The sequence below is a fragment of the Saimiri boliviensis genome, chromosome 4 (genome assembly GCF_048565385.1).
Source record: "Saimiri boliviensis isolate mSaiBol1 chromosome 4, mSaiBol1.pri, whole genome shotgun sequence".
Classification (NCBI taxonomy): Eukaryota; Metazoa; Chordata; class Mammalia; order Primates; family Cebidae; genus Saimiri; species Saimiri boliviensis.
In genome coordinates this window covers 62710305-62782393 of record NC_133452.1, presented here as the reverse complement: position 1 = coordinate 62782393, position 72089 = coordinate 62710305, and the positions used below count along the sequence as shown (strand labels likewise).

The 72089-nt window shown below is 44.4% G+C and overlaps 1 non-coding gene across 1 annotated transcript; it reads right to left on the bottom strand.

Moving 5' to 3' along the window:
* Positions 1-32990: 32990 nt before the first annotated feature.
* LOC120363422 (U6 spliceosomal RNA) lies at positions 32991-33096 on the bottom strand. The gene has a single exon (XR_005578976.1). It is a non-coding gene; the product is annotated as a U6 spliceosomal RNA (small nuclear RNA).
* Positions 33097-72089: the final 38993 nt, after the last annotated feature.

Below are 72089 nucleotides of genomic sequence, written 5' to 3'. Positions count from 1 at the left end.
TTTATCCCCGACTTCTCATCCTCCCTGTTTTAATTTATACTTATTAATATTTTCTTCCCACATATTTAAACAGCTCCTACCAAGGAAATCATGCCATGTTTGTTTCTTTTTTCACCGATGAGTTCTAATCATCATGTTACCAAATTCTGCATATCCCTGCCAAGTAAGGCTTGGCTCTCTGAAGGTTTACTTTGTTCATTCTACCAATAAGTGTTGCCTCTGAGTGCATACTCAATAGCTCTAGATTCTAGGTACCAGACACAATCCTTACCCTTGTGCTTATGTGCTAAAGAGGAAGAGAGATAATAAACAAGCAAACATATAGAATGTTAGTGATGAATGCTCAGGAGAGAGAATAAAGCAGTGAAGGTGGGTTGGGGACAGGGGTGGGGCTGAGATTCTAGATGGGGTGGCCAGGGAAGGGGAAGACCTCCCTGACAAAATGGTATCTGCAAGACCCTTAAAGGAGAGTAGGAGAGAGAGATGTAGGGGAAGCACGTTCCAGGCGATGGATTTCGGGACATATTTTCCCAAAGCCTGAACCTTGGAATTAAAGAAAACAGAAGCAGAAAGGTCACTCTCACGTTCCCCCTTCTCACCTGAAGGAGGTCAAATTAAACCTAGGAAGGATTTTTCTGACTTTCCCCTGAAGCAAGTCATAAGACCCTCATTCAAGAGGTACCCTTTCTATACCCAGAGGAAAGGCACATCCTTATCTCTGAAGACCCAGGGATACAGAGTAAAATTTGAGCAAAGAACCCTTGCTAAGTTTCCCCATTTATTCTTTTCCCTGTCCCAGGATGATATTATCTTGCTGTGTACTGTGAATCAAACAGAGCACGATGCTTCAGGAATCAGGGCTACCTCCAGTAACTTTTCCAGCACTGAGAGGCCAAGTGGCCTAACTTTTCCATAGGAAATGGTACAGTTGACTTACAAAACTCTCCTACTGGTCGTTCATTGGAATGACTCAGGGAAGGGTGAGCTGGGGACAGAATGGGAAGGAGGGGTCTCTGGAAATCTAACTTTATTGTTCCTTAATTCAGACCTTTCTGGTAGCTACTATTAGCCGAAGCTGGAGTTCTCAAAATTACCCCAATATGAAATTACCTTTGGTTCTGTTTAAAATGCAGATTTTTGGGACTCTAAAACAAGTGTTTCTAATGCAAGTGGTCCTTCACATTTTTGGAAATTTAGGAAAGCTATGGCCTAAATTTCTTAACTTCACAGAAAAAGGTTCTTCATCATGCAGGGGCTGCTATCTCTCTAGAACAATCTGTTACCAGTCTCCTATTGCCATTTAGAATAATATTTGTTCTTATATTTTTGTTGGTCTTGTGTATATGTTATTTTACTTTAACTTCTGGCATATATGTGCAGAACGTACAAATTTGTTACACAGATATACACGTGCGTGATGGTTTGCTGCACCTATCAACCCGTCATCTAAGTTTTAAGCCCCACATGCATTAGGTATTTGTCCTAATGCTCTCCCTCATCTTGTTCCCCAACCCCCAACAGGCACCAGTGTGTGTGGTTCCCCTCTCTGTGTCCACGTGTTCTCTTTGCTCAACTCCCACTTATGAGTGAACACATGGAATGTTTGGTTTTCTGTTCCTGTGTTAGTTTGCCGAGGATGATGGCTTTCAGCTTCATCCATGTCCCTGCAAAGGACATGATCTCATTCTTTTTATGGCTGCTTAGTTTTCCATGGTATATATGTGTCACATTTTCTTTATCCAGTCTATTATTGATGGGCATTTGTGTTGGTTCCATGTCTTTGCTATTATAAATAGTGCTGCAATAAACATGCATATGCATGTGTCTTTATAGTAGAATGATTCTATTCCTTTGGTTATATACCCAGTGATAGGATTGCTGGGTCAAATGGTATTTCTGGTTCTAGATCTTTGAGGAATCGCCAACAGTCTTCCACAATGGTTGAATTAATTTACATTCCCACAAACAGTGTACAAGTGTTCCTATTTCTTCACAGCCTCACCAGCATCTATTTTTCCCTGACTTTTTTTATTTTTTATTTTTTTTGAGACGGAGTTTCACTCTTGTTACCCAGGCTGGAGTGCAATGGCGCGATCTCGGCTCACCGCAACCTCTGCCTCCTGGGTTCAGGCAATTCTCCTGCCTCAGCCTCCTGAGTAGCTGGGATTACAGGCACGTGCCACCATGCCCAGCTAATTTTTTGTATTTTTAGTAGAGACGGGGTTTCACCATGTTGACCAGGATGGTCTCAATCTCTTGACCTGGTGATCCACCCGCCTCGGCCTCCCAAAGTGCTGGGATTACAGGCTTGAGCCAACGTGCCCGGCCTTTCCCTGACTTTTTAATAATCACCATTCTGACTGGCGTGAGATGGTACCTCATTTAGTTTTGATTTGCATTTCTCAAATGACCAGTGATGATAAGCCTTTTTTTTCATATTTCTTGGCCACATAAGTGTCTTCTTCTGAGAAGTGTCTGCTCATATCCTTTGCCCACTTATTGATGGGGTTGTCTTTTTTCTTGTAAATTTGTTTAAGTTCCTTGTAGATTCTGGATATTAGACCTTTGTCAGATGAGTAGATTGCAAAAATTTTCTCCCATTCTGTAAGTTGCCTGTTCATTCTGTTTGCAGATGACATGATTCCATATTTAGAAAGCCCCATTGTCTCAGCCCAAATACTCCTTAAGCTGATAAGCAACTTCAGCAAAGTTGGAGGATATCAAATCAGTGTGCAAAAATCACAAGCATTCCTATACACCAACAAGAGACAAGCAGAGAGCCAAATCATGAATGAACTACCATTTGCAATTGCTACAAAGAGAATAAAATACCTAGGAATACAGTTTCCAAGGGACGTGAAGGAACTCTTCAAGGAGAACTACAAACCACTGCTCAAGGAAGTAAGAGAGGACACAAACAAATGGAAAAACATTCCATACTCATGGATAGGAAGAATCTGTCATGAAAATGGCCATGCTGCCCAAAATAATTTATAGATTCAATGCTATTCCCATCAAACTACTATTGACTTTCTTCACAGAATTCGAAAAAACTACTTTAGACTTCATATGGAACCAAAAAACACCCCATATAGCCAAGACAGTCCTAAGCCAAAAAAACAAAGCTGGAAGCATCATGCTACCTGACTTCAAACTATACTACAAGGGTACAGTACCAAAGCATGGTACTGGTACCAAAACAGACATATATACCAGTGGAACAGAATAGAGACCTCAGAAATAACACCTCACATCTACAACCATCTGGTCTTCGACAAACCTGACATATATGTATGTATGTATGTATATATATACACACACACACACACACACACACACACAATTAGAGACTATAGTCATTAATAGTGGTGTTATTATATATTTATATAGGTATTATTTATAGTCATTAATAGTGGTATTTATATATATATATATATGTATATATATAGTCTCTATTTAGAAATTTTATTAGTAAAGTCTGCTAAAATTCATTTAAGATGGCTGGGCATGATGGCTTACACCTGTAATCCCAGCACTTTGGGAGGCCAAAGCAGTGGATCACAAGGTCAGGAGTTCAAGACCAGCCTGGCCAAGATGGTGAAACGCCATCTCTATTGAAAATACAAAAATTAGCCAGGTGCAGTGGCAGGCATGTGTAATCCTAGCTATTCAGGAGGCTGAGGCAGGAGAATCACTTGAACCTGGCAGGCAGAGGTTGCAGTGAGCCAAGATCGTGCCACTGCACTCTAGCCTGGGCAACAGAATGAGACCACATCCCAAATATATATATATATATAATTTGAAATGTTTTCAACATCAATTTGATCATTTCCTACAATTTATTTATTTATTTTGAGATAGAGTTTCACTCTTGTTACCCAGGCTAGAGTGCAATGGCGCGATCTCGGCTCACCGCAACCTCTGCCTCCTGGGTTCAGGCAATTCTCCTGCCTCAACTTCCTGAGTAGCTGGGATTATAGGCACGCGCCACCATGCGCAGCCAATGTTTTGTATTTTTAGTAGAGTCGGGGTTTCACCATGTTGACCATGATGGTCTCGATCTCTTGACCTCGTGATCCACCCGCCTCTGCCTCCCAAAGTGCTGGAATGACAGGCTTGAGCCACTGCGCCCGGCTACAATTTATTTATTTAGAGACAGGGTCTAACTCTGTCCCTAGGCTGGAGTGCAGTGGTACAATCATAGCTCACCGCAGCCTCAAACTCCTTGGCTCAAGCAATCCCCTTGCCTTAGTCTTCCGAGTAGTTGAGATTACAGGCATGAGCCACTGGTGTGTGTGTTTGCGTGTGTGTGTGTGTATAGATAGATAGACAGATAGATAATTTATACAGAGAAACATTACCATTCTCATTCCTCATCCTCTGTGTTGGCTTGATCTTTCACTGTTTTATCATCAGTGATCTACAATTTCACAATGATGTGCTTTGGTGTTGGGTATTTTTTGTCCTTGGTGCTTGGCTCTGGGTAGACTCTCCGTTCTGGGAAATTTCCTTGATAATTTTATTTCCTCTGTTCTCCCTTTCTGGAACTCCTTGTCATTCAAATATTAGACTTCCTCAACTGATTTGATATTTGGATTTTATCTTTTTTCTCTCTCTCTCTCCCTCTCTCTGTTTTGGAGACTTCATCTTCCAACTAGGGTTACCAGAGAAAATACAGGATACCCAGGCAAATTTGAATTCAGATGAACTAAGTCTTGCATGGGACACACTTATACAAAAAAAGTTGTTATTTATGTAAAAATCAAAATAAATGGGGAGTCCTGACTTTTATTTGCTAAATTTGACAACACCTTTTTTTCCCTTTGAGATGGAGTCTCACTCTGTCACCTAGGCTGGAGTGCAGTGGTGAGATCTCGGCTTGAACCCTCTGCCTCCTGGGTTCAAGGGATTCTACTTCCTCAGTCTCCCGAGTAGCTGGGATTATAGGTGTCTGGCACTATGCCCAGCTAATTTTTGTATTTTTAATAGAGACAGGGTTTCACTATGTTGGCTAGGCTGGTCTTAATCTCCTGACATCAAGTGATCCACCCTTCTAGGCCTCCCAGTGCTGGATTTACAGGCATGAACCACCAAGCCAACACTTCTAACTTTACTATTGAATTGTTCCTTTCTGTGCTACCTTTTTAAATCTCCAAGATCCCTCAATTATTCTCTAAATGTTCCTTTATGATAGCCTCTTTTGTTTCTTGAATACAATACCTTCACCTTTCTCTCTAGAGAGATTGAGGGCTTTTAAGAAGCTTCCTTCTGTCTGGGAGTGGTGGCTTATGCCTTTAATACCAGTACTTTGGAGACCAAGGCAGGTGAATACCCTGAGCCCAGTAGTTTGCAGATCAGCCTGAGCAACACAGCAAAATAAATAAATAAAAGCTTCCTTCTGCTGCCATTTTTGCTTTCTTTTTTCTTTTTTTTCCATCTCTGCCTTTCATGTTAGATTTCCTCACATGCCTGGTGGTCCTTGGTTGTCTTAAAAGTGATGCACTAAATGACTATTTGGGAGTTGTTCAGAGATGTCGGTGGAAACTGTTGATTGATGGGGCTCTCTGTACCACTATCTGTTTTACTGGGGGCTTCTGTCAATATCTTTAGGTCTTCTCTCCTTGGCTGGTCAGGTTCCCAAAGAGAAAACCTCCAATTTCCCTACTGAAAGGGATAAACATAACTGTTAGCATTCTGGGAGGTAAAGTCTGGAGGAAGACCAGGGCCAAGGGGTCTCACTTTTCTGTAACTAATCTCCTAATCCCCATTTTCAGCATGGTATCCCTGCCTCAGTGTGCCTGGTGTCCCTGAGTTCAGAATCCCTCTGGCTCAACCTCTTCAGAGAGTCTTGCATCAAAAGGTAGTAGAGGGCCCCTCATCCTGTGGAAGGTGAGGGAGGTGGCCTGGGGGACTACCCCTTATGTAGGCTTTAAGTTAATTTCCCTGTTTTTTCCACTCCTCTTAGATCCCCCATTTTCAGAGGTACTTGATTCTTCCAGTTCCTGAATGTTTCTGGGGATGAACTTAACTTCTGGCTTGGGTTTCAGCTTCCTGTGGTCTGCTAAGTCAGTTACCACATGTGCATCTGTTTTCAAACTTTGAAAAAATTGTTGCTGTTGCCTCCTCTCCTATTCTTTTTGTCCTTCAAGTTTATGCCTCTCTAATTACTGTCATTTTACAGAATTTTGGGAAAGAACAGTAGTAAATATGTCTGCTCACTACATGAAGCTTAACCAGAGGTGGTTGCTGGTATTTCATTTAGAGACTTGTATCTATTCATAAGATGACTTTACAATCTTCTGTTCTTTTAATATCTTTTATCAGGTTTTTGTATTACAGTTTTGTTGGCTCACAAAGTAGTTTCCTTTTCTATGGTCTGGAGTAATTTAAATAACATGGAATTATCTCTGTTAAAGATTAGATAAAACATGGCTGTGAAGTCATCCAGTCCCCTCTCTCTTCTCCTTCCCTTCTTCTTTCCCTCTCCCTTCCCCCTTTCCTTCAAGATTGGATTTCACTCAATAGCCCGGGCTGGAGTGCAGTGGCACAATCACAGCTCACTCAGCTTTGACTTCCCAGGCTCCAGCAATCCTCCTTCCTCCACATCCTGAGTAGTTGGGACCACAGTTGCATGCCACCATGCCCAGCTAATTTTTGTATTTTCTGTAGAGACGGGGTTTTACCATGTTGTTCAGGCTGGTCTCAAACTCCTAGGCCAGGCGCAGTGGCTCATGCCTATAATCCCAGCACTTAGGGAGGCCTAGGTGGGCGGATCACGAGGTCAAGAGATTAAGACCATTCTGGCCAACATGGTGAAATCCCGTCTCTATTAAAAACAACAAAAAAACAAAAAACAAAAAAACCTCCTAGGCTCAAGTGATCTGCCCGCGTTGGCCTCCCAAAGTACTAGAATTACAATCATGAGCCACAGCTCCTGGCCTTCTTTTTTCAGTGGTAGATTTTTTAGTTATGTTTTCAGTCTCTTCTATGGTAACTAACATTTCCTTGGATTCATTTTGTTAATTCATATTTTGCTAGAAAATCATTCATTTTCATTAAGTTTTTATACTTGTTACCCCAAGCTTCTTACAGTAGTCTCTGATTATTCTGTTAGTCTTTATTTGCATTAAATCTCCTTTCTCATTCTAATTCTTGCATGTTTTTCTTCTCTTACTCTTTTTTTAAATCAGGCTCTTGAGGAATTTATCTATCTTACTAGTCTTTTACAAGCACCATGTTTTGATTTATACTTTTTTTTTTGGTTTGTTTTCTATGTAAGTTTTTATCTTTGTTAATTTCCTTTTCCTTTTGGTTATTGCTCTTTTTCTAATATCTTAAGATGAGTATTTAGTTTCTTCATTTTTCATCTTCCTTAAAAAAATGTAAAGCTATAAATATTCCTCTGAGTAAGCTTCCACTGTGTCCCATAGGTTTGATATAAGTAATTTCCCTTATATTTTCACTTTGATCCACCTGCTATCTAGTAGCACATTTCTCAATTTCCATGTAATTGAGAACTTTAAAATTATTTATATCTCAATTCATTGAATTATGATCAGGTGATCTGTTAGATTGACTTTTTTTTTTTTTTTTTTTTTTTCGAGACAGAGTCTCACTCTGTCACCCAGGGGCTGGGGTGCAGTGGTGATCTCGGCTCAATGCAACCTCCACCTCCTGTGTCCAAGCAATTCTCCTGCCCCAGCCTCTCAAGTAGCTGGGACTACAGATGCGTGCCCCCACACCCGGCTAACTTTTTGTATTTTTAGTAGAGACAGAGTTTCACTATGTTAGCCAGGATGGTCTTGATCTCCCGACCTCGTGTAGATCTCCCTTTTAAAAAATATATTTCTTGGCCAGGCGCGGTGGCTCACACTTGTAATCCCAGCACTTTGGGAGGCTGAGCTGGGTGGATCATGAGGTAATAGATTGAGACCTTCCTGGTCAACATGGTGAAACCTTGTGTCTACTGAAAATACAAAAATTAGCAGGGCGGGGTGGCGCGCACCTGTAGTCCCAGCTACCTGGGAGGCTGAGGCAGGAGAATTGCTTGAACACAGAAGGCAGAGGTCGCAGTGAGCCGAGATTGCACCACTGCACTAGCCTGGGCAACAAAAGTGAAACTCCGGCCGGGCGCGGTGGCTCAAGCCTGTAATCCCAGCACGTTGGGAGGCCGAGGTGTGTGGATCACGAGGTCAAGAGATCGAGACCATCCTGGTCAACATGGTGAAACCCCGTCTCTACTAAAAATACAAAAAATCAGCTGGGCATGGTGGCTCGTGCCTGTAATCCCAGCTACTCAGGAGGCTGAGGCAGGAGAATTGCCTGAACCCAGGAGGCGGAGGTTGTGGTGAGCCGAGATCGCACCATTGCACTCCAGCCTGAGTAACAAGAGCGAAACTCTGTCTCAAAAAAAAAAAAAAAAGTGAAACTCCATCACAAAAAAAAAAAAAAAAAAAAAAAAAAAAAAAATGCAGAATTGATTTTCTTTTTATTTTGAGACATAGTCTCACTCTGTCACCCAGGCTGGAGGGCAATGGCGCCATCTCAGCTCACTGCAACCTCCCCCTCCCGGGTTCAAGGATTCTCCTTCCTCAGCCTCCCGAGTAGCTGAGATTACAGGCACCTGCCACCACGCCTAACTAATTTTTGTATACTTAATAGAGGCCGAGTTTCACCATGTTAACCAAGCTGGTCTTAACTTCTGACCTCAGGTGATCCACCCACCTCAGCCTCCCAAAGGGTTGGTATTACAGGTGTGAGCCACCGTGCCCAGCCAAACTTACTTTTTCTGTTATTTATTTTTAGTGTTTTTTTCTTTTTTCGTCCCCTTATATTCGCTTGCTTGAACAAATCATTCCTTCCTGCTTGTATTCGGACACATACTTCTCTACCAGCATTTGAAAATAAGACACTACTATCCTCGCTAATACTCATCTTTTGCCCCACTGAGATGCTTCCGCTTCCGCTTCCTACGGATCCCTTCACTCCAACAGGATCAGAGGTTTAGAATCATTTTACCTTCTCTCTCCTCCCCTCCTTAGCCCCTCAGAATCTTATTTCTCCCTCTCCTTGCACCCAGCGGCAGTTGCTATTTTCTCATTTAAGCTCCTTTCCCCACCCCTCCCCCACCCAGATACTCCTCTCCGAGCTTTCATTTGCCGAGAGTGTGTTCTGCTTCTCTAACTGACTCTCCTCTCTCTGGGGGCTGGCCCTTTTTAAATGGGTTATTATTTTCTGTGGGCTTATAAGTCTCTGCCGGGCGTGGTGGCTCAAGCCTGTAATCCCAGCACTTTGGGAAGCCGAGGCGGATGGATCACAAGGCCAAGAGATCGAGACCATCCTGGTCAACATGGTGAAACCCCGTCTCTACTAAAAATACAAAAAATTAGCTGGGCATGGTGGCACGTGCCTGTAATCCCAGCTACTCAGGAGGCTGAGGCAAGAGAATTGCCTGAACCCAGGAGGCAGAGGTTGCGGTGAGCCGAGATCACGCCATTGCACGCCAGCCTGGGTAACAAGAGCGAAACTTCGTCTCAAAAACAAAAAAACAAAAACCATAAGTCTCAGGGTGTGGTAGCTTATGTGTTCTAGGTGGCGGGAGCCCCACGGGTGGCAGAAGGTCCCTACAGACTGAATTGTAGAAGCTGCCAGCACCTGTGCTAGTCACCTGCAGGAACCCCCCCCAACCTTCTCAAAATGCCCCAGCTTCCAGGTAGAGGACTCAGTCTCCCACTCAGTTCATCCACGGCCCTTTCAACTAGGAAAACCCGGCACAGTCACACTAGGCTTGTGTTGACATTAGCCCTGACAGCCCCACTGCACTCAGAATGAGGTGCCTTTCCTTCTTCACCTCTGACATTATTCTCCAGGTACTTGCCCAGCCCACTGGAAGAAGGAAGCTTACAATTCTCTCTGCTTGGAACCCACCAAAGCCTGAGGCCTCACTGGCTCCCAGCCACCCACAGGAGTTAGCAGCTGTTTGAGTCCAGAGAGGAAGAACTTTTGGAGTTGGGGTGGGAAAGATAGAAATTGCATCCAAATGATCACATTCCCAGAACCCTCTTTTGGCCCCGTAAATTATTGATCAAGCAAGAGCCTGAATTAAAAGAGCAGAGTTGGAGTGAGTAGCTACAGTCCTGATGCAACACCAGCTTGAACATAAGCTCTTTCCACTCCCAAGTTTCAGGATGACCTATCTGGGAGACTAATGCCAACGACTGTGGTCCTACACATTTTTAGCATCACTGCATGCAGAGATAAGAGAGAGTTACTGCACTTCCGCTATGAGAAAAAGCAATCAAAATGGCCTGGGGTAAAAATGTCAGTCTTTCCTAACCCTGCTTTATCTGCTGAGACATCCACCTGGAGTGAGGTATCACTACCAGTTTCCTCCCAGAAGGTGTAAAGATCAGGCTGGTTCTGGGAAGGAAGATTGAGTGGGCATATTATTAACCTAAATGGAATCAGGTTTCTGTTTCAATAAAGATTCCCATCAAGACTGAAAGCAATACAGCTACAGCAGTGCGGCAATAACCACTCATGGCCCGTAGGAAGATGTGCTTGAATTACACCTAGCTGTGCACCTCGTTATCGCTTTGCAAAAGGTAGTAACTTGGGGTGGACCTCTGTGGTCACCGTGTCCTTCAGCTGATGCCACAAAGGAATCCTAGCTTGGACGCAATCAATACTCCGAACGTACATTACTCAGGTATCAGCACACGACAAGAGGGTGACAGTGGTGCATTAACTAATTATGACATGCTCTTTTCATCTCATAGTATGTGACTTATTGAATGTTCTTGTATTTTGATGTTTAGTTGCAATGGAAAGGATATGACAACTAGATTTTATTCAAAGTCTGTCCATCAAGAAGGGCAAATCCGTGCTTTTTTGGTGTTTTTTGAGACAGAGGTTTGCTCTTCTGGCCCAGGCTGGAGTACAGTGATGCGATCTTGGCTCACTGCAACCTCCGCCTCCCAGGTACAAGTGATTCTCCTGCCTCATCCTCCTGAGTAGCTGGGATCACAGGTGCCTGCCACCATGCCTGACCAATTTTGTTTGTATTTTTAGTAGAGACAGAGTTTCACCATGTTGACCAGGCTGGTCTCAAACTCCTGACCTCAGGTGATCTGCCTGCCGCGGCCTCCCAAAGTGCTGGGATTACACGCATTAGCCACCACGCCCGGCCAAATTCATGTTTTTATATCCCTTGAGGAGGCGTTGCCAGGGCCTGCCACACTGGGGCAAGCAGCTATTTTAGAGCCTTTTTCCTGTTTACCTATTTCAAGTCTAATGAAAATGTCAATTCTCCTCTTTTAAAAGACTTAGGAAAGAGGTCACATGCTGGCAGCCTCCGAGCTGCTGTGCCCTCAGCTGTTTTGTATGAGCAGCAGGTTTTTTTTCACTGTGGTTTTTTTTTTTTTTTTTTTTTTTAATGAATTCATGGTCAGTCTTTAAAACTCAGAAAATCTAACAGAAAAGTCTGGACTTCTAGTTTTTCTTGGAAAAAAAGATTGTCTGGCTACCCTGGGCCCAAATTCCCTTATGCTGACAAGTGACAGGACTGAGCAGCCACTGTTCTGGTCTCCCGCTCGCCGCAGGCCTGGCACTTTTTTACTTTACACCCAGCAGCTTCTTTCCCTTTTATCACCTGGCTAGCTGCTGACTTGAGAGTACAATCAGGTGGAAATAGTCGCCAAAAGTCCGCAGTTTCAGTCCCCACTGCACTGGGAAACCCTGGGCACCTACCATCACAATTTTAAGCCCTTGTTGCATATCTGGGAATTGGGACCAGGGTGATGAAGTGACTTGCCCGAGGGCATCAGCCCAGTGTTCTTTCCAATGCACCTGTGATGAGTAACCTAAATCCAGACAAAAGTGGTTCTGTTGCTCAGAGGAAAGGTAGGGCATCAGGAGCTGATGGGGCAGGAAGGAGGGCGCGGTGCAGGGTGGCTGTCTCACTTACCAGATGTGTCCAAAAGGACAATCCCCATTCTCTTCCTGTTTCCTCTACAGACGAAGACTGTTCACCACTCCTCTTCCTAGTTCTTCCACACCTGCTACTTTGGATTCAGACGAGAAGTTCCTAGAATCCCTCAGAGTGCACAGCCTCACTCTGATTTGCAGAAACTCTGACAAGTTCAGCCAGATCAGAATACAAAAGGAAGTGACGCATCCTGGATCCCAACCCTCTTTGTTGGGAAGTCTTCCTGGTAAATTTAGAGAAAACCCAAAGCCCTGGGGGCTTCCTCTTGATTTGAATCTGCTCAACACGGGAGTCCCGTGCCCCGCCCCTGCCCAGGGCAGATAGAAACGGCAACTCTGCAGAATTAATGGATGTGGGAATCACCTGGGAACCTCTTGTTAAACTGCAAATGATGATTCAGAGGGTCTGGGGAGGGACCTGAGACTCTGCATTCCTTTTTTTTTTTTTTTTTTTTTTTTTTTTCTGAGCCGGAGTCTCGGTCTGCCGCCCAGGCTAGAGTGCAGTGGCACAATCTCGACTCACTGCAACTCTGCCTCCGAGGTTCAGGCAATTCTCCTGCCTCAGCCTTCTGAGTGGCTGGGATTACAGGCGCGTGCTACCATGCCCAGCTACTTGTTTGTATTTAGTAGAGGATTTCACCATGTTGGCCATGTTGGTCTCAAAAACTCCTGACTTCAGGTGATCCACCTTCCTCGGCCTCCCAAAATGCTAGATTACAGGCGTGAGCCACCGTGCCTGGCCGAGACTCTGCATTTCTTTTTTTTCTTTTTTTTTTTTTTTTTTTTTTGAGACGGAGTTTCGCTCTTGTTGCCCAGGCTGGAGTGCAATGGCGTGATCTCAGCTCACCGCAACCTCCGCCTCCTGGGCTCAGGCAGTTCTCCTGCCTCAGCCTCCTGGAGACTCTGCATTTCTAACAAGCTCTCCGGCGATGCCCACACTGCTGGTCTAACATCTGACTACACTCTAGTCGTGAGGGGCTGGAGAACCTCCCATAACTCCACCATCACTGCCATTTCTTGCTCTTTTTTCTGGGACCCTTGCCCATTTTCTCCACTGTATCTTTCTTTTTTCCTAATCTTTTCCTCTTTTCATCCTTTTTTTCTTCCCAGCCAATTCCTTATCCCTACCAGATATTCCTGCTAATCCCCAACCCTCCTTCACTCAAAGATAAAGAAACTCCTGCCCTTTCCTCCTCCAGACACTCCTCTCCCTCCCTCCTCTGCTCAGCTTTGTAGTGCCAGGAAAAGAAGGATCACCGTTTATTGACAATTTTGTGTGAAGCACCATTCCAAGTGCATTACCCATATTACTTAATTCTCACAACAACCCTGCAAAGTACATACATTTCTGCCATTTGAGACATAAGAAAATTGAGACTTGGGGTAAAGACATCTGGTCTTCAACTAGGAAGTAGTATTCTGAGATTAGAATTTCGATCTGTCTGAGGCCAAGTCTACATCCTTTATACAGGTCCATGCTCATATAAGGCGAACGATCTAGAAGCCAGCTGGTAGGAGTGGCTTCAGCAAAAAGAAATAGAATACCACAAGCTTCACCCCGTTTAGGCATTCTGTTTTTTTTTTGTTGTTGTTGTTTGTTTGTTTGTTTGTTTTTTTGAGACAGTTTCACTGTTGTTACCCAGGCTGGAGTGCAATGGCGCGATCTCGGCTCACCGCAACCTCCGCCTCCTGGGTTCAGGCAATTCTCCTGCCTCAGCCTCCTGAGTAGCTGGGATTACAGGCACGCACCACCATGCCCAGCTAATGTTTTGTATTTTTAGTAGAGACGGGGTTTCACCATGTTGACCAGGCTGGTCTCAATCTCTTGACCTCATGATCCACCTGCCTCAGCCTCCCAAAGTGTTGGGATTACGGGCGTGAGCCACTGCGCGTGGCCCATTTGGGCATTCTGAACACTTCACTCCACTTTTGCTAAGTAGATGCCCTGTGAGACCGCTTGACATACCAATAATGACAGCTGTTTCAGGAATGCCCAGATTAGCAAGGATAGTTGGGACCTAAATAGCACAGTAGTAATATTAAAGCCCACAGTTGCTAATATGCCCAATTTTCAATGTAATCGTTTGTTATAATTAAGACCCATAAATGTACACACATAGTCTGATACCAAAAAAAGAAATTTCTTCCATTGGCCAATCGTCCAACCACATGAAGTCTGCTAAAGGATGGCACCAAGTCTCCCATCAGTTCACACAGGATCCATCTTGGATGGATAACCAGTTCCTTTCTCTCTCTCTAGTTTCTCATCCTTGATTTCACTTCTAGGATCCCCATAGTCTCTTGCTATCTTTTGCTTTGTCCTCAAGATCTTACCAAGAATCCTGGCTTCCCACCTGGGAGCATGTACCAGTTCTTCACACCTCTGTGTGTTTCTGACTCCTCAGACCGCAGTCATCTACAAGATAGACAAACTGTTCTCTTGCTTACACTGGTCCTTTCCCTCCCGTGAGTTTTATTAGATGCACCAAAACAAAACAAAACAAAAAACTCCTTTTAAATTCTCTTAAAGATCCTGCAAGGTGTGAAGGGAGAAGGAAAGGCGGGGGTGGGTATGAGGAAAATTCCATCTTGATGTACAAAAATGTTAAAAGTCTATATACTCAAAGGAGAAGTGAAAAGTCAGACTTTCACATGTGGAAGAGACGGGAAAACTGGGGGCAATATGGTGTGGGGGCAGGAGCTCTGGTCCTGGAGTCATCAGATGTGGGTTCTAAACTCCTCTCTGCTACCAACCAGCAGTGCAACCTTGGAGAAGCTGTATATTTTTCTCAGTACCAGTTTCTTCATCTTTAAAATGAGGAGATTGGTTTTTTGCTTTTTTTTTTTTTTTTTTTTTTTTTTTTTGAGACAGAGTTTCGCTCTTGTTACCCAGGCTGGAGTGCAATGGCGTGATCTGGGCTCACCGTAACCTCCGCCTCCTGGGTTCAGGCAATTCTCCTGCCTCAGCCTCCTGAGTAGCTGGGATTACAGGCACACGCCATCATGCCCAGCTAATTTATTTGTATTTTTAGTAGAGTCGGGGTTTAACCATGTTGACCAGGATGGTCTCGATCTCTTGACCTCATGATCCACCCGCCTCGGCCTTCCAAAGTGCTGGGATGAAGGCTTGAGCCACCGCACCCGGCCAGGAGATTGGATTGAACAATTACTAAGATTCCTTTGATCTCTACTCTGCAATGTCTTCCCTAGCACCTAAAATAAAATAAACCAGAAATTAATGAAATAGTGAAAATAATATTGCATCTAACCAGAAACTAGATACTTGGTTGAGTCAATGCATGAAAACAAGAAGGTAAAGAAACCACGATTAATAATGATAAATGAATAATAATGATAATAAAATTTTAAAAATTAAATAAAGACAAAAACGAATAAGCCTATAGTTTTACTTTTTAAGAAGATGTTAAATTCTCCACCAAAGTGGCCACTCATTATCCATAGTTATCAGTTACTTGTAAAATAGGTTGTTGGGACAATGCATATTCTATTCAAAAGTATATTGTCACTTAAAAACATTGTTTTCCAGTAAAAGCATTGAATTATAAAATTATCCTGGCTGGGTGCAGTGTGTCACAGCTGTAATCTTAGCACTTTGGGAGGACAAGGCAGGTAGATCACAAGGTCAGGAGTTCAAGACCAGCCTGGCCAACATGGCGAAACCCCCATCTCTACTAAAGATATGAAAAATTTGCCAGGCATGGTGGCACACCCCTGTAATCCAGTAACTCAGGAGGCTGAGGCAGAATTGCTTGAACTTGGGAGGCGGAGGTTACAATGAGCCGAGACTGTGCCATTGCACTCCAGCCTGGGTGTCAGGGCAAGATTCCGTCTCAAAAAAAATCAACATTTTTGTTCTAAACTATGACAGGTAGATCAGATATAAAATTAGGTCAACAGGAATAATTTCCTTCATGGCAGGTTATGGAATTTAACGTACGTGATATTTTCCCTCTTTGAAGTTAACATGTAATTATGTTTGCTTTATGGCAATTTATCTGCTCCTTAATGTTTCAAACTGAAAAAAGGAAAACAAAGCCTGCCTGTAGCTGCCTCTTCCTTCAAACTCATACCAGGCCAACAGAATGGCTAGAGGCATGGCCTCCAAGTGTGTGCTTGGGAGAGGCCTACCAACCCTAAAAGTATAAGGGCAAAAATGTATCTTTGTGTTTTGGAGCTGTCTGGCTCGGTAAAACTTTATAAGTCAGTCTGCATGTATACTACCTCCTCAGTCTTATAAGTGAGGATGCCCTCCTGCATCTGGCCTGTAGAAACCTGACCTCTCCTGATTGGTCATCATTTATTTTCTGGGAATCACCCTTCATCAGCCCAAACCCTTCCTGCAGAAGGATGCCCCAGCCTCTCTACTCAGGGTGTGCCTTGGCCAGGAGAAACATTTTTTTGTAATGATGCTCTTCTCATTCTCTTCCTTCTGTAACCCCATCCTAGCTTCAGGTACTGATGGCCGCAATGCCAAAATCACAGGTGAAAATTATATTTTAATTATTTGGCCTAGATTCTCTCCAGGACTGATTGCATCTACCTTCAAGAGGATTCTTCTTTATTAAATAAGATTACCTTAGAAAACCCAAGTTCCACCATTTGGGTCCATCATATTCCCAGATGAGGGAAGCCACAGACATCAAGAATTCGAGAATATTAGAATCCTTAAGTAGATCTAAAGACAAATTTGAAGGAAAATCTTACCTCTTGCCACCTTCCACTAACCACTAGGGCTTGTATTTTATTCTTCATCAATAATAGTAAAAATAAAATATAGGGCTGGGCACGATGGCTCATGCCTGTAATCCCAGCACTTTGGGAAGCCGAGGTGGGTGGATCACTGGAAGACAGGAATTCAAGACCAGCTTGCCCAACATGGTGAAACCCGTCTCTACTAAAAATACAAAAATTAGCTGGGTGTGGTGGCATGCACCTGTAGTTCCAGCTACTCAGGAGGCTGAGGTACAAGAATTGCTTGAACCCGGGAAGCAGGGGTTGCAGTGAGCAGAGATTGCATCACTGCACTCCAGCCTGGGTGACAGAGCAAGACTCTGTCTCAAAAAAGAAATTTTTAAAAATATATATATACATACATATGTGTGTATATATATGTACATATATATATATTTACCTATTATTTTGGCATGAAGGCCATCATGCCAAGTACCTGACGTGTGTGTGTGTGTGTGTGTGTGTGTGTGTGTGTATAGCTGAAGATATGGGTTTGTTGAGAAATGCTGAGTGTGTGATAAAATATATCATTTGCTAAAAATGATGGCAAGGAAAACCCAGCCGCCTCCCACCCCCACACACAAGTGGAAAACTACTTGGGGCATTCTAAAGTAGCAAGACAGTAGATGTATATCATACGCCGGTGAAAACAATTCTTTAAGCAGGGGCTATGTGACCCTGCCCCCGTGGCTTCCTCGTGGAGAATACTTTCTGGTTTGTCTTTGATCAGCGGCAAGCAGGCATCAGCTGCCTACCTAGTTTATCTTGGTTCTATGAGAAAACACAGGACACCTGCTGTTAATAATAATCACCTGTTCAGAGAGACTAAATACGTGGATCAGCATCTGCCTGAGGCCCTTAGCCCAGAATGCTGTCAACTCCTGAGGCTCTCAGCTCGGAAGGCTGCTGACCCCCAATAGTCCCACTTTGCTGGGTGTCTGCTTCTTAATGCCTTCAGCGCCGCCTGGGTGGGTGTCTCTACAGCCGAGCTGGTCTCAGTATGGGTTGCAAATTGACCTGAGCCAATTTATTGCTTGAACTTGGGAGGTGAAGGTAGCAGTGAGCCAAGATGGCGCCATTGTTCTCCAGCCTGGGTGGTAGATCGAAGCTCTGTCTAAAATAAATAAATAAATATAAATGTATGTGTGTGTCTCCCTGTTCCCAGGTGGTTCATTAGGACGACAGCTAGTCTTGGGCCATTTTCTTTTTTTTTGAGACGGAGTTTCACTCTTGTTACCCAGGCTGGAGTGTAATGGCACGGTCTTGGCTCACCGCAACCTCTGCCTCCTGGGTTCAGGCAATTTTCCTACCTCAGCCTCCTGAGTAGCTGGGATTACAGACATGTGCCACCATGCCCAGATAATTTTTTGTATTTTTTTAAGTAGAGACGGGGTTTCACCATGTTGATCAGGATGGTCTCGATCTCTTGACCTCATGATCCACCCACCTCGGCCTCCCAAAGTGCTGAGATTACAGGCTTGAGCCACCGCGCCCGGCCTGTCTTGGGCCATTTTCTGACAAATTTAGAAAGCTTTATTAGCAAGCAGGCCCCCAAATCATCATAGAATCCTTGTTGTAATCTTGGATAAGTCCCCACACTTGGATACTAACAAGCTCCTTGAATGAGAAGGAGATAGACAGCTTGCTATTCTGACAGCAGCTCAGTCAGGCTTCTGGGAGGATCAGGCAGCAGAGCCCCTCATCCCTGAAAAGGAGACAAGGCCAGATGGACCTCTGGACCTGGAGCAAATGCTGCAAGTGTGAGGCTCATGGGCCTGCTGCAAAGGCATACTGTTCCTGGGCAAGGATGGCAGGACCTAGTATCATCTATCCAACCTCATAGCTAGAAGACTATTAGTTCAGCCAATTAAAATTGGCTAAACACACCCTCTGGTATAGATATCTGTAACACTACTTCTAAAGCTTACATACACTTCTAGATCATGGTTTCCTTATGTTCTTTCAAATGCTATCCATGCCACCAAGAATAATATTAAAGTTAATTTGCACATAGGTATATCACAGTGTTTATACAGAATTATTTTATTTTTATTTTTATGTTTTGAGATGGAGTCTCACTCTGTTGCCCAGATTGGGGTTTAGTGGTGCCATCTCAGCTCACTACAGCCTCCACTTTCCAGATTCAAGTGATTCTCCTGCCTCAGCCTCCCAAGTAACTGGGATCATAGGCGCCTGCCACCAGGCCTGGCTAATTTTTTATATTTTTTGTAGAGATGGGGTTTTACCATGTTGGCCAGGCTGGTCTCGAACTCCTGACCTCAGGTGATCCACCTGCCTCGGCCTCCCAAAGTGCTGGGATTACAGGCATAAGGTAGTTCTCCCGACCCAGAATTATTTTAAATTAGCAGAGATAATTTTCTGACATATCCTGCCTATAAATTTGACATTTTTTATAACATGGTAACTATAGTTAATAACAACGTGTCGTATTCTTACAAACCACTAAGAGTAGATTTTAAGTATTCTCACCACAAAAAAATAAGTATGTGAGGTAATGCATATGCTAATTAGCTTAACTTAGCCATTTTACAACGTATACATATTTGAAAACATGTTATATATGATAAATATATACAGTTTTGTCAATTAAATATTAATTTTTTAAAATTGACATCGTAAACCCCTCTGTTACTCCAATTTATCATATTGCTGGAGAAATTGAGAAATATGCAAATAAAATAATAAAATTTTTTTTTTTTTTAGTTTTCCTCCCATCTCAATGTCCAGCCATTACAGAAAATGTATTTGAATAGAGTGCAGAGAAAGGAAAGCACGTGAAAAGAAGGTGGCAAAAGAAATGACCTGGGGCTGGGCGCGGTGGCTCTCGCCTGTAATGCCAGCACTTTGGGAGGCCAACTTGAGCGGATCACTTGAGGCCAGGAGTTTGAGACCAGCCTGGCCAATAGAGTGAAACCCCATTTCTACTAAAAAATACAAAAATTAGCCGGCATGGTGGCACATGCCTGTAGTTTCAGCTACTAGGGAGGCTGAGATGGGAGAATCACTTAAGCCTGGGAGATGGAGGTTGCCGTGAGCTGAGATGTCACCACTGCACTCCAGCCTGGGTGACGGAGCAAGACTCCATCTCAAAAAAAGGAAAAAAAAAAAAATGACCTGGGAACCTAGGGAGTTGTTTTAGCTTACTTAAATTATTATAGCAGAGCAGAATTTACTAAAAAGCACAGTGAGGGATGGGACAAGGAAAGGGATGGAAGAAGATGTGGGTGAAGAACATTCTTCTCTACACGCATTCTCTCTGCAAAAGTCGCCTAAGCCCCGAGGAGAGATTTACTTTCTGGGCTTTGTAGGTTAGACACTGGCTTCATTAAGAGTGGCTCTTGGAGCCACTGCTCAGGTAAAGAACACAATGAAAGGGGCCATTGAGCAGAGCAAGATCCATCCCTCTCCCATTCATCAAAGGGACAAACTGAGTTATTTACCAGAGTCATTTACTTTGTAGATAACTTAGACCATTGTTCCCTGGGGCAGGACGATGACTCACTTGATCAATCGCCGTCCAGTCCGCCACCACCCCACTCCTGCTTCATCAGTTAAAATAACTCACGTCTTGCCACCTTCTACTCACGGTTGACATTTGCTTTGGATGATGTATTAATAGATTAAAAGAGTAGCATCGTTTTATTTACTAAAACGTTCAGGAACACATTCAGTCCTATTTCCTATTCTTTCTTCTTCTTTTTTTTTTTTTTTTTTTTTAAAGATGGGGCTTCACCATGATGGCCAGGGTGGTCTTGAATTCCTGACCTCAGGTGATCCACCCACCTCAGCCTCCCAAAGTGCTAGGATTACAGGCATGAGCCACCGTGATTTCTTTTTCTTTTACTTAATTCTCAGTTGATGGTGCTGAGCTTTCACCTATGCATAGAATGTAGAAGACTGGGAAGAGCAGTGGGCAAGAGAAAGGAGACCTAGATTCTTGTCCCAGTTCTACCACTCACTAAATGTGTGATGACAGCCTGGTCCCTTCCCGGAAGTGAGACCAGACCAGGTGGCCTCTAAGGTCTCTTAGAGGGATGCAGCATCCATCCATTCCTTCAACAGTTACTCATTTAGCATCCCCTGCATGTGAAGTATTGCTCTAAGCTGTATCTGGAAAATGCAGTCGTTAATAAAAGAGATGAAGTCCTTAACCTCAGGGAACCCACATTCTGGAGGGAAAGAAAAACAATAAATCAGAAAATAAATACAGGCCAGGCATGGTGGTTCATACCTGTAATCCCAGCACTTCAGGAGGCCAAGGCAAGAGGCCAAAGTTTGAGACCAGACTGGGCAACATAGCAAGACCCCATCTCTACAAAAAGGAAAAAGAAAATAAATACATAATATGTCACATTATGTGATAACTGCTATGGAGGAAGAGAAAGCGGAGTAAGGGGAGTAGGGTCTGGCGCTGTGTTGGATGCGAAGGGAAGACCTTGCCAATAAGGGGGCATTCAATCAGAGACCAGGAGGAGCTGAAGGAACGAACCATGTGTTCATGGGGTGAGGAGTATTCTAGCAGAGGGAATGGCATGTGCAGAGCCCCTGAGGTGGGAATGTGCTCTGCATGGTCAAGGAACATCAAGGCTGCGGATGTGGCTGGAGCAGAGTGAAGAGGGGAGAAGGGCAGGGATGGGCTAGAGGGCTTGGGGCTGGGCATATGTGAGGCTGGCAGGAGTGGAAGATTTTTGACTTGAGCTCTGAAGAGCTTGGGAAACCACTGGAGGATTTTTGACCTGAGAACTGCCATGTTCTGACTTTTATTGAAACAGAATCTCTCTGGCTACTGTCTATAGGGATTAAAGTATAGAAACAGGCCAGAGACAAAGGTGATTCAGACCAGGATGGCAGTCTGTAGAGCGGGTAAAAAGTGATCAGTTTCTGTTTCTGGACCTATCTTGAAAACAGAACCAACAGAGTTATGAGACAAAAAGGGGAGTCAAAGCCAACTCCAGGATTTTTACAACTGGAAGAGTGATGGATTTTTCTATCTGTTACTGAGGTGGGAAGAGTGGGTTAAGTCTAGCTTGGGTCATGCCAAAAAACAAGATGCTTACTAGCTATCCGAGAGGAGGTGTTTCATAGCCCATTGCATATATGATCTGAAATCCAAGAGGGTTTGGAATACAGACATACAGCAGGCCCTGAGGTGTCTTGCCTGTCTCTATTTGGCACACCTGGCAGTCGCCTTCAGCTTAATAGATTGCTTCCATACCTGCTGTTGCAGACAGACGGTTAAGGAAGCCTCCATGATTCCTGCCTCTAGGTGTTCTCATTTTCGGGTGATGCTTTCCTCATGTGTGGGACCTGTGATGCAAATGGAATAAAGGCGGTAAGACATATGTGATTATGTATACATGATTACATGATGACATCCCATAGGAGTATAGCGCCCATCATGCTAGCCTTTCTTTCTGTTGCTAACTCTGCCCATCATGCTAACCTTTCTTTCTCTTGCTGACTATGCAGAAGCAAGTGGCCATGTTGCGCAGTCCTAAATGGCAAAGAACTGTGGGTGTCCTCTGGAAGCTGAGGGCGATCTCTGGCCAACAACCAACCAACAACTGAAGCTCTCGTCCCGTAACTGCAAGGAACTGGATGCTGCCAACGATTGTGTGAGTGGAGAAGCAGATCCTGGAGACTTTCCCTGGTCACAGGACAACTCCTGGCTTGTACCCGAAGCACAGCAGAAGTGCCAGGGAGTTCACGTCCCCAGAAGCAACTTTTTACCAATGAGTAATAGGAGTTGGTGGACAAATAACCCAGCTTCTTCTATTCTTTTTTTTTTTTTTTTTTTGAGACGGAGTTTCACTCTTGTTACCCAGGCTGGAGTGCAATGGCGTGATCTCGGCTCACCGCAACCTCCGCCTCCTGGGCTCAGGCAATTCTCCTGCCTCAGCCTCCTGAGTAGCTGGGATTACAGGCACGTGCCACCATGCCCAGCTAATTTTTTTGTATTTTTAGTAGAGACGGGGTTTCACCATGTTGACCAGGATGGTCTCGATCTCTCGACCTTGTGATCCACCCGCCTCGGCCTCCCAAAGTGCTGGGATTACAGGCTTGAGCCACTGCGCCCGGCCCCTTCTTCTATTCTTATTGGGACAAATCTGAGGTGTGCAGTAAAGGCCCAGGACAAATAGCTCAAAGAAACAGAAAGGAGAGAGTCAGAAATAGATGCATACTTGATTATGACAAAGGTAGCACTGAAGCATGGTAGGAAAACAGTGATCACTTCAACCAATGATGTTAAGTTAATAAGATAGTCACACGGTCAGTAAGTTGACCTCTACCTCACTCCATATACAAAAATCAATTTCAGGTGGATTGTAGATCTAAATTTGAAAGGTAAAATAATAAAGATTCTAGACAATTACATAAGAGAATAATGCATTATTTTTTAGAATTTATATATATACACATATATCTTCTTAGAGACAGGGGCTCACCCTGTCACCCAGGCTGGAATACATGATCAGAGCTTACAGCAGCTTTGAATTCCTCGGCTCAAGCGATCCTTCTGCCTTACTCTCCTGAGTAGTTAGGACTACAGGCACATGCCACCAAGCTCAGCTAATTAAACAATTTTTCTTTTCTTTTTTGGTAGAAATGAGCATCTCAGTATGTTGCCCGGGCTTGTCTTGAACTCCAGGCCTTAAGCAATCCTCTCACCTTGGCCTCCCAAAGTACTGGGATTACAGGCATGAGCCACTAAGCCAGGCCATAAGAGAATACGTTTATGTCCCTGGGGGCAGGCAAAGATTTCTTTTTTTTTTTTTTTTTTTTGAGACGGAGTTTCGCTCTTGTTACCCAGGCTGGAGTGCAATGGCGTGATCTCGGCTCACCGCAACCTCCGCCTCCTGGGTTCAGGCAATTCTCCTGCCGCAGCCTCCTGAGTAGCTGGGATTACAGGCACGTGCCACCATGCCCAGCTAATTTTTTGTATTTTTAGTAGAGATGGGGTTTCACCATGTTGACCAGGATGGTCTCGATCTCTTGACCTCGTGATCCACCTGCCTCGGCCTCCCAAAGTGCTGGGATTACAGGCGTGAGCCACCGCGCCCGGCCTGCAAAGATTTCTTAATCAGGAATTGTAAAGTACTAACTATAAAGCATACACTATGATACAGCAGTTTCACTCTGAGATACATGCCTAAGAGAAATGAGTCCATTTGATCACCAAAAGACATGTACAAAAATGTTTTAGCAGGATAATTTGTAATAGTTAAAAAATAGAGGCTGGGCGTGGTGGCTCACACCTGTAATCCTAGCACTTTGGGAGGCTGAGGTGAATCTCCTGAGGTCAGGAGTTCAGTTCCAGCCTGGTCAACATGGTGAAACTCTCTACAAAAAAAAATTAGCCGCACATGATGGTGGGTACCTGTAATCCCAGCTAATCAGGAGACTGGGGCAAAAGAATCACTTGAACCCAAGAGGCAGAGGTTGCAGTGAGCCGAGATTGTGCCATTGCACTTCAGCCTGGGCGACAAAGTGAGACTCAGTCTCAAAAATAAATAATTAAGAAATAAAAAATAAAAAATAGGCTGGGCTCACGCCTGTAATTCCCGCACTTTGGGAGGCCGAGGCGGGCAGATTACCTGAGGTAGGAGGTTGAGACCAACCTGACCAACATGGAGAAACCCTGCCTCTTCTAAAAATATAAAATTAGCCAGGCGTGGTGGTACATGCCTGTAATCTCAGCTATCAGGGAGGCTGAGGCAGGAGAATCGTTTGAACCTGGGAGGCGGAGGTTTTAGTGAGCCAAGACAGCGCCATTGCACTCCAGCCTGGGCAAAAAGAGCAAAACTCCACCTCAAAAAAAAAAAAAAAAAAAAAAAAGAAACAGCTCACATACCCATCTGTAGTAGAATGGATAGACAAAGTGTGTCCAGTCACACAACGGAACATTATTTGGCCCAGAAAATGAACAAACAGCTGCCTTACACAATACTGATGACTCTCACCAGTCCAGTGTCAAGCAAAAGAAGTCGTTGGGGGAAGGGATGCAGAATGGAACATGGAGTACTTCAGCTTTATCTAAGGTGGTGCCCTCCTTTTGTAGAAAACTTATGAAACAAAAGTGAAAATGGCTAACATTTATGAAGCCTGGTTGATGAGAACACATGGGCTTGTAGCATTCGTCTTTGTATTTTTGAAGGTATTTGAAAAATATGCAGCCTCCTCCAAAGACAGGAACAAGCTAAAGCATGATACATGAGCAGAAGTAATACGGATGTCCTCAAGAAAGCCCAGTTATTTTCTCTACTTCAGCCCCCTACGTTTTTGTTTGTTTGTTTGTTTGAGACAGAGTCTCGCTCTGCTGCCCAGGCTGGGGTGTAGTGGCACAATCTCGGCTCACTGCAACCTCTGCTTCCTGGGTTCAAGAGATTCTGCTGCCTCAGCTTCCTGAGTAGCTGGGATTACAGGCACGCACCACCACGCCCAGCTGATTTTTGTATTTTTAGTAGAGACAGGGTTTCAGCTTGTTGGTCAGGCTGGTCTGGAACTCCTTACCTTATGATCCATCTGCCTCAGACTACCAAAGTGCTGGGATTACAGGCATGAGCCACAGCGCCTGGCTAAAACTCCTAAGTTTTATACCACACAGTTTAAAATCCAGTTACCATTTTGCTTGATTGATATCTTAATTCTGACTGCCATAACAAAATCATATCGATTGGGTGGCTTGAACAACATAAACTTCTTTCTCACAGTTTTGGAGGCTGGGAAGTTCAAGACCAAAGTGTCAGCAAGGCAGGTTTTATTCTGAGGCCTCTCATCTTGGCTTGTAGGCAGCCACCTTCTCACTGTATGTTCACGTGACCTCTTCTTTGTGTGCTTACACGTGGAGGGAGCAAGACTTGCTCTGATTTCTCTTCCTTTTTTTTGGTTTGTTTTTTTCTTTTCTTTTTTTGAGATGGAGTTTTGCTCTTGTTGCCCAGACTGGGGTGCAATGGCGCGATCTCAGCTCACTGCAACCTCTACCTCCCAGGTTCAAGAGATTCTCCTGCCTCAGCCTCCCAAGTAGCTGGGATTATAGGTGCCCGCCACCTTGTCCAGCTAATTTTTTCGTATTTTTAGTAGAGACAGGGTTTCGCCATGTTGGCTAGGCTGGTCTTGAACTCCTGACCTCAGGTGATCCACCTGCCTCGGCCTCCCAAAGTGCTGAGATTACAGGCGTGAGCCACTGTACTTGGCCTGATTTCTTTTCTTACAAGGGCCCTTATCCCCTTTGAGGACCCATTCTTATGACCTCATCAAGCCCTAATTACCTCCCAAAGGCCCCATCTCCAAATACTATCACACTGGGGGTCAAGGCTTTAACATGTGAATTTGCTGGGGGGACACAGTTGATCCATAACAATTGGCTTATTGCTTCATGCATATTATTTTTGCCACCCAAACTACACTGTAAATTCAGATCACAGACTGAGTAACATGACCCCAGTATTTCCCCTGGTGCTTGAGTAATTTATAGATTAATTGTCAGAAGTAAATTTCGTAATCTCAGACAAGACATGTAACACTCCCTGCCACATTTTGCCCATTTGTGTAAACTCTTTCCTGTGTACTTTTATATGCATTCCTTATTTCCCTAAGGTTTTGCTATAATAGGCCTCAATGCCTCAATAAATATTTATTGAGCAAATAAATGAATTTTAGGGGTGATCCATATACAGAATCACATATTTTCCCCATCTGGCAGATTCAAGAAATTTTAAGCTGCATCTTTTCTCTTAGCTGGTGAACCTGGCAAAATGCCAACATCTCCATAGATGTAACACTTTAAAGTGTTATTGGCCATACACACTCTAGTGTGAACAAAGAAACTGAAGCCAATTCCCGATAGAAGCCGTTTTGAGCTCTAGAAGTCTAAGGGAGGACAATTGTGAGGGACCAGAAGGGTAGGCTTGAAGGCACCAAAGAATAGTAATAGCTCCTTTGCAATTTTGCCTAAAGCTCCAGAATATTAGTAAGCAAAATAATAAGAGTCAGATTTACTCTTGCTGTTTGTATTATTTCACGGTATCGATCTGAAAAACAGTCAGTTATCACTAAAGCTCTTTTTACTTCCTTACTCTTGGTTCCCTCATAACATTTATCCCATGCCTATGTGATGTACTATAAAAGTGCCTGGCGCCATTCCCCTCTGTATTCAGCCTTTTCAGGGCCAGGGCCGGGAGCCTCCAGGCAGAAAGGAGGTAGAGCCAGAGAGCCCCTGAGGTTACAAGCTGAACCTCTGCTGAATCCCGAGAGAAGCTTGCACTGGAGGCGGTGGTAATAACACAGGCATCTGTCAGGCCCTTGCCATCTCCACCCACAGCAATGGCCGCAACACGGGCCTAACTGTGGGGCCCTGGGTTGGGCATTATCTGGAGAATGCAGGACTGCCAAGGGCCTGGAGAAGTAAGGGCCTCTCTTAATGCAAGTGGCTTCAGTAATTTGGACACGAAGCACAAAATCACAGGATCCCCATGACTGGTATATAGTTGAGAAACTCACTTATAAAAAAGAGGCCCCCCAAAGGACATGAACAGACACCTTACTAAAGAAGGCATACATGCTGCCATTAAGCATATGAAAAAATGCTCAACATCACTGTCATTAGAGAAAAACAAATCCACACCACAATGAGATACCATCCCACCCCTGTCGGAATGTCAGGTTTTTATTAAAAAGTCAAAGAATAACAGATGCTGGCAAGGTTGAGGAGAAAAGCAAACGTTTATAAACTGTTGGTGGAAGTGCAAATTAGTTCAGCCATTGTGGAAAGCAGTGTGGTGATTCCTCGAAGAGCTAAAACCAGAGCTACCATTCAACCCAGCAATCCCATTCATTACTGGGTATATACCCAAAGGAATAGAAATCATTCTGCCATAAAGACATATGCACGCGAATGTTTGCTGTAGCGCTATTTATAATAGCTAAGACATAGAATCCACCTAAATGCCCATCAATGACAGATTAGATAAAGAAAATGTGGTACATATACACATGCCATGGAATACTATGCAGCTATAAAAAAGAATGAGATCAGGTCTTTTGCAGGAACATGGATGGAGCTGGAGGCCATTATCCTTAGCAAACTAATGTAGAAACAGAAAACCAAATACCACGTGTTCTCACTTACACGTGGGAGCTAAATGATGAGAACACATGGACACATAGAGAGGAACAACACACACTGAGGCCTATTTGAGGGTGGAGCCTGGAGGGAGGGAGAGGATCGGAAAAAGTAACTGTTGGGTACTAGGCTCAATAGCTGGGTGATGAACCAACCAGTACAGCAAACCCTCGTGACACAAGTTTACCTACAAAACAAGCCTGCACGTGTACCCTCAAACCTAAAATAAAAAAGTTTAAGAAATTAAAAATAAACAAGATGCCCCCAAGGACATGAATTCTGTGGCTCCCCCTCACACTTTCAAGGATTCAGGAATCATCAATATCAGTGACCTTCTCTGTTAATCAAGAGATCATTCATATTCTGATCTTAAATTATTTAACCTGAATCTAATCATGAGGAATGAGGAAACAATCAGGCAAATCAAAATTGAAGGATGTTCTACAAACCAACCAGCCTGCCCACCCCAGCTAGTCATGGTCAGGGGATGGGACCATGACAATTCTCTTAGAAGCTGGAAATTATCTTGAGCTGTGGTCAGGTCACCTTCCCCTTAACTGGGGAGAGCTGGACCCCTAAATAAAATTGAGGTCCTGTTTGGCAGGGAGAAAGGGTTGCCACCAGTACAGTCAGCAACAGAAGGGCTGCGTCTAAGTCTGAATGTTGGCATATTTGGGCAGGCGGAAAAGGAGGGAGGAGGTTAGGGGAAGCTTTGTAAACAAGAATCCAAGGTGGCATGCAAGAATAGAAATTTATTCTCCTGGGTCTGCATTCTTTACATCATGAAGGACACCGTCTAACAGAGCGTAAAAATAGAAACAAGTACAGGTAGAGCTTGGTGGCTCATGCCTGTGATCCCAGCACTTTGGGAAGCCGAGGTGGGAGGATTGCTTGAAAGTTCAAGACCAGCCTGGGCAACAAAGTGAGAGTCCGTCTCTACACAAAATCAAAAAGTTAGCCGGATGTGGTGGCCTGTGCCTATGAACCTGTAGTCCCAGCTACACAAAAGGCTGAGGCAGAAGGATCATTTGAGTCCAGGAGTTCGAGAGCAGCCTGTGCAACACAGTGAGGTCCCATCTCAGAAAAAGGAAAGAAGGAAGGAAGGAAGGAAAGAAAGAAGGAAAAAAAAATGTATAATGCTTGCTGTCCCGTGGAACTAGTGAGATGATGGGCTGGACTAGAACTTATGACAGAAGTCACAGGCATGGAGGATAAATGGAAGAGACAGCTTGGGAAACCTTGATGAGCAAGGAGAGTTCTTCTAACCAAATCCAAGGATCTGGGACAGCCACGTGGGTCCCTTGGCAGTAGCTTAGTGAGTAGAGACCATTATTTTAAGAAATGCCAGTCTGAACTGAGCCAGCAATTTAAATATTTTTAAAAGTTCAAATACTGTTTTAATTTAATTCCTTGTCTCCGCCAGCCCCGGGCACAGAACCTGGAGATGTAGCCATTTCTCTTTAAAAGTATTACTGCCAAGCGAAGCAGGCCTGCCAGAGAATGCGACCTGCAATATAGAAGAAACAGCACATGCATTCTAGATTGTTCCAGTGGAATGTGGCATCTACTTGAATTTTGCTAGAGCAATGCCAAGTTTTTTCTCTTTCAGTGAGTTTGAGTTCCTATGGGCTAGAGAAATCGTTTTTCAACTCCTAAGCATAATACCATCACCGTGGACCCAGCAGGAGTTAAGCTTCACCTCTCCCGTTCCTCTCTTTTAAAACTGTTTTAACCACAACTTACCTCCCGCAGGACAGTTTGCCCTGTGAGCCACCCAGAGATGCTAAGCCCAAGTCCAAGTAGCGCTGCCCTGTGCCCTTTCTCGGGACTGCAGGCCACGAGCCACCCACCTCTCAGCCTTGCCCATGACTCATTAGCCACCAAGACTTAGTTTAGGGCTAAATTCAGCTCCTATTGCAACCCTCGGGCTGCCAGGACAGAAACAAAGTTTGAAGGATGTTGTGTCCAAACAATTTGCTCCGCAGAGCAGATTAATTTCATACTGGCAAAATCCATACACTTAATAATTATCTAGACTTGGGGAGAAGTACCAGTAAATCAATTGCCACATAAAATACAATTTAAAGAATAGAGCACAAAGACAAGAAATCTGGGAGTGTTCTCCCAGCTATTCCAAACCAGATTCACTTACAAAGACCTTCCATTCTCTGTCTTCTGCCCCAACTTGGCTTGTAGGCTCCAGAACCCTATTTGTACCTTCACCTTTAAAGCCTCCTTTTTGCCCATCAGCATGGAGGGGACCAGCCCCTTGTGAGTCAGCCCCCTGCTGACACTCCCCTAACCCACACCTACCCCATACAGCAAACACACATGAAATCTCTTGCAGGTCGCCGAAGGCCCCACGCTCTCCTGGGCCTCTGTGCCTTTGCACCTGCTGCTGCTCCCTCTGCCTGGTGGTGCCTTCCTGCCTGGCTCACTGGATCATCCTTGAGAATGCAGTTCGGGGAGCATGTCTGTATGACATCCCTGACCATCGTGCTGGTTGAACTGCTTGTCTATGCCTTGCCATAGCCCACCCCTCCGCCCCGCTGCCAAACCGTGGCTCTGTCTGCTGAGCGTGTTGATCCGTTCTAGCTTCACACTAGATGTAGTGGGGAATCTATCTGGGTCTTTCATCCTTGTACCCTAGCTCAGGCCTTTGTTGTCTATTCCAGGACTTCTTCCCTTACGTTATAGGGAAGCCCAGTGTTTCCAGCTTTCACTGCCCCTCATAAGCAACAGTTTGGAGACCCCCCTCCCAGAAAACTAGTGGGGGAAGGTGAACTCAGCACACGACCTGGGGGCACATCCTGAACCCTCAGCCCATACCTTGGAGCAAGTCCCAACACATCCAGAAGATTCTGTGGAGCTTCTTTTTTCAAACACTCTTCTTAGTAGATAGGCATGTCTAAAAATAAGTAAACGAACTGGGAAGTCTTGCGAAATATTTTACCTCAACAAGCATAACTGAATGATCTTGCCTTGGCAGAGGCGTGAGGACCTCCTAACCCCATCTCTGCGGGTCTGGTGGCATGTTTACACCCAGCAGCCCTTAGCCTTAGTGCTGGGAGATTATTTGAGCCAGTTTGGGGATCTGGGTGCCCACACGCCAAGCAATTCTCCAGCAGACACCAGCTGGGTGTCCTCTAATTCAGTTGAATTCTGACACTGTCTACCTGGTGACAGCACAGATCCCACTGATTACGGGCTCGGCCCCACAAGTTTGCCCCTACCCCAACTTCAGATGCCCATCACAAGCCCTAGGTTGTGACTTGTGCTCCTGACCACCAGCTATAAATTGGGGTTCCCACAGGCCCCTTCCTGGGTTTGATTTATTTGCCAGAGTGGCAAACAGAATTCAGGGAAATACTTTACTTATAAACATACACATTTTTTTATAAAGGATGTCACGAAGGATACAGATGAACAGCCAGATGGAGGAGACGGACAGGGTGAGGTATATGGGAAGAGGCACACAGTTCCCATGCCCTTTCCGAGTATGCCCCCCAGGTACCTTCAGACATGTTTTGTAGTCCAAAAGCTCATCCAAGCCGTGTCCTTTTTTTTTTTTTTTTTTCCCCTCCATGGGGGAGTCATTATATAGACATAACTGATTAAATCCTTGGACATCAGTGGTCACCTGAACCTTCAGCTGCTCTCTCCAAACTGGACATAGTGGGCTGGAGCTGGAAATCCCAATCCCCTAATCATGCCTTGGCCTTTTGGTGACCAACTTCCATCCCAAAGCTATCTAGGAGCTCCCAGCCCCCAGTCATCTCATTTGCATACAAAAAGACACTTATCTCTTCGAAGATTCTAAAGGTTTTAGGAGCCAGGTGTCAGGAACCAGTGGCAGAAACCAAATATATATTATTTATTATATGACAATATCACAATAGGGTTCCCCAAATTACATAAACTTCAAGCCCCACAAATCCTGGATTGACCCCTGCTTCTACATACCCCTTTAATGGACCCGTGTGAGAATTTTTTTTTTTTTTTTTTTGAGATGGAGTTTTGCTCTTGTTACCCAGGCTGGAGTGCAATGGCACGATCTTGGCTCACCGCAACCTCCGCCTCCTGGATTCAAGCAATTCTCCTGCCTCAGCCTCCTGAGTAGCTGGGATTACAGGCATGTGCCACCGTGCCCAGCTAATTTTTTTTTATTTTTATTTATTTTTTTTTTTTTGGTATTTTTAGTAGAGATGGGGTTTCACCATGTTGACCAGGATGGTCTCGATCTGTCGACCTTGTGATCCACCCGCCTTGGCCTCCCAAAGTGCTGGGATTACAGGCTTGAGCCACTGCGCCTGGCTCTGTGTGAGAATTTCTAACGGACTTATGCCCCTGAGTAGACACTTAATTTGATTAGCTAGTGCCCCAACCTGTGCCCTCACCAGCAGCAGGAAAATCTTATTCCCATACCTCTGCCAGCATATTGGCATTCTCTAGATTTCTAAACACAGCCTGGAGCGATTGTAAATTGTCTGAGTACGTCACCCATTTTTCTTTGGGATACTATCCGGGGTTCTTTGTATATTCTAGATATGCATGCTTTGTCATTTTTCGACCTCATAATCTCTCCCCAGTCTGTCGTCATCTCTTCAGTTCACCTGTGATGTCACTTGTTCACAGAAATCCTCAATTTTGATGTAATCCAATCTATCAATTTGCCTTGTGGCTTATACTTTAAAGTCTTGTTTAAGGAGTTCTTTACCCCTTCCAGGTTGCAATGCTTTTCTCCTGTTCACTTTATGATCTCATCTTTCATATTTAGGTCTCTCGTCTGCTAGAAATCTCCTTTGTATGTGGGGTTAGAATGAGGATCCAACTTTAATTTTCTCTATCCTTTATTTCTCTGCCATTTTTCCATCACCATCTACTAAACAATCCATCCATCCCCTAATTAAACCATGGAGCCAACTCGACGTTGTATGAAATTCACAGGCAAACGAAGAGCTACCTATGAACGGTCTAGTCTGCTCCACTTCCATGTTCAAAACAACTTTGTAGGATGTCTTGCTATCTGGTGGCCAATCTTCCCTCTTTATTCTACCATTTGATTTAGCTCCCTGTGGAACTTATTTTTTCCTATACATTTATTTATTTTTAAAATATAAAATGTTTCACAAATTTGCATGTCATTTTTACACAGAGGCCATGCTAATCTTCTCTATATTATCCCAATTTTAGTATAGGTGTACCATGGTGAGAACCCCTATGCATTTTAGAATCGGTACATCAAGTATATATATATATAAATAAATTACAGCTAAAATGTTAACTGCGATTGCACTGGATCTGTAAGTTAATTTGGGGATATTTGACATGTTTATCATTTAAGTCATGTGATCTAAGGCGTGTCTGAAGACAGATAATTGCAAGAAAAGTTTAAAACAGGTATTAATGAATGTCTTGGAGGGGGTCCCAAATCCTGTCCTCACCATTGGCCTTGCTTGAGTTTGGGAGGGCGGGCAATAAAAACCCGTTTTAGTCAAAGAACAACTGAGTGCAGAGGGAACTATGCTTCGCTTCCCTGGGTGTGAGCCAGAGGCTCTGAAAGTGTGTAAGAGAAGCCCCCGCCTGGCAAGGACTGAGTGAGAGACCAAGGAAGTCAGTGTCTCAGAAGCCCTCCCAGTACCCAGCAGGGGAAGAGAAAGTACCCAAGCGTGCCCAAGCATGCCGAAGCGTGCCCAAGCAGCCACGCACTGCAGGCTTGCAGAGCCAAAGGAACCTGGGAATGTGTGGGCCTGGTGACGTGAGGCCACGGTGGATCTGGACACAGTGGTAGATGCCAGCGCATGACTAAGAGGACAAGGCGTGCCAAGTTTCGGCTGAGTCAATGCCAACGGAAGGCAGAGAAGAGTGTGAGCCAGAAACTCCCTCTCACCAGCGCCTGGGTGCTGCAGTACCCTCTCTCTCTGCATAGGAACTGCGATGGCCTTCAGGGAGAAGATGTCCTGGGAGGAGGGGAAAGATCCAGAAATTGACTATTGATTCACAGAGTCTGAGTTTTAAAGCAAAAGCTATCTTGAATTGATAAGTTCAGTTTTATGGAAATAAATAGTCACATTTTATTTTTACCCCTGAGATATTGAACTATGGTGGTTATATAAATTTCTTTCTTTCTTTTTTTTTTTTTTTTTTTTTTTGAGACGGAGTTTCGCTCTTGTTACCCAGGCTGGAGTGCAATGGCGTGATCTCGGCTCACCGCAACCTCAGCCTCCTGGGCTCAGGCAATTCTCCCGCCTCAGCCTCCTGAGTAGCTGGGATTACAGGCACGCACCACCACGCCCAGCTAATTTTTTTGTATTTTTAGTAGAGACGGGGTTTCACCATGTTGACCAGGATGGTCTCGATCTCTCGACCTTGTGATCCACCTGCCTCAGCCTCCCAAAGTGCTGGGATTACAGGCGTGAGCCACCGCACCCGGCCGGTTATATAAATTTCATATCCACTATACAACTTTTAGTTGCTGCAGACTGGATTTCAGTAGTAGAATAAAATCTATTGAGGAGGGACTTAGAGAATTAAATAAATATGACATAACTACAATGAGGCAGGAAGAAATTGAGGCATAGGCCGGGCACAGTGACTCACACCTATAATCCCAGAACTCTGGGAGGCCGAGGCAGGTGGATCACTTGAGGTCAGGAGTTCAAGACCAGCCTGGCCAACATGGTGGAACCCCATCTCTACTAAAAATACAAACATTAGCAGGGCATGGTGGCAGGCGCCTGTAATCCCAGCTACTAGGGAGGCTAAGGCAGGAGAATCGCTAGAAACCAGGAGGTAGAAGTTGCGGTGAGCCGAGATTGTACCACTGCACTCCAACCAAGCCACAGAGTGGGACTCTTGTCTCAAAAAATAAATTAATTAAAAAAAAGAAAGAAAGAAAGAAAGAAATTGAGGCCTAAAGAAACCAAAAACTTTGCTTCTCGTGAAAGTGAATTAATGGCAGACAAATGTAGATGATTCTATTATTTCTGGGCCTCACTGGTTCTAAACTTCAACAAATACTTTGAGGGGATTGTGGAATAATCCTCCTGAGGCCACAGCCCTACTCACAGAGCTCTTTTAGGTCACAGAAGCTGACTTGCAGAAAGGGGGGTGCTTCAGTGCGGCTGCCTCTCTCCAGAGTAAAGTCATCACCACATAAGTGCACGGCGGCTGGCTGGGTTTCCTGCTGTTGCCTGGTGACACCCTGTCTCATACAGAATGTGCAGCCCCTTGGGAGGTCAGGCATCCTGCAGCTGATCTGAGAAGACCCCTGGTCCAGTGGGAAGAGATGGATGTAGCTTTTAAGAGATGGGGTCTTTCTGTGTTGCCCAGGCTGGTCTTAAACTCCTGGACCTCCCAAAGCCTTGGGATTACAGGCGTGAGCCACAACACCCAGCTTTGTGTGGCTTTTAAATAGCCCTTATTTGTGGATTGAAATGTTCTCTAAAGAAAGGTGGATGCGGCTTCTAAGATGCACTCCATCTTAGTTCTGGCATTGGAGGAATTCAGAGTGTTTTATGTATATAACCCTCCCCATACCTCTAGCACGAATAGACAGTAAGTACCCACTCTCCTACCCCTCACCAGCTCTAGGGAGCCCAGCGGAGTGGAGGCAGGCCACTTCTCTTCTGAGGACAGCCTCCTCCATACCATGCAGTCTTTGGGCATCAGCTGCTGCCCCTGCTGTACCAGCTAAGGGGACCCCGTCTTGCCATGGTCTCTGGTTGTAGAGTCCAGGCAGGTCTCTCCTTCCAACTCATCCTTCTCTGAATCTGCTGGCCAGCCATCGGCATCTTCTCTCCTTTGAAATAGAGGCTCGGGAACTTTGACTCTTTGTCCTTATCATCTGTAGGGGCCTGTCACAGAGCTGGCTCCAGGGCCTTCTGCCCAGGCCCCTAGGCCACCGTTGCTCTGCTGCTTTGGTACCCTGGGGCACATGAAGCTTCACTAGGGCTCACAGTCACTCCAGCACTCACCGTGGGAAGGGAGTCCCCCCATGTTGATCTGAGGCATCTGTTCTACGGCCAGTTCCCCCAGCACTCAACTAGGGTAGGAAGCAGGGACCCCAAGCCTGCATCCATGTTCCCATCCTCTGATTTGATACAGCTCACAAGGCAAGAATGGTTTTTACAGTTTTAAATGGTGGAAAAGAAGAACAATAGTTTGGGACATATGAAAATTATATAAAATTCAAATTTCAGCATCCGTAGAATTATTGGAACATAATCATATTCATTCCTTCCCATACTGTCTATGGCTGTTTTTATGTGACCATAGTACAATGGAATACTTGCAATGGAGACTGTGAGGCTCACAAAACCTGAAATATTTACTGTCTGGCCCTTTGCAGTAAAGGTTTGGTGACCAACCCCTGGCCTAGGCTGAACTCTCTCTCTCCTGATAGCTGCGTATAGTCAAAGCTGCTAGTACTCCCAGAAGGGTTGGGGAAAAGCAGATGAGGCAACTTCTGCCACCAGCCCAGCAGCTGCCAGAGTTGGGGCCGTGGCTTTTATCATTGTTCTTAGGACCAATACATAGTCCTCCAATGGTAAATAATTTTCAGTAACTCCAAGTTCAAAAGTTCTCTTCAAAACCAAATTGCTTTTTTTATATATCTTTGGAAGAAAAGGTGACTACTTCCTTGTAATAAATTAACTTTTTAAACAATGTTTTAAAAGAATGAATTGATAAATAACCTCCAAGCAGGAAGATGATCTCAAACCAGTTCTGGTTAATTTTTAGATCAATCAGACAATTAGAACCACAAACTCAGGTATTAAAAACACTGCGGACAATCCATAGAGGAAAATAATTTTGAGCATGTGTGTGTGTGTGTTGATCAGTTCAACAAACTGGATTGAGAATAGGAGCAGAGAGTTTATCCTCTTGAGGGAGATTTTGAATCTGATTATAGATTTGTATTGTTTAAAATAAGCATTCCATCTCTAAACTCATGGAGCAGGAAAAGGCTTGGGGAGATGCTAGGAATGTAGCCATCTTTTGTTCAACTTTGAGAAAGCCAAACCGAAGCCATTACAACATAACAGAAAGTGTATGAACTTGTCTGTTCCTTTGGGCTTTCAAAAATTCATTTATTCAACATTCATTTACTGAGCACTCATCATTTGCTTTTACGAGGTATTATATTAGGGGCAAAAAGCTACAGAGATATATGTCACCATCTCTGCACACAGAGAATCCAGTAAGGTGGGAGGGTTTTCTCGGAGCAGAAAATAGCAGACTCAGGTAGATTAGCTCAGGAGGGAGATGTTTTGTAAGAATAAATGTGGAACGGTAATGGAGTTGTTCTTCCACAGAAGGCAGAAAGAAGCATTGGAAGGCACAGACCTCACAGCCCTGGGATTAGGGAGCTGCTCTGGTTTCAGGAGACTCTAGGGCTCTGTGGCAGGAGTTGGGGGGGCCATGCCCACTGGCCTTGCTCAGTCTCCTCTGAGCCGCTTCTTTCCTTTGGCCTGAAACTCTTCTCTCCACCATCACTACGCTTGCTCACAGTTTCAATAGTTTATAACTGGGGCTTCTTACAAACTCTTGTAGCTCCAATTCTCATATTTGTGTTTCAAAGCATCCTACCAAGTCTTTTTTTTTTTTTCTTGATCTTTGTTTAAATTTTCAAGGAAGAAACGGTGTTTACCCAGCTTTTATGTGTGCGTCAGGTTATGAGAAAAGTTGCAGGCCATCCTACCGATTGGCTGTCTTTTTGTTAGGTGTCAACCCTGAACCAATCTGCTCTAGGGACAGGGTCATACAGGGCAAAGTAGACTCACTTAGAGCTGCTCCTTTGGGTCATTTCTAGCAGGGTCAGTGGGAATGACAAATAATGTGAATGATTTGTTTACCATGGAAAGAAATACATATAAAATTAGCTTTATGCTATGATAACACTATGAACCAAATTCATCGGGCCTACATGGCTGCACAGGTGGTAAGGAAAGAAGAGAAACCATAACCAGGTGTGATTAGGGCTGGGGGAATCTCCTGTCAACAGGGCTTGCTCTTCCATGGGTAGCCAGGAGGGCAACACCCAGGGGAGTTAGTAGCTTCAGGCTGAGTATTGTATCTAAGGGGTTTCCTGGCAGTCAGCCATCAGGAAGGCATTTTAAGAATTAAAGGAAGAGGAGAGAAACACGATGGGTGGCTCAAGAGTTAACAGGTTTATTTTGAACCTAGGAGAGACTCGTGACCGAGTTAGGTCAGAGCCACACTCTTTAATAGACTAAGAGTGTTTAAGGATTCAGGGTGGGAGAGTTTATCAGAGGCTTGGACTGCTTCTATGCCTCTTTCTTGTGCTTATCTGGGAGGGAGAGTGGTGTGTCTGTTCCCATACAACTTCCTGCAGCTGCAGGCATTATCTCCTGAGTCTGCTTTGAGCCCCCCTATCTTAGTGCACCTGAAGGGAAAGGAATGTGCTTGCTAAGGCCCACTGTTTCACTGGGGTGAAGTTTGGCGGCTACCCAAGAGACTTTCCCCCGACTTCCCTCTGTGCCCAAGCTGTCTTATCTGTGTTTTACTGTCTGCTCTTTCTGGCTGCTTGAAGTTACAAGAGAAGTGATTTCCTTGAAATGCATAAGGCTAGAAAGGGAGCTGAAACTTCAAGTGGCTGTGTTTTCCCGAGATGACAGTGCTCCTGTCAGGCACAGTTCAGGGTGGTCGTTTCTCTGAGAGCCAGTGACTGATTGCACTGAGGGTGGGTTCCAGCCCGGCAAGGAAGAGCAACCAAAGTTAGGCAGGATCTTCAAGTTGTCTGAAGTTTGGAGAAAATCACTAATCCCAGTGCGAAACCGGAGGGCTAAACAGACACCAGAACTAGAGGCTCAGTCTTATGGAACGTGTGTGGTGTGTGGGTGCGTGGGTGTGCATGTGCGTATAGGGGAGAACACTGACACAACTCTGAGGACACGTATCAGTCACAATAAGTCACAATAACACAAAAGATTCCTAGTGGTACAAATAACTGGAGACCTCACCTGCAACATGGTAAGAGGCTAGAGAAAACAGAAACTCAGAGGAGAGAGTAAGGATTCAGGGCGGTCATCACAGATGACTCTTCAGCTGACGTTGACATATGTATTTATCAGAAACAAAGGGAGGAAGGTGAGGAACCTCAGTCAGTAGAACCAAAATGTTCTGGGCTCATCTGCTATCTTCCCCCTTGGGCCTGAAATCACTTACATAGCCAAGGAGGTTGTAAGAGAACCCAGAAGGTAAATTGCTCCCAGTTACATCCCACAGACTGAGGTCCACATGCAGAAGCCAGCTAGTAGACTGAGTCTCCCCCGAGTGTTGGTAAGAACATGCAAAGAAAAGAACCCTGCAGGGCTAAGTCACCCTCCTCTTCATTTTCAAGGAGCATGGTGTCATGAGCCTTTTTAATCACTCTTCGAAGGTCTGAGCTACTTCTGTTGCTTCCATTAGTTCATCATGAAAAAATGTACTTGGGTGGTCACCCCAAATACTTTAACTGACTTTACCTGGAGTCAGCGCAGAATATTGGCTAACAAAATAAGTGGTAAAAATGGTTTCTCGTTGGTAAAATTAGCAAACAGTTAATTAATGTGAAGGAAGTGAGAAATGGGCTTTTACTATCGAACCTAACAGTGTTCAAGACAAGTGAACTGGGGAAAGCGTTAGGGACAATCTCTACTCTTACATAAGCTGGGTGTAAGATTTTGGCCAGCCCTTCACTCGTCACCTTTCTAAATGGCATTAGAAATGCGACTCTGACTTTGTCCTGTGTTCAGCTATGAATTCAGACAATTTGGTTACCTGGTGCAATTAAAATCTGGTCTTTAGAATACTGTCCTGTCACTCTTAAGAGACCCTTTCATATAGAGTATGGACAGAGCACAAAAAGGTCAGAGGGCTGGAAATTTGCCAAGCTTACAGAACCAGCTGCATGAACTATTTCGGATCTTCTTACTAATAAATATGTATGTGTGCCAGCATTTGGGCTGAGATCTGCTTTCATTATAACACGATAGGAAGTGGGGTTATGAGGAGATGCAGCTAATCAGATCCCGCTACTTCTTGACCAGGCATAGGCAACCTTAATGATGCGGAAAAGGGATTTCTATAGAGGCCAGAGAGCACGATTCATTTGTCCACTTGGCAAGTGTTTCTCCCATAACTTCTGTGTGCCAGGCTTGTGCTCCTGTGCACCACACTGAGGGGGCGGTGTTGCATAGGGCAGACATGCGCCCCTCCCTCAAGCAGCTCACAGATCAAGCAAGTAATAACAACCAGTGGTATGTAATATGGCCGGGAAAGGCAGAGAAGCAGGGACACAGAGCAGACAGAATATCCGTGGGTGGCAGGTTGACACAGTGCCTCTCTTCTGCTGAAAAATTCAAGTACTAGAACCACATACACCACTGGACAAATGCCTAAAGGCCACTGGTGGGCCTGACCCTATTACAGAATTTATAGCTCAAGGACATTTTGCGGTCCTCTGGTCATCCTCTTCCCCTCAGCTTGGGGTCATCTGGACACCTGGTCCCCTCCTATTTTTATCCCAGAGGGCACTGAGGTTCAAATACACACGTTGCAGTTGGCAGATTTTATCCTCAGAGGCCAAAGCACGAAGAGGTTCCGTGACTTGCCCAAGGGCATTTATTGAGTCAACAGTAGAAATGCGAAGAAAACTCAGTCACCTGACGCTGGGGCCAGCTCCCCTTCCCTTGACGCATCACCTAAGGGGGAAAATAATCTTCTGAAGTATCAAATAACTCCGGTCTTTTGATGAGTGAGCAGGCTGGTGGGCAAATAATGAGAAAAGTGAGTGTTGAATTTCCCTTGACATAACCCCTTTGGAAAATGCAGCAGCAGATGCAAGAAGAATGTGACTTATGTTGTAATGAAAGCAAAAATATTTTCAAATAGCTTCAGAGGGCTAATAAACAGAAGGGCTGGCTATGTGTGCCAGCCTAGAGGAGAGCAGAGAAAAAGAGTCAAACGTATAAGATCCTAGGATTCTCAGCCAGGCAAGATGACTGCTCACAATACACAGCTTTTATATAGGGAATGAGTGTCCTTTTTCATCCTCTTAGTTACGGAAGCGAAGGAGAAAGGCACTTTTTAACCACAGATCGCTAAAGAGTAGTCTCACCTGAGACTATGGAAGCTAGTGATGTGTGCTGATAAAATCACTGGTGCTGGATTCTTGCTGAGATGAGAAGACAGTGCCTTTGAGGGTAGACGGTCTGTGAGTCACTCCCTCTGTGCTGAAGAAAGGGACTCAGGAGAGGCCTGGCCTGAGTGCTGTGAATCCACTGACCCCTCAGTCACACTAAATATCTGTGAGAACCATCAAGGAATGGGCTTCTACATTTCAGATGGTGAATTTGGAAAGGAATGAAATTTCTTACAGAAGTTTATCTTTATTTTCTACAAGGTAGAATTTCTACAGAGTGACAATACCTTTTCCCTCAGCATAATTCTGCCCCACCCTAAAACAGCACTGTGTTTGGTTCCCAGCCCTTCTTGGTTGGAATGACAGCCCTGACAATTAGGTTTCTCCAGTCTTCCTTTAATAAAACAAAACAACATTGAAATGGGTTTCTGTGACGGTTAATTTTATGTGTCAATTCGACTGGGCCAAGGGTCTGCCCAGACAGCTGGGAAAACATTATTTCTGGGTGTGTCATGAGGCTGTTGAATTGGTAGCTGCATAAAGAACACCTGCCTCACCAATGTGGGTGAGCACCATCCAATCCGTGGAGAACCCAAGGAGCGTCAAAAGGCAGAGGAAGCGTGGATGTGCTCTCTTCTTGAGCTGGGGTATCTATCTTCTGGCCTCAGACATCAGGCTTATGTATATATATCAGGCCTATATATTATATATCTCTCTCTAGCCTACATATATATATATAATATATATACAGAGAGATATAGGCTATATATAGAGATATATATAGACACATATATATATACAGATATAGATATATAGAGAGATAAGGTATATATATAGGATATATACATCCATATAGATCTATAGATCAATAGAATATATAGATACATACATACCTGATATCTATTTATGGGATATATACATCTATATATTCTATATTTATATATAGGATCCAATATATAGATCTATATATCCTATTGCTTCTGTTTCTCTTGAAAGCCCTAATACAACTTCTTTAGTATCTTTCTGTTTAAAAACAAAAAAGAGAATGGCAAGGAAAAGATTTTCCTTCAACGTTTAGTTCATTTGTAGGATTCTGTTTACTGAAACATTTCTACGGGCTTCATTTTATAAATGCAACCATATACAATCTACCCGTGTTATTAGACGCATAACATATACACCGCCTGGCAATTTAAGATTAGAAAGCTCAGAGCTAGTTGGCCTCGGTGTGCTCATTTGACTTCATTTTTCTTTCCTCATCTGCAAGATATTCAAGATTATTATATCAATAGATTGATTGTACCGGGAGAGAAGAGGGGATGTCACTAAAGTTGGACATCAGTACATTTTCCTAACTCTTCAAAGGTTTATAACATGGAAACAAATCTCTCTAGACCAAACTACACAAGAAGCCAATTCCCTTCATATGAAAAGCGTTCCACTTGACAGGACAAATCCTTTGATTTTTCTGCAAGGAAATTCTAAGAAAGAACCTGGAAGCTCATTTACAGAGACTAGAGAAGAATAAGCTCCGTGGAGAGCTCTTCCCTGAGATCTGAACACCCAACGGTCTGCTGGACATCATTTTCTTAGACAACCCCAAATTCAACATGTCTAAAGTAGAACCTATTGTCCCTTCTCCCCACCCCTCCAATCCTGCTCCATTGAAGTCGCTGTCTCACTGATGCCACCATCTTCCACCCAGGTGTCCAAGCTAGAAACCAAGGAACCCTTGTTTCTGTGAGGCCTTTCTCTCGCATCCTCTCCACTATCCAGTGATTACTAAGTCCTGTTACTGCTGCCTCCTGCATCTCTCCTGTATTTACCCACTTCTCTTCATTCTCACTGCCTGCCACTCCCCTGGCGGCGGTTCCGAGCATCTCTCATCTGGATCACTGCACCAGCCTCTTAATGGGGGCCCTACCTCCTGCCTTGCCCTCCAACTGTTCCCTGCATGCAGGGAGAGTGATCCTCCTAAATGCAAATCTGATCCTGTCACTTTTCTTCTAAAGATCCTCTCGTAGCTCCCCACTGGGAACAAGGGTCAAACAACGCTTAGAAAGAACTCCTTTGTTTGAACTGGTTTATCTCTTCAAAGTCTTGACTAGCCACTCCTACCCTCTCCTACTCCGTCCATGAGCTGTGAAAACTTGGAGGTCCCAGATAAATCTGCCTGGCAGTCTGTCTCCTCTTGGCCTTTGCATATAGAAGCCCCACAGCATGGAACGCTCTTTACTCTCACTCTTCACCTAAAAAACTGCTACTGGCCCTTCAGATCTCACCTTAGAAGCCTCTCCTCAGCTTACATGCTCCCATCGCACAGCCTGTATGTCTCGTTTCAAAGCTCTTGCCTCACTTGGGAAGGCAAATGTCTATTTATTCATTTGGCTGTATTCACTGCTAAAAAAATATGCTTCTTATATGACATGTTAGAAAAGGCAGAACTATAGTGACAGAAAGCAGATCAGTGATTGCCAATGGCTGAGGGGAGGGGAGGCGATTGACAGCAAGCAGCCCAGGCCAACTTTGGGGTGATGTAAATGTTCTCTATCTTGATCGTAGTGGTGGTTATACTACCCTGCGCGTTTGCCAAAAATGCATCAAACTTCACACTTAAAATTAGTAAATTTTATTTTATAGAAAGTATACCTCAATAAAGCTGCTTTTAAGAAAAATTAATGTATGATCCTCGAGGGCAGGTTTATACTTAGATATAATAAATGCCTACAATAGGTATTTGTTATACCAATGAATGGATGAACAAATGAATACTATTTCCTTTCCCCTACTGTTTTGTACAATTGGCATAAAATTATTTTAAGATGTGTTTTTAAAGCGTTCATTTATGGCTGGGTGCAGTGGTTCAGGCTTGTAATCCCAGCACTTTGGGAGGCCAAGGCAGATAGATCACGAGGTCAGGAGTTTTAAACCAGCCTGGCCAACACAGTGAAACCCAGTCTCTACTAAAAATACAAAAAAAAATTGCTGGGCATGGTGGCAGGTGCCTGTAATCCCAACTACTTGGGAGGCTAAGGCAGGAGAATCACTTGAACCCAGGAAGCGGAGGTTGCAGTGAGCTGAGATCACATCACTGCACTCCAGCCTGGGCGACAGAGCTAGACTCTGTCTCATTTATGACCTACCTTGGCATCCCATCAGTGGAATTCAAATTTCTTTCTGTGAAACATGTAAACATTGCGCATGTCTTATGGGAGAAAATGGTTCCAGGATGAACTCAGAGGAGGAAACAGCATTACAGTGGCACCAGACAGCCACAGTTTTACTTCCTCTAGGCAGGGAGAGGGTGAGAAATAAATGCTTCAGGAGATTGGCTAGCAGCAGTTCTGAGGCCTGCTGCAGCAATGCTTCTCTTCTGGAGTCCCTGGCTGATCCGGGTTCTGGATGCACCGTGTCTTGAAGGCACTGACAATATCCACTTTCTATTTCTTAGCTGCATATGTCTTCCTTCCCATGGACCAGGCAGCTCAGCAAAAACAGAGTGGGAGCTCCTGCCGAGACCACCACGTGAATGCCTGGGGGCTGATGCAGACAGACTAACTGGAGACAAGTACCTGCTTTGGCCTGAGACATCTTTGACCAGAGGCACAGGACGTCCTTGCTTAACGGTAACCTATACCAGCGTTAACCCTTGCTCAGCTATGCCAGGTTAGGAGCCCTTTCTGCATTGACAGTTTCCTTCATGAACGAAAGAGTATTTTGAATTGGAAAAGAGTGGCTTCCTCCTTCCTTCATTTTCAGTTGAGGAAACTGAGGTCAGAGAGGGTGAGAGACTTGGCTGGACTATCACGAGCTCACTGGGGCTGGAAGCTTGGTTCTGCACTTGAGGGCCAGCTGCCAGCAGCCTCCTCCCTGCAGCACTCCCGGGTGGTTTGCTCAACTCAACGCACTGCAGTGCGGGATTGTGCTCCCCTTCATGGCCCAGCAGGGACTAATGCAGGTGACTTGGCTGATTTCAGAAAGTACTTGGTGAATCAATATAATGAATCTCAGAGTTCAAATTTTCTCTCAGATTTTACTGCTAAACAAATGAAAACAACAAAAAGTAAAAACAAATGGACCAGTTTTTTAAAGATCACACAACTCGTCACCATTCCCATGGAATTGATGGACTCCCTTGGAAGGTGACGGCTTCTCTCCCACCTGTCTAAGCACACATAAAATACATCAAGTTCACTGTGTGGGTCTGTACCACCTCTTTTCCTCTAGCACACCTGGTGGAGACTGTTGAATGAATAAACACACAACCTCATTTGTAAGTAGGTGGCTTGGAATCCAGAATGCATTTTCCAAAGGAAACGACGTCATCGGAGGGCTTGGGTTTCCTGGGCCTGCCCACAGAGCCTAATTAATCTATCACACTACTGAAAAGCTATATATTTTCAGTAGGAAATAAGGGGAGAAAGAAATACAGTTACCATATTCGTCATAAAAGCAACACAAAAACCTGAACAAAAAATGCTTGCCTAGGGCAGACCTTATCCCCACTACCCAGCTCCACTCAGAGGATGGAGAGGAGCCTGTCTCTCTCTCTTAAATGAGTGATCATGCCTCAAAATTAGTGACTTCGTTTACTAACAGCCGAATCTCTCTCTCTGACAGCTGCTCAGATTAACCAGGCATACATGACTTTCATCTTTAATAAACAGGCACTCTGAAGTCAGTGGCTGGTCTCCATGGCAACCAGATGAAGATTTTCCACTGATGTTGGGGGCACAAAGAAAGAAGGAATAGACCCTGAGACAGCAGGGGAAGGGACATATGGGTTATAACTTACTGTCCTCCATGTCTTTATTGGTCCCAGCCTACCTCCCAGCAAGAACAGAGAGCGGCTGTTTCTACCCTTTACTGCACACAGAGAAAGAGCGGTCCCGATCAGTGCTATCAGTACTATGGGAGAGGGCTGGGTTACAGAGCTTAGCACGCATCAAGGTCTGCACTGCCGAGGACCTACATGCAATCGCATCCAACCGAATTCTCATTCCCTGCGTGTGCCTGGCCCTGTGCTTCATGCTGCAGGGGTGGTTTACAGTACGAGCACATGGACTAAGTGAGGAGTGGTGCCAACACATATCATGCGGAGGTCAGGAGGAGGTCCAGCCCCTGCCTCCCCAAACTGGGAGCAGTTGCAGCTCACCGCACCATTTGCCCTCAAGCTAAGCCACACCTAGCTCTTGAGCTCTGGCCAGAATAGCTTTAGCCTTGCCAATCTAGCAGCTGGTCAGACTGAATCAAGCATCTTTTGATAATTCACGGATGCAGCATCATCCACTGGGCCTCTAACATCTGGAGACCCACAGAATTCCTGCCCGCCCTGAGCCATGACTGGTGGATTGACTTGGCCAGTCTGACTCACATTCCTAACCCAGGCTGGGGCCCAGACACCTGCCCTTCTCTTCCTGTATCTTACCTCAGGCACCTGAACCTAGTTTCATATCCCCAGGCAGGTTCCTGCTATAAAGGAATGGTCACCCAGAACCTCCCTGACAAGAGTCTTCATTCAATTTCAGCTATTGTTTGCTGCTGGAACTGCCTGCGTCTATGCCCCAGTAGGGGGACAGATTGCTGTGGGCCCTGAAGACTGGACCTTGGACCACTTACACCCCCTCATGCCAAGGCCTGTCAACTTCTATTACCAAATGCTTCCTCATCCCTACAAACCAGGGATGCTGCCAAAATACCAGAAAGCCTTATTCCTGAGCATAAGGTGATACTTGAAATGGGCCTTGAGGGGTGGCCAAGATCTGGACAATAAGAGAGGACTTTCTCTGTCAGATGCAAGGTCCTTGATGAGAGTCATTGGGTGATGGTGTCATTCACTCAGATCTCTATTAGGTAAACCCAACCTCCTGCCTCAGTCAGTGGGTAACAATACAGGTCGTCCTGGTGGGTGGAATCAGCTCCCGCCAGGGCACCTGCTGCACAGACAGGTGTTCAGTCACAGCGTCCTCCTGGAGTTGGGTTGTGCAAATACAACCGATATCCTCCTAACGTTCTTAAAGTGGAAATTCACAGACAAATTCTGTAAAGAGAATTTATAACTAAAATTTACTAAACATATCCACTCATTATTCACAAAATCAATAAGGCTAGAGAAGCAGGGACCTGTCATAAAAGACTCTTGTAGGACACATTAAGGAGCGTGGATTTTTTTAAGGAGGCAATGTTGAGCTCTCAGTTTTAATCTAGGGAATAATGTGATCAGATGAGGCCTTAAGAAAACGCCTGTGTTGTTGTAGGCGTAGAGGTGAGAGTGACGGTTTAGAGCAGGCGTCCCCAAACTACGGCCCCGCGGACCGCATGCGGCCCCCTGAGGCCATTTATCCGGCCCCTCCCCGCACTTCAGGAAGGGGCACCTCTTTCATTGGTGGTCAGTGAGGGGAGCACAGTATGTGGCGGCCCTCCAACGGTCTGAGGGACAGTGAACTGGCCCCCTGTGTAAAAAGTTTGGGGACGCCTGGTTTAGAGACTTAAAGAAGCCGAGACTACTTCTGCTCAGTTGCTCCCTGACGGGCAAGGAGACAAGGAGATTCACAGGCTGCAGCCCCGTCCACTTGCCCCGTCTGTTTTCATGGTGCTTTCTGCTGGACTCCCCAGCCCTCTGCTGTGTCTCCTGCCTGCTCCTCCTTGGGTGTTTGCCCATATTCCTTTTCTCCTGTATTTTTCCACTTTCACCCTACGACAGTGTTTCCTGAGCTCACCTCTCCTTTTCCTACTCTCTGTTACGGTATTCAACATGCGGGGAAGGCTGCTTGCTTTGCTCCAGGTAACTCTCTCATCCTCACTGCCAGCTTTAAGGGAAAAGACTGGCCCCAGAAGACAAACCCTTCCTCCTGTCGGTTGAAAACAGGTAGGCTGATTTTTCCATCACGGGAGTGAAACAGCCAAGGCTGTTGGTCGCACCAATGGATCCAGTGTCTACTAGGAGCTTACTACTCATTTCTATGCATTTAGTGCGGTATACTCCAGAAGATTCTCTTGCCCCTCCCTTGACCCAAAATATCTCCTCTACTGGAGCTTGAAAGCCTACCATTAACCTAGTCATTCCTTTGTGTTAATCATTACTTTCTCCCAATGGTCTTCCTTTGAACATAAAAGCACTCCCAGAGGGGAAACGATTTGCTTCCTAATGCCTGGATGCAAACAAAGAATGGAGAGGAAAGGGCGGAAGGTTTCAAACCTTCCCAAGGGGTTGGGGCATAAATCTAATTTGATTGGGTGTAGAATTAACAAAATACATTGAAATTATAGAACTGCTGATGTCCATATAGTCATTTTCCCATTTTTAAATCTTCTTCATTTAACTATAACATACATACATACAATAAAATCTACAAATCTTTTTTTTTTTTTTTTTTTTTTGAGACGGAGTTTCGCTCTTGTTACCCAGGCTGGAGTGCAATGACGCGATCTCGGCTCACCGCAACCTCCGCCTCCTGGGTTCAGGCAATTCTCCTGCCTCAGCCTCCTGAGTAGCTGGGATTACAGGCATGCACCACCATGCCCAGCTAATTTTTTGTATTTTTAGTAGAGATGGGGTTTCACCATGTTGACCAGGATGGTCTCGATCTCTTGACCTTGTGATCCGCCCGCCTCAGCCTCCCAAAGTGCTGGGATTACAGGCTTGAGCCACCGCGCCCGGCTACAAATCTTAAATGTACAACTTAATACATTTTAGATACATATATACTCATGTAACTACCACCTAGATTAAATGTTATTTACAGTGCCACTGGAAGGCTCCTGTGTCTCTTTCTAGTCAATATTCCTCCAAAAATAACCTCTCTTCTGACTTCTGTTACCCTAGTTTTACCTATCCTTGAGTTTCATGTAAATGGAGCCATGCGGAGCCCTGACTTTTTGACTCAATACAATATTTTGGAGATTCATGCATGTTGTTGCATAGATCAGTCACCTGTCCTTTTCTATTATTGCCTAGTATTCCATGGTACCTATTTACTCCAACATCTTAACCCACTTTTCTGTTGATAAACACTTGAGTTATATCCAGTTTGGCATCAAGCTGTTTCCTATTTTGAATAAAGCTCCCAGAACATTCTTGTACAAGGTTTTGTAAGCATATGCACTATTTTTTCTTGGACATATACCTAGCGGTGGGGTTGTTGGTTCATAGTGTAGACATGTACGTAACTTTATTAAAAACCATCAAATAGATTTTCAAAGTGATTATACCTTTTTGCATTCCCACGAGCAAATGTGTGAGAGTTGCAGTCACTCCACATTGGGACAGTCTTTTCAATTTTAGCTATTCTGGTAGAGAAAATTTTGCAATACATTTGCTACGAGAGGCAGATTCCTGAGCTGGGGGTCCTCTGTAGAGAATAGAGGCCTTCTATCAGTGACAGATGTGAAGTGGAGTTCTGATGAGTTTTCTTTTTTTTTTTTTTTCATCTTAATAACAAGAAACTGTGGGGCTAGAAAGCTAGAGAAATATTATTTATCTTGTATCAGTACCAACTAAAAGAAAGCCAATTCTGGGGGTAGTGGAAGGATGTCACCAGTGGAGAAAAGGACTAATTTATGCTAATTCTAGGATAACACTCCAGATGGGGTGTTAAGACAATACTGCAGACCCACGTCTGACGATCCAGTCAGAAAGGGAACTCAGACCAGGATACTTGGTTGCCAGCCACAGAGACCAGCTTGAGCTATTAGGCTGGTGCGAAAGTAATTGTGGCTTTTCGTCATTAAAAGTAATACCATTATTTTTAATGACAACCTAATGTTATCAAGTGGGAATGTATGGAAGGATATTTGTGTACCCGCAGAATTGACAGAGTTGAGAGCCAGGCCTAGAGATGAGCAGGAACCAGGAGGATCCAGAAGGCCAGGAGCAGGCAGCTCAGTGCTTTCCTGTTAACTGTTTCTGTCATCCTTGTGTCACTTGTTCGAGGTTCAAAGATCCAGAAGCGTTCATCAGATTTGGTTGAGCTTAGGCCACATGGCTGGAGGAAGCAGAATCTGGCCACTTCACAATCTTCCATGGTGGGAAGCTGCTGGGACATTCTTGCACAAGGTTTTGTGAACATATGCACTAATTTTTTTTTTTTTTTTTTGGACATATACCTAGCAGTGGGATTTTTGGTTCATAGAGTAGACATGTACATAACTTTACTAAAAACCATCAAAACCCAGCTGGATTTATACCCCAGTAAGGCTGCATCCATGGGAATAAGTAACTCCCTAAAAGAAATCAGATGCCATCAGGAAGGAGGAACGGATGTTGAGTAGCCAAAAAATGCCCTATGCTCACTACAGGCCTGCCTTCAATCGCATTAAATTCACACTATCGTGTTAATAGCTATGGAGGATGGAAGGACACTGGCCTGGTCCTATAGGGTGAGCAGGGAAAGGGAATTTGCCATCAACAATCAAGGCCTAGTGGATTTGCTCACCGCCTCTCAAAGGGACTTGAATAAGATGGTCCTGCGCGTGACACAGAACGTCTTAATTTGTCATTTTTGGCATGTCTGAGTCACTCCATGATTCACTTGCAGCCTGGTACAACCTGTGTGAGGGGATCCTGGGTGGAGGTGGTGGGAGGTGGAGACTGTGGAAAAGTAGCGGGGACGATCACAGCCCAGGTATGGGATTCCTTTTCAGGTATGAGCTTCTAAAGGCCTACGCAAATGTCTGAGACTTGAGGACAAAAAGAATGGGATTCAAAATACGTAAAGAAAATAGCAAGCTGGGTGCAGTGGCTTACACCTATGATCCCAGCACTTTAAGAGACTGAGGCAGGAGGATCAGTTGGGGCCAAGAATTCAAGATGAGCCCAGGCAACATAGTGAGACCTCATCACTACAAAAAAATTTTAAATAGCAAAGGGTGGTGGCGCATACCTGTTTTCCCAACTACTTGGGAGGCTGAAGTAGGAGAATCGCTTGAGCCCAGGAGGTCAAGGCTGCAATGAGCCGTGACGGTGCCACTGCACTGCAGCCTGGGCAACAAAGCAAGACTTCATTGCTCTCGGAAAAAAAAAGAGAGAGAGAGAGAAAGGAAAACAGCAAATTCTAACTTTTAAAGTGCTCCATTCAGCGTTTAGGCGCCCTTTCCCAGTCTTTTTTTTTTTTTTTTTTTTTTTTTTTGAGACGGAGTTTCGCTCTTGTTACCCAGGCTGGAGAGTGTAATGGCGCAATCTCGACTCACCACAACCTCCGCCTCCTGGGTTCAGGCAATTCTCCTGCCTCAGCCTCCTGAGTAGCTGGAATTACAGGCATGCGCCACCATGCCCAGTTAATTTTTTGTATTTTTAGTAGAGATGGGGTTTCACCTTGTTGACCAGGATGGTCTCGATCTCTTGACCTCGTGATCCACCCGCCTCGGCCTCCCAAAGTGCTGGGATTACAGGCGTGAGCCACCGCGCCCGGCCCCTTTCCCACTCTTAAGTGGCACTCCTATCTTAGCTCAGAGTTCCTCAGCCTCCAGCCCATTAGGTATTGTTCCAAATGACAAAGCCACCAAAAAAAGAGACAGCATAGGGGTAAGGGACAAGGTTCTCCACAACAGGTTGCTGCATCTTGAGCTGCATCAGAAACAAAGACTCAAAGTCTGCTCTAGAAATAAATATTTTTTAAAAATGACAAAAGCCTTAACCGCTTGGCTCAGAGACCTCGTTTTTGGATCCATTTTTTACTTGGAAGAGTATTTCCATTGTTCAATGGAAATAACTCGATATAGCTTTATATCTAGAAAAATTATGAAAATGTCTGAGTTACCCAATATTGGGTCACCCTGGACTTTTGGAGCATGAATTTTTCTACAAAAGAAAGAAAACTGGTCTGGGTGTTAGAAGACCCAAGTATAATCCAGGCTTTGCCTTGAACTCACTACATGACCTTAGGAGAAGCACAACCTTTATTCTTCTCTTTCCTCTTCTATTAAATGAAGGGAATTGACTAAATGGGCACTGAAGTTTGTTTCAGTATCACGATCACTTAAATGTTTATATATAGGAAGTAAAGAAAGAAATCATATTAGCTTCTTTGTCACATCTCCTTTAAGGCACTGCAGAAGACCAAACACATATAATAAAAAGTATTTTGATCCAAAAAACCATGCTCAATCTCCAAGTCTCTGCAGCCTGTGATTAGTAGAATCTGTCTTGCCATAATTGAGCAAAGTAGTTCTAGGAAAAAATTATACCAAGTTTTACTAAATGTGCTTTCCTTTGAAACCAGAGCTTTCCTTGGTCAGCCAGACCACTAGGACTGACATACTGTACCGATTACATAATGTGAGTACCATCAATATCCTTCCATTTTAGGAGAACTGGCTTTTTAGCCATCAGTCTAGAGCCCGCTATAATTTATTTTCTTTGTGGTAAGTGGATAACATGTCTAAATTAGTTAAATTACTTTAATATGTGGTTGCTTTAGGCTCAGAAATTCTGACCACTCTTTTCAAGGAAACATCAACCCAGGACATGTGGACTAAATCTCTATTTTTATTTCTTTGTTCCTTTTTGGTTTTTCCAAATGACTTCATTTTCCTTGTGAATGCTAACTTAAATTTTGGCTCTTACTAAACACTCTGATGTTTGTGCTTGTCTTTTAACCAGATATGTTGTATCACTTTGCACCCCACCATGAGGCAACACAACTGTGATCAACTATAAATTGCTGGATGGTGAGTTCTTCATTCATCCACAGCAAGATAAACGAATTCCTTGCCTAACCAACTTCTCAGGCAGTAATAATCTGAACTCTTCTCACTCTCTGTCCTTCTCAGAGGAAGCCAGTACAAGTCATGCTGCTGATCCACGTGAATGTAATTTGAGCACTTTAAAAATGTGCAAACATATTATTAGCCATGTGTTTAAACAGCACCTTTCCCTTTGGTGTTCATAATCCTTTAAAGTTATAATATAATTACTCTTTCAGGCATCACTTGAAAATATATACAGCACAGCAAAGAATTATGTTTTTTCAAGAAATGTGATGGCTATGAATAAATAAAAATTATTTCTAATGTCTCATAAGCATATTTACTTATTTATAGGATCTATGTAGCCCTTGCTTCTTTCAAAATGAATTCAAGGCAATTTACATACTAATATGTATAGCCCAAATCTAATAAAATAAGGATAAAACCAGTATGGAAAGTAGAAAAGCGCTTTCCAAATACGACAGGAAGTCTTAAAGGAAAATGTGACAGATATGATTACACAGAAATCTAAAAGTTTCGTGTTGCAAAGATCAAGCAGCAGAAAAACAGATAAAGGGTAATACCCACAACTATGTAAAACTGCCTGTAAAATAGTTATGGTTAGCCATAAAAGGCCAACCACTAAAATGTTTTGTGCAGAGAACATGATGACTAGGTCCAGAGGAAGAAATACAAATAACAAAAAATCCTGTAGGAAAAAAAAAAGGTGTAATTCTAGCTCCTATAGCTCCTACAGAAGGAATCTATCTTTCTTTCTTTCTTTCCTTTCTTTCTTTCTTTTTCTTTCTTTCTTTTTTTTCTTTAGATGAGTCTCACTCTCTCACCCAGACTGGATGGAATACAGTGGTGCGATCTTGGCTCACTGCAGCCTCTGCCTCCCAGCTTCAAGCTATTCTCTCACCTTAGCCTCTCAAGTAGCTGGGTTTACAGGCACACGCCCCTATATCCAGCTAATTTTTGTATTTTTAGTTGAGATGTGGTTTCACCGTGTTGGCCAGGCTGGCCTTGAACTGACCTCATTTGAGACCAGTGTAGGCAATATTGTAAAACCCTGTCTCTACAAAAACTAAAAAATTAGCCGGGCATGGTGGTGCACGCCTGTAGTCTCAGCTACTCGGGAGGCTGAGGTGGGAGGATCCCTTGAGCCCAGCGTTTGAGGCTACTATGAGCTATGATCATACCAATGTACTTCAACCTCAGTGACACAGAAAGACCCTGTTTCAAAAAAATAAAAATGGCAGGAGATTACATGGGGTGTGGCAGGGGGGGCGTTCACTGAACCTCTTGTTAGATGAATTTCAGCTAATACTTTATCATCTGATCTCTGTAGCCCTTAGTCTGAAAGTGGACCCAGACAGCATTTCTGATCTCTAACAATTATTATAACAAGCTCAGCATCAGGTAATGCCAAAACAGCTGGATATTTTTCTTTCCCCAGCACCCAGCCACCCTGACAAATAGTCACTGGTCCCTCCAGGCTTGGGGGAATTTACAGGGTCCTTTCCTCAAAGGTTTCTGGGTCTGTGAACTGGCTTAGGTCTGGGAAATGGATAAGTTATCATGTATTTCCACAATGAAGATGCAAGTTTGATCAGTCCAGCAGAGAGAGACTTTTTCTCTCTGGATACATACAAAAGCAACATCGTAAGCTGCCCATTCAGCTCATTACTAGCAATCTGGTGCTCAATTAGTCATTGCCACAGATCCCTGCATGTAAAACACTGATTTTTCTCTCTATCCTCCTGACTTATTAAGAAAGCTGCATTGGCCGGGCGCGGTGGCTCAAGCCTGTAATCCCAGCACTTTGGGAGGCCGAGACGGGTGGATCACGAGGTCGAGAGATCGAGACCATCCTGGTTAACATGGTGAAACCCCGTCTCTACTAAAAATACAAAAAATTAGCTGGGCGTGGTGGCACGTGCCTGTAATCCCAGCTACTCAGGAGGCTGAGGCAGGAGAATTGCCTGAACCCAGGAGGCGGAGGTTGCGGTGAGCCGAGATCGCGCCATTGCACTCCAGCCTGGGTAACAAGAGTGAAACTCCGTCTCAAAAAAAAAAAAAAAAAAAAAAAGAAAGCTGCATTAACTTTGTGTCTAGTGGCTCCACAATCTTTAAGACCCTGGAAACCAACTCCATGGCAGCGTCACCACTGTTAACTGTGGACTTCAGAGAGGAGTCACCTCAAAGCCTTTCAAAGCTTCTGATGCTGTCCTTACCAGTGCATTTTCTCTTGCCTTGGTGAAGTGCTCTTCTGGTCTTCCCAGGGCGGATGGTTAGGTAGTGGTTGAACAGGCTGCAAGTCATAGGTCCAGTCTTTACATTTCCCTGAGCCTCCAGACTCCTTTCTCTCCAATAGTTTGCTACTTCCCAGACTAGCAGCATCTTTGCATCACCTGAGAGCTCATTAGAATCTCAGGCCCCACCCTAGACCTGCCAAATCAGAATCTGCATTTTAACAAGATTCCCAGATGATTCGTTGTCACGTTAATACTTGCTTTACTGCAGCGGTTCCCAAACTTTAATAGGTATTAGATTCATTTTGAAAGCACATTCCCAGGCCTGCCACCCCCGACCCCAGAGTTGGAGGTAAGTAAAGGGGTAAGGTTTGAGAATTTCCATTTCTAACAAGTTTCCAAGGTGATACTATTCACCCAAGAACCAGCCTATGGAAACCACTGTTTCACTCCATGTCAGAGAAGTTACACAATTTCAACACAAATAACCACAGGCCATCATTGACTCCAGGGTTTGATTTGCCAATCTAGCAGACTAAAAACACAACTCCCTGGTGCTTGAGTGACTTGTGAATCCTAGATGATATCCCATGTCCACAAACTAGCCTAATAGAGCCTCACATAGCTTCCCCCTTGTTCTAACACCCTCAGAATCTCCCCCTTACGCATACTCCTCTGGCTCCCATTTGTCAAGATCTCGTAACTCTTTCAGTGGATAGGCTATATCATCCTGGAGCAGGTCTTATATATCTCTCTTTCTGGGCTATGTTGGAATCTAATTCTTGTTATAGAACTGGAGGCAAAAAGAAGAGAGGGAGTGGGTCTGAGACTAGGCATCAGCTCCCGAGGCAACAGCTCCAGAGGTAGTCACTGAAACATACTTCTTTGCAGAAAGAAGTCTTTGGGAAATTCAGGATTCAAAGTTCTCAGCCTCATCTATATCCCACGAGTGCCTTTCATTGGTATTAGAGACTTGGCAAAGTTGGACCTTTAATTGCCACAGAAATTCTACAGCCTTTGCAATAAGGCCCAGGGCTTGACTGTGAACTAAAACAACCGTAGATTGTTGCGATCCCCTCAAGGTTTCCATAGAGGCCTGACTCTACACACAAGTATTATTCAATATTATTCAATATATAGCTATAGCTTTTTTTTTTTTTTTTTTTTTTTTTTTGAGACAGAGTTTCACTTTTGCTGCCCAGGCTGGAGTGCAATGGTGCCATCTCACCTCACTGCAACCTCCGCCTCCCGGGTTCAAGCATTTCTCCTATCTGAGCCTCCCCAGTAGCTGGGATTACAGGCATGCGCCACCACGACCGGCTAATTTTATTGTATTTTTAGTAGAGACGGGGTTTCACCATGTGGACCACGTTGGTCTTGAACTCCTGACCTCAGGTGATCCACCTACCTTGGCCTCCCAAAGTGCTGGGATTACAGGCATGGGCCACCACACGCAGCCAGCTATAGCTCTTAATTTATCTTTTTGTCTGTATATGCTCGCTGTAACTGTAAGGCATAGCCAGGTGGCTCCATGATCTTTAAAATCACTACTTTTGACAGAACAATGAATTGTCACTCCTATGGTTGGAATATGTCCCCTCCAAAATTCGTGTTGCAATTTAATTGCCATTGTGACCGTATTAAGAGATGGAACTTTTAAGAGGTAATTAGGTCATGAGGGCTCCAACCTGATGAATGGATTGATGTAGTTAGCACAGGAGTGGGTTAGTTATCTTAAGAATTTGGTTTCTTCTCCTGCCCTCCCTTGTGTGCCCTCTAATGCCTTCCAATATGTTATGATGCAGCAAGAAGGCCCTCATCAGACGCAGCCCTTCAATCTTGGACTTCCCAGCCTCCAGAACCATGAGCCAAATAAACCTCTATTCTTTTTAAATTACCTAGTTTGTGGTGTTCCGTTACGGCAGCAAAAAATGGACAAAAACAGCCACAGTCACTTGATCTCCCAGTGTCTTATTATGGTATTATGATACATATATCGGTTTTCATCCATAGTTCCTGGCTCCTAACTCCCATAGTCCTTGTTATAGCATTGGGGCACTTTAGACCTCAGGAAACAGAATCTCTTTCTCTGACCTTCTCCCCTCCTTCTTTCACCTACCCAAGGCAGGACTGTAATCTGATTGTGGGTCAAAAAAACCTTCCTTCCAGAGAGAGGCCTGTCCCATACCCTAGAGGAAGGACTGGTGCACAGAGGGGCCAAACAGACAGGCTTTGCCGGGTTTAGATCATGCACCTTTTGCCCAATCACATTTCTACACAGTTGTCAATCATGCCGACGTATGTAATGAAGCCTCCATAAAAACCCAAGAGAACAGAGTTTAGAGAGCTTCCAGACAGCTGACCACACGAAGGTTCCTGGAGGGTGGTGCGCCAGGGAGGGCATAGAAGGGTCATGTCCCTTCCCTCATACCTTGCCCTACACATCATCTGTAACCTGTATAATATTCTTTGTAATAAACTGGTAAGTGTGTTTCCCTGGGTTCTTTGAGCCATTCCAGCAAATTAATGGAACCCAAAGTGAGGTTCTTAAGAACCTCAACTTGAAGCCGGTCGTTCAGAAGTTCTGGAGGCCAGGACTTGTGGCTGGTACGTGGGGAGATTGGGGGGAAGTTGCAGTCTTGGGGACTGAGCCCTCAACCTGTGAGATCTGACACTATTTCCAGGTAGTGTCAGATTTAACTGGAAGACACCCAGCTGACGTCCACTGCTTGATATGTGAGGAACCGATCCCCCCCAACATTTGGTCACGGAAGTCTTCTTCTGTACTCACTGTTGTGTTGTGGTGAGAGAGCAGAGGAAAACCCCAGCTTGATGGTTTTTCTGAAATACTTGTCCTCCCTTACTCTTCAGCCCATGCTGTGACCACTGATGCTACTGCATGCAGATTCCTAGTATCCATGTTCATCCTTCAAACCTCTCCACTTCCCATAAGGTTATCCTTCAGCTCCTCAGACATGGTCAACCCAATCCCAAATCTCATTTTGAGGGTCTATTTCCTAGTGAAATTTCCAGTATCGGTTACTGTATCAGTCACACTACCAGCAAGAAACAGGTGGTATATCCAAACTAGGATATTTGAAAGAGGGAGGTGTTCACAGTGGTGCAGGTAGGGCACAGGGACATCCCAAGAGACAGGGTGATAACCGAGACCCAGCGGTGGAGCGAGCATCAAGAGAAAAGAGGCAGTGACCTTCAGTGCAGAGACTCAGACAGCCCGTGGCAACCTCACAGAAAGGGAGCTGAGGGAAAAATCGCCTTGACCTCACAGTCTCCCTAATTTCCAGTCTCCTGCCCGGGATCCCCAGAGGCCAAACCCAGGGCAAAGCTAGAGGCAAGGGAGCCAGTGGATGTAGTCAACCAAGTGAGCCTTGGAGAGTGGATCTGGAGGGGAAAATGCAAAAATCTTGAGCACAGTAGGAGAGGCAGTGTCTTCTGAACAACCTTAGTAGGAGGTGCCTGTGCAAAGCAGGTACTTGCATGGCTCGGGAGATTGGAGAAAAGTCTGGGCTAAGGCTCTCGGCATAGAGGCGAGGCCATGCGAGTGGTTGAGACAATTTAAGCAGCTAGGGTGAGAGAAGAAGAGGCTCTAAGGTTGAACCTGGGGAGTTCCAACGTCTAAGGGTCAGGTGGAAGAGGAAAAGCTGACAAAGGGACAGAGAAATAGAGCCAAAGAGGGAGACAACACAGGAGAGTGTGGTAGCTTGGATACCAAGAAAAATAGCCTTTCCCAAAAGGGAGGGTCGACTTGCTGAAGTCTGCTTCGAGGTCAAATAATACAAAGACTGAGGAGTACCCGTGAGATTTAGGGCCATGGAGGTCACTGACTCCTTCCGCAAAAAAAAAAAAAAGCTCTAATTGAGGAGTAAGGAAGGAAGCCAGTTGGAGGAGGCTGATAAGCAAACAGGCAATGAATAAGGGCAAACAGTGACCACGCACAACTCTTCCAATCAGCGTAGGAGCGAAAGCGGGGAGAAAAAGAGTAGAACTGAACAGAAAATTTGGGGTCTATGAATAGAATTTTTTTAGAATGGGTGTGACTGGAGCATGTCTAGATACCGATGGAAAAGAACCATTAGAGAGGAACAGTTCAAAGATAGAGAAAGGGGAGGATGTATCAGGTACCTTTCCTGAGAAGGCCGGAATCCATGGCATGCGAAGAGCCTTCATCTCTGCAGGAGGAGAGACATCACTTCCATTTCGCCAGATGGGAAGAGCAAAGGATGGGCGCAGGTGTAGGTTGGTTTATGGGAGCCAGTGGCAGGAAGTGAGGTCATTGCCACCAGAGGGCATCTGTTTCCTCCGTGAAGTAAGAACAAAAACATCTGCCTGAAGTGAGGGATGAGATGGGGGCTCAAAGCTTTGAGGAGTGGGAAAAAACGGTCGTTTCAGAGACAGAAGGGTGAGGAACAAGAGGAGGACAGTGAGATTCCCTAGGGGTGAAGGAGGTTTGAGAGTCAGTGAAGGTGGTGACTGGTGCAGGCTGGAGGCTGGGATATTTCTCTCTAGTCATGCTTTGCTGCCTAGCGAGAGACATAAAGAAGAAAGTATGCAGTCGAGTTATTCTAGGACTCCCTCCCTTCACCCCAAGGTGGATGTGATGAAAAAAAAAAATAGGCCAGTAAGTTTAGGGTATTGGCAAGATAGTGACTGAGATAGTGGACTATGGAATCTAATGTGGCTTCAAAGGGAAACAAAGGCAGAGTGGGTTAATGGCGAAGGAAAAGTAGAGTGGCCGGGGACTAAGGCCACTTGTGTGGTGAGGGGCAGAGCAGGCCAGCAAGTGGACTGAAATGAGGGAGCGGTGGTCAGAGCAGGAGATTGAAGAGGTGACCAGGTCCAGGTGCCACTGAGAGGTGGGTGCTGGAGGTGGGGAAGTACATTAAGGCACTGAGAGGCCAGAGGGCTGACTAGGTCATCCATGGGTACAGTAACGCTTCTCTGGAGGATGACGGGGTTGAAGCGTGTGGGAATACTGGAAGCTAGAAGGGAAAGTCCTTGGAGAACAAGAGGGAGTTTCCAGAGACCAGTGGACAAGAACAACACTACCTGAACTGCAGAGGAATCGTCATTTTTACAGGAGTACTTTTAGGCTGCATTAGGGAATGGGGAGGCAGCCATGCACACATCCGAATCTTTCCATATAGGGTATGGAAAAGGACTGAAGAGGGATGGAAGAAAAGCAATTGCCCTCTGGGTAAAGAAGAGTTTTCATTCGGGCAAGGAGATGGAGGAGAAAATATCAGGGTTGAGATACCAAGGTCTCCGGCCATAGCTGAGGCAGCAGAAATAACCAGGGAAAAAGAGGTGAGACTTCTTGAGCACGCTTGGGTCACAGATTGTGAAAATAATTGCCACTGAAATGATTTCAAAATCAATGTGTCCAGAAAGCACTATTCCTTCTTCAAAGACGCACAGATACTCCCAACTCTAATTGTCCTTCAGTTTCAGTGGTGACCCTCTGTGTGTGTGCTCTGGCTGTAGAGAACAATGCCTACCCAGCACTATTTTCTCCACACTCAGGGCTGTCCTTGAGCTTCTTTGGCTCCAGCTGTTGTCTGCGGAGTCTGGCATGATATTCACCTTCGTCTCTTTATTTCCTAGTTTGCCAAACATCACGGTTTTAAAAGAACCCCCCTCCCGCCCCCATCACAACCACCAAGGATGACTTTAGGGCAGTGTTCTCTAGATGGTTTTCTCTATGTCTCTGTCTCATCCCATCTTTGACCTTGACTTTGTATTGTCCTGCAGTGATTTTCTCTGTGCCATTTTACCTCTGCTTCACTTCGGCTTGGGTATCCCCACTCTGTGTTCACCCATTCTCAGCACCTCTAGAGCAGTGGGGGGTTAGTGGGCAATGAGGGTGCCTCCAAGGTTACCAGGTGCATGGGAATGTAACTGACATCTGTTATTAATAAAAGAGATGACATAGAACTAAACTCTCAGGACTTTTATTTGTACCTTGGATGGTGAAAAAAATTCTGCAGTTAACATTAAGAAAAATGAGTCAATATGTAAACAGTATTTACTGAATTTGCCAATTTTTCCTTTTGCCTTCCCAGAAAGTCTTTTTTTTCTTTCACTGTGACTTGATTACAAATTCTAATCTAGAAACTAATTCTAGCAAATAATGGCAAACATTTGTGGCAAACATTTGTGATTAGAAACTAATTCTAGATTAGAAGCAGAAATCATCTTGACAAATACATAATCACAAGTGTTTGTTATTATTTTTCTCAATACCCACGAAGTATACTCACACCACATAGTAGACAGGCCAACTAGAACACAAATCCAGTCAGCTATAAAAAACGTACTTAGGGCCGGGTGCGGTGGCTTATGCCTGTAATCCCAGCACATTGGGAGGCCAAGGTGGGAGGATTGCTTGAGCACAGGAGTCCGAAATTAGCCTAGGCAATATGGTGAGACTTCATCTCCACCAAAAAAATGTTTTTTAATTACCTGGGTATGTGACATGCACCTGTGGTCCCACGTACTCAGGAGGCTAAGGCAGGAGGATCACTTGAGCCCGAGACATTGAGGCTGCAGTGAACCATGGTGGCACCACTGCACTCCAGTCTGGGTGACAGAGTAAGACACTGCCTCAAACAAAAGAAAACAAAAGGTGCTCAGCAAACTGGTTTCACTACGCAACAGGATGGCTTAATCACATAAGAAGTTACTGCCATCTGAATATTTGCAACCAAAAATCTTCTCATAATTTTTAATTCATCAAATTTCGTGCTCTCTTTCATTTTGTTTTGTTATTATTGTTTTGGATTATGTTGCTCCTGTTATTAGAACCCTCAATATTTTATGGGGTGGGTGTGTGTGTGTGCTGTGACTAGATTGACTTTATCATTGGCGCTTTGTGTATTACTGTCTAGCACCTAAAATACTACAGTCTCAGACACACAAGTTGCTGCCTCATTTGAGGGGCTGGAAGATTGTCTAATTCTAGAGAAAGTGATAGTATTACATGATATAGGCAATCAGGAATTACCAAGTTCAAATCAAAGCTTCGATAACAACTTAATACATTCATCCATTTGCTCTTTAGCAACACGAAATAAATTAAACTGTAATTAACTGTTGCTAAGGGAGATTTACTCCTAAATTATCAAGATACGTAACTCCAGAATCTCCCTAATATTAGAGGCCCATGCTAGGAAACTGTGTAGAAACAGACTTGAAGGTACCCTCCCAGTATCAGTTCTAAAATCTCACTGCTACTGTCCGAGACAAATTATCTCTTTCCTTACAGGTACAACTTAATTTGGTTAAATCAGGCTAAAGCTAAGGACTTAACACTTCTTGACTGAGGGAAGAGTTTTCTTGCTTTCTCTTTTTCCTGCTAGAGATAAACAGGTATGCACATGTATGCTTGACACTTGAAGGGAACCAACCTTAAGGTGAAAGCTTTGACAAGCAGAGCAGAAGAGAGAAGGAAAGAGCATGGGTCTGCGTTGGCATCACTGAGCTTCTGAATCGACCAGCTCCAGATTTGTTCAGCCATCCAAGTCTGTAACTCAATACTCTGTTTCACCATTCAAAGTACAACTTAAAAGTCCTAAAATTGAGTTTAGTCCTAAAATTTCATTTTTGTGAGCTAACAAATTTCCTTAAAGTCCGTTTGATAAGTTGTTATGATTGTGATGATTGTTGTTATTTGCCACAGAAAGCATCAAAAGTGCCACGGGGACTTATTAGTTCCTGAGCCATGTAACTAAGGGCCCCGACCAAGAATGTGAGCCTCATTGTGGGGCAAATCCTGCCAACTTTTTCTTCATTCCACTCAACCTGATTCTTGATAAGGGACTATCTGTGCTTTGGGTTAGCTTTACTTTAGCTCTTTCTTGCCTCATTTTCTCTAGCTCCCAGAAATCTATTCTCTATTTAAATACAACTTTTCTTTCAAGTAGAATTGAAGTTAGAGTCAAATCAACCTAATACTTTCAAAATGTTGTGGGGTCTGTCTCAGGGTGGTCTGAAGGAGAACTGTCAGATCCTTCAGGAGGAAAAGTATACTCTAGACTTGTTTTCTGGAGTCAGCAAGATCTTAGAAGAAACCTCTGGAATTCTTTCAGTGTCAGCACTGCCTCTGAATATCTGTAAGTTCATCCCAGACCCTATTATCCTTGCAGAAGTTCCTGGTCCACATATTATCCTGTATCTTGTCAGTGAGTGGGTGGATCGGAGACATCTAAATGGCTGAAATAATCCTATTTGGAGTTTGCTGAGATTACTGTTTTTGATCAAATTGGAAGATTTTCCAGCCAATATTTCTTTATTTTTTTTTTTGAGATGGCATCTCACTCTGTCACCCAGGCTGGAGTGCAGTGATACAATCACAGCTCACTGCAGCCTTGATGGCCTGGACTCAGGTGATCCTTCTGCCTCAGTTTCCTGAGTAGGTAGGATACAAGAATGCACCACCATGCCTGGCTAATTTTTTAAATTTTTTTGTAGAGACTGGATCTCACTATGTTGCCCAGGCTGGTCTCGAACTCCTGGGCTCAAGCAATCCTTCCATATTGGCTTTCCAAAGTGCTAAGATTGCGGGTGTGAACCACTATGCCTTGCTTTCCGGCCCATATTTCTTCAGATACTTTTTCTACTTAATTCTTTTTCTTCTTTCTTTCTGGAACTCGAAATACATATATGTTAGACTGCTTGATATTATCCCACAGGATTTTTAGGCCCTGTTCTCTTTATTCTAATCTTTTTTTTCCCCCTCTCTGATTAAATAGTATCCATTGACCTGTATTCAAGTTCTCTGGTGATTTATTATTTCTTCTTATTATTATTATTATTTAGAGAAAAAGACTTGCTCTATCACCCATGCTGGAGTGCAGTGGCATGGTCTCAGCTCACTAGAACCTTCGCCTCCCTGGCTCAAGCAATTCTCTTGCCTCAGCCTCTGGAGTAACTGGGATTACAGGCATCTGCCATCATGCCTGGCTAATTTTTGTATTTTTAGTAGAGACACGGTTTCACTATGTTGGCCAGGCTGGTCTCAAACTCCTGACCTCAAGTGATCTGCCTACCTCGGCCTTCCAAAGTGTTGGGATTACAGGCTTAAGCCACCATGTCTGGCCTCTCTGGTGCTTTCTTATATTATGTTCGTTATGCTGTTAATTCCAAACTAATGAGTTTCAATGTCAGATATTGTATCTTTCAGCTTCAGGATTTCCATTTGGTTCTTTTTATAAAGTTTCCACATTTCTCTTGAAATTTTCCATCTCTTCACCTACTACAGTTATATTTTCCTATAGACTCTTTAACTTATTTTTCATAGTTGTTAAGTCTTTTCAAATTCTAACATCTGGGTCACTTGTGAGTCTATGTTTATTGCCTATTGTTTCTCTTCACTGTGGGTTACATTTTCCTGATTCTTTAAATAATTAGTGCTTTTTAAAATTGTATGCTGAGCATTTTTTTTTTTTTTTTTGAGACGGAGTTTCGCTCTTGTTACCCAGGCTGGAGTGCAATGGTGCGAGCTCGGCTCACCACAACCTCTGCCTCCTGGATTCAAGCAATTCTCCTGCCTCAGCCTCCTGAGTAGCTGGGATTATAGGCACGCGCCACCAGGCCCAGCTAATTTTTTGTATTTTTAGTAGAGATGGGGTTCCACCATATTGACCAGGATGGTCTCGATCTCTTGACCTCGTGATCCACCCACCTCAGCCTCCCAAAGTGCTGGGATTACAGGCTTGAGCCACCGCGCCTGGCCATGCTGAGCATTTTGAATGATATTAAAAAGATTTTGGAGTCTGCTCTCTTCCTTAGAAGAAATTTGACATTTGTTCTAGCAAGTAGTTAAATTACTAGTATAGTTACTTAATCCTATGGAGCAATGCCATTCAAAAGAACTTCCATGATGATAAAAATATTCTATAATCTGTGCAGTCCAATATAATAGCCATTAACCACATATGTCTATGAACATTTGAAATGTGGTTAGTGTGACTGAGGAACTACATTTTAAATTTTACTTAGTTTTAATTAAATTTGAAATGCCATGTGTGCCCAGAGGTTACTATATTGCATAATCTGGCTATGAAGAGTTGGTTTTAGGCTTTGTCAGAGTGGGCCTATTTTGGTTTTGCCTTTATTCTTAGGGCATAGACTTTAGTCCTGTGGCACAATCATTACTCCTTCTGTGGTCTCAGTGGAAAGCCTTAGGTGTTCTCTGGACCCCTCTAACCTGGTGAGAACTAAACCCTTAGCACCATCTTCTCAACACAGGACAACCCCTCTTTTTAGCCTTCTAGCTGTTATTTGTCCCTCTGCTCCTTGAACCTCATCCTGATGCACAGTTTAGTAGTCAGAGAAGTTCGTACACAGATTTGGGAACTCCCCATCTAAGACTCCCTCCTTCGTGAGACTCCCTCTTTCCCAATCTCCCGCTACTGTGGAAGCCCCAAATTCTAACCTCTGACTTTTTGAGACTTTTTTTCATTCCTTTGAGACAGAGTTTTGCTCTTGTCTCCCAGGCTACAGTACAATGGGGTGATCTGGGCTCACTACAACCTCCACCTCCCAGGTTCAAGCAATTCTCCTGCCTCAGCCTCCCAAGTAGCTGGGATTACAGGTGCCTGCCACCCCCAGCTAATTTTTGTATTTTCAGTAGAGACAGGGTTTCACCATGTTGGCCAAGCTGGTCTCAAACTCCTGACCTCAGATGATCTGCCTGCCTCAGCCTCCCAAAGTGCTGGGATTATAGGCGTGAGCCGCTGTACCCAGCCATTTAACCTCTGACATTTTAGCTCAGTAGGACTGTCACTTTCTGCTGAGCTCTGCCTCTGTCCACTGCGGAAAACGGATAGTGCTGTCAAAGGAAAACCTGATAAAAGTGTTTCTCACCCCATATGATTTCCTTTTTTCAAGGGTCATGTCTTCATCAGTTTTTGTCTGCAGAACCAAACCACATTGGCCGGTTTCAAGGACCTTCAAACAGGTTTTGTTGTTATTATTGTGTTTGGGTCCAGAATTTACCATTGTCTTTGGCAGAAGGGCTGGTTAGATATAATTTACTCTGCCATTCTTAGAAGTTGGAACTTACCTGAATGGCCAAAATTAGGCACTGAAATACTGAGTTTGACGGGAAAGCTTGGCTACACTCTCCTCCTAGCATAAACTGCCATGTCTATTTGCATCAGAAGGGGCTCAATATTTGCTGGACAAATCCTGAACGCTGAAAACTGTCTTGAAGGAGTCATACTTTGATGCATTATCATTATTCATAATTTAGAATGGGCAATGCTTTCCTGAAAAGGGGTTTTAATACGGGTTAATGAGAAAGAACAGGAACTTCTTGGGTGTATCTGTCTTCTCCTTGCAAGTGGCAGAAAATCTGCCACAACTTTGCCTTAAGCAAAAAGGTATTAATTTATCGACCAGCTTAAGTTAAAACTCCATGGTAAGACTGGCTCCTGGCATAGCTAGATTTAGGGCTCCCTTATAGTGTTATTGGAACACAGGTTTTTTGCTTTTTTGTTCTCAGCTTTCAGATCTGCCAACTGCATCGTTAGAATTAATCCCAGCTTCCTGTGGCCACAAGGGGATGGTAGCAGCTTCAACCACACACCTTCTCAGGTGTACAATATAGAGGGGAAAGCCAGACCCTCTTTCCTGGAAGCACCTGGAAAGATCTCACTGCCTCTCATAGGTTCCACCTGGTCATGTTCCCATCCCTGAATTGGCCCTGTGGTCACGAAATACAGTAAAATGATTGGCCCAGGTGTGACTCACATGCTCCACCCCATAGTCCAAGAAGTGTCATTTCATCAGATCCCCAAGGACTGAGAAGCAAGGGGGAGAAGTTCTCCTGATAAATATCTTGGTTCTTTGTTAGAGATATTCTGGGGCAGAACCAACAGAAGCTCACTAAAATGGGTACTGGAGGCGAATGGAATGAAGGTACATAGTGGGGGTTAAAAGCTTACACATCAGAGAGGCAGAGAACCTAAAAGAGAAATGCTGAGTCTTTCCATTTTGCCCCTTGGCTCGGGGCTGCTGGAAGCAGGTGCTGTGTGCTGTATCACTGCTTCATGGTTAGCGTGCCTGGGGACCTGCAATGAGTGAAATCCAGGAAATTTACATACCGCAGCGGTATCTTTAAAAGGTATCAGGTGGAGAATAGCTTTTAATATGGAATCCAGGCCTCCAATTAGAGGCTTATCCCACTTGCTAAATTTGGTTTGGGTTCAATGCCCACTGACCTCTTGTCCCTAGAGCATTTCAGCACCGTAATGAATACGCAGGAACAAATCCTCCTTTCCCTGCCCTTTCTAATGGTACATAATCTCTATACCATTAGAAATCTGAAATATTTTTCCAGATAAAATTGCCAGGCCCTCCTCTCAATCCCTTCCATTAGTGAGGAAGCAATCCAAGGAAAAAAGCCGCCAGTGCCAAGAGCAGCCATGCCCTGAATGATCGCTCGGCCTAGGCAGCATCTGACCAGCATTGCCCATGGCTCCAAACCAACGAACACATTTTAGGGTAGGGAGAATTGCCTTTTCTCTCTCCTTCCAGAACACCGGAGAAAACATAGTGGACCCCAGAGACCACCGGAAAATACCTTGGGAATCCCAAATTCACTCAATCCTCATTGGTTGCTGCTAAGCACCTTCTAACTTAAGTTTTTAAATAGCCTAGAGAGGGACCTCCCTTCATAACCAGGACTCTCCCTGATTTTTAAACAGTGTCGGCATTTTTTCATGACTTACGTTTTTCTACAATAAACAGGCTTCACTTTTGCCACAAAAAATAAGCATGGGTAGCCAACATTTAAGGATTCCCATCAAACTTTTCCACCTTAGATGGTCTCTAGCCGACCTGTGACTAACCGGGAAGGTGCTGCTCACAGGATCTCAGGCTTTTTCTGTCCCTGTGAGTAAATAAGAATAAAACAGAAATAAATTTTTAACCAGTCTCAAAACGCAACAGGGCAGGTGCCTACCAGAATGAAGAACTCCTGCAGCTCCCTTCCTGCGGGTATTCCCCATGTAATAAACCCCTAGTCCTTTCAGGAAATTATTCCAGTCCTTGCTTGTTTCATGAAACGACCAGCTCCCTTCCCTGAGTTTCACCTTCCTAAGGAGCTGGTCTCTGGAAGTGCCAACTGTTCTGCGTCTTGCGCTGGGGGCATTCGGGGAGGTTCCCACTCCCACTGCCCACCTGGTTTCTTCACGTTCTCTGCTCTCCTACTGCCCTGAGGACACCTGCTGCTCACTGCATTCCCTGGTTGGTGTGTTTCCCCGGTAAGATTACTGGCCAGGTGCTGTCATCTTTGGTTTGCTGGGCAATCGGCAACTGCCTGGGTGCATTTGCTGTGACCTGCTCTCTTGAAGAAGCAGACTTCAGTATTCACGGTGGCCTGGAGGTCCAGTTACCAGCCGCCCCCACCGCAGGGGCCAGACTGAAACTTGTTTAGCCAGTTTCCTTCTTTCCCTGGGCTGTTCCAAAACTGACACATGCAGACTAACCAAAGCTCCGAGAGTTTCTGTGTTCCCAGGAACGAATCCCACCAGAACAAGCCTCGGTCTGTTGCTAAACTCTGATTCTCATTTCCTCCCCACTCACCTCCCTTTGCTACAAAGCTATGGACCATCAAGTTTTAATGCAGTGTTGAGCTGTTGATTAAAACAGCATGTTATCTTCCGAACGTCAGACAACATATGACGGTAAAGTAGGCATAAAATACCAGCAAAACAAAGGTGCCCCTGCGTCTGCGCTGGATGCAAATGCACAAATGGCTGAACTTTAAAAGCTTTCATGTTCCTAAGAGGTCTTAGAGCATTAGAATTGATGGTGGTGATTAGGCTGCTTTTCAGAGCAGCAAAATCTGTATAACTGAATCCTCATGGGTTTATCCATTCTCAGCCCAGGCACATTAACTTGGCTCCCTGTGAGTCTGCTTGTGTATACACACACGCAGCATTTAACCATGAGCACAGTGGGCCCCAAATTAAAACCATATTTTGTTAGCATCACATGTTCCAGGCTCGACAGTATTTATCAAAGGGGAAGCTGCTGGATTTATTGAAAGAAATGAACTTCGCCAGGGTCTGGCAGACTCGACCCCAGTAGGGAGTTGTTATTTTTACCCTACGAGCCCAGTAGCGCTGTTGCCGTTGGCTCAAGGCTGTTTGCTCACTTTAGGCAGTTTGCTACGGATCCCTCTCTGCTGGTCCAGTGCGCCCGCCTCCTCGCAGCCTGCACCTCATGGGATCATCAGCTCCACCTCCACGTATTCTTCAAAACCTTGCTTATGTTCCCTTCTATACCGTGAAGTCTTTGCTACCTGAACCCAAGATGATATCTTCTTCCTCTGATCTTGACAGCCTGGGTCTGAGAACAGCTGGTAGAAATGCAGGTTCCCAGGCTCCACCCCAGACATCCTGAATCTGCATTTTAGCAAGATCCGTGGAGGGACTCAAGGGCACATGAAAGTGTGAGAGGCGCTGCTCTGCCTCCACTTACCACTTCTACTAAGCTCTCTCAGTGGGAGTCCTGCTACCCCGACAGAGGCTTTGGAAATGTAGAGGGGATGTTTTCGGCTGTCACAATGTTGAGTGCTCCTGCACTACTGGCATCCATGAGTGGGGTCGATGCTGGACAGCCTGCGATGTACAGTACAGTTTCATATAGGGAAGAATTGGTTCATAGGTCACATAGCTTTCTAAAGAGCTGCCAGACAGTCTGGTGGTGGGGGGAGGGAACCTATTTTAAATTATTTGAGCCTGGAAACTAATTGCTGTTTTTTGCTGTTTGTTTGTTTTGAGATGGAGTCTGCTCTGTCGCCCAGGCTGGAATGCAGTGGCACGATCTCAACTCACTGCAACCTCCACTTCCCCAGTTCAAGTGATTCACCTGCCTCAACCTTCCTAGTAGCTGGGATCACAGGTGCCTGCCACCACACCTGGCTAATTTTTGTATTTTTAGTAGAGATGGAGTTTCACCATGTTGGCCAGGCCGGTCTCAAACTCCTGACCTCAAGTGATCTGCCCATCTCGGCCTCCCAAAGGGCTGGGATTACAGGCATGAGCCACTGCACTTGGCCCTTTTTACACCAAAAGTATTGTTTGCACAGTTTTAATACACACCGCATTTTCTAGGAACTCAACTCCTGTGAAAATTCAGGGAAAATCGTTCTTTGTTTTGTTCAGAACTTTACGTTTAGTCACTGCTTTGGAAACATACATTATCCACAGTCACGCTGCTCCCAGTGCAATCTCTGGGACAATATCTATATTAGTTTGCATTTGTAGCTGTCCCGATAACAGCAGTTTTATATCTGACTAGTTCATTATGGCTTTTGGTATAAGTATGCCTGAGCATTTATATATGAAAATACATTATTTTGTTATAAATTGCTTTTATTTTATTCTTTATATCAGTTAAGGAATTTATTGTACTGATTTTGAGTGAGTTATATTGTTCATGTATAAGTTAGCTCTATTATTCATGAGTTCCAGTTCAGAAAAATTAAGAGATCATTTGAAATTATTTGTTATAAGAAGGGTTTTATAGGTTGGGAAACTTGCTTGGGTCTATATCCTTCAAATGGCTCTTGTTGCATATTGTCTTGTAATCTTGAATACATTTTTAATAGACCATGAATCATCTGCCTACTAGATTATAAGTATTCTTAGGGTCTGGGAGCAGTGGCTCACGCCTGTAATCTCAGCACTTTGGGAAACTGAGGTGGGTGGATCATTTGAGCCCAGGAATTTGAGACAAGTCTGGGCAACATAGCAAGACCCCATCTCTTAAAAAAAAAAATAGTATCCAGCCGGGCGCGGTGGCTCAAGCCTGTAATCCCAGCACTTGGGGAGGCTGAGGTGGGTGGATCACGAGGTCAGGAGATCGAGACCATCATGGTCAACACGGTGAAACCCCGTCTCTACTAAAAATACAAAAAATTAGCTGGGCGTGGTGGCGCGTGCCTGTAATCCCAGCTACTCAGGAGGCTGAGGCAGGAGAAATGCCTGAACCCAGGAGGCGGAGGTTGCGGTGAGCCGAGATCGTGCCATTGCACTCCAGCCTGGGTAGCAAGAGCGAAACTCCGTCTCAAAAAACAAAAACAAAACAAAACAAAAAACAATAGTATCCTTAGGGTGGGACTGAGTTTTATAAACTTCGAATTCTACTCACCACTTAGTTCAGTGTCATGCATATTATCTTAGTCTGTTTGGACTGCTATAACAAAATACTACTGACTGGGTAGCTTAAACAACAAACATTTATTTCTCACTATTCTGGAGGGTGAGAAACGTAAAAGCAAGGTGCCAGTAGATTATCTGGTGAGGGCTCTCTTGCTGGTTTGTAGATAGCTGTCTTCTTACAGGGCCCTCACGTGGCAGAGAGACAGGGCTCTGATCTCTTCCTCTTATAAGGGCTCGAATCCCATGCTATGGGCCCCACCTCTCATGACCTAATCTAAACCTAAGTGCCTCCCAACAGCCCCGACTGCAAATATTATCACATTGGGGATTAGGACTTCAACATATAAATTCTGGGGGAGGGGTGCAAATATTTAGTCCATAGCACACATATTGAGCAATAAGTAATTGATCACATGACTGTGTGAATACCGCTCCATCTTCTCCCCGGGATTCCATTCCTCAAATGCTCTTGACAAGTTCCTGCTATGTACAAAGCACTGACAGGCTGGTGACAAAGGTCTTTAAGCAAGAGTTTGGCACTCTGTTGCTCAGGGGCCAGGCACAAAGCTCAACACATAAAGAATTTTGATAGGGAGGCTGGAAGTAGTCCACAGAGGAAACAGAAACAAAATTCTGTGGGATTGTGGAGAAGAACACTTCCAACACAGACGAATTTGGAGTGTCAAATGCATTCGTGAGTTCCTCTCCTTACATTTGTTTTTATTTATTGGGTTGCCCAGCATCTTCTCTGCCTCATTGAATGTAAGCTTCTTGAGAACTAGTCTCAAGTCCTCACATTTCTTCGTATCGCTGCCAAGCTTCATTTTTGTGTCAAGCAAAATTCCTTCTGTTTCTTGGAACAAATCCCATAAGCACTATCTTTTCAATTGTATATAATAAGGTAATTGTGGGTGTGTGTGTAGGCTAAT